Here is a 72,089-nt window from a genome sequence, read left to right on the forward strand (position 1 = left end):
AAGTTTGCACACAACAGGAGGGAGGCTGCAAAACATACAGAGGATGCAGTCATGTTCTCCTGCAATAGAGAACATTGCCATCAATATCATCAGCAGAGGGAGGACATGCTGTGTTAGAGGTGGTGAGGCTGAAGGCCACACAGAGCATTTTTAATCTTCATTTACTCTTGTTATGTAATTAGGTTGTAGATATTTGTGCAAGCTGGTAAAATTGTGATTTAAAAAAAAAATCTTTATATATAGTGTATTGTTGTGGTAGATGTTAATCAATGTTAATCTTTTGATGGCAGTAGTTTATTGGAGGGTGAAAGGACTGGGAGAGATGTTGGACATGATTCTTATTGCAGGATGAGATGCATCTCTTGTCCAACCAAAGTAGTGTTCAATGAGTTGCTGCCAGAGTGCTCTTGTTGCAGGTTGGTATTGGTTTCCATCCACATCTTTGCCATCATTGGTGCTATCTGTGTCATCTTCCACATCTTGAGATTTGGGTTGATGACTCTCATCCATGCTATAACACTGTTGCAGAGCAAGGTTATGTGACATGCAACAAATTAGCATGATATGTGGCACGAATTGAAAACTGTGGATGCTGGAAACCTGAAATAAAAACAGAAAATGCTGGAAACACCCAGCAAGTCAGGCAGCATCTGTGGAGAGAGAAACAGAATTAACACTTCAGGTCAAGTGGCTTTCATCAGAACTGGGAGAAGTTGGCAATGTAATACATTTTGAGCAAGGGGTAGGTGAGCCAAGGATAAAGGTCTGTGATAGGATAGTAGGCAGTAAAGGTTGAGCGATAGAAAAGTTATTCTTACAGGGAATGGCAGTGGGATAAGAAAAGGAGCAAAAAAAAATGAGCCTAAAGCAGATGTGCCACAGATTGAAAGCCAAAATAAGAAAAAAAAAGATAAAAATTGAAACATGCAATGAGAAAGAAACAAAATAGGGTTGCGGTCTGAAATGTTTGAACTCAGTGTTGATTCTGGAAGGCTGTAAAGTGTCTAATTGAAAGACGAAGTGCTGTTCCTGAAGCTTACATTGAGCTTCACTGGAATAGTGCATCAGGCCAAGGACAGTGACATCAGTGAGACAGCAAGGTAGTGAATTAAAATGACAGGCCACCAGAAGACCGGAGTCAGAGGTGTCCCACAAAGCAGTCACTCAATCTGCATTTGTTCTCCCAATGTAGAGGAGACCACATTGTTAGCAGTGAATACCGTGTAATAAATTGAAAGAAATGCACTTAAATCGCTGCTTCACCTGGAACAAATGTTTGCGACCTTGGACAGTGAGGAGACAGGAGGTAAAAGAGCAGCTGTTACACCTGCACTTGCATGGATAGGTTCCATAGGAAGGGGATGGGTGTTGAGGTGATTGAGGCATGGGCCAGGGCATCACAGAGAACGGTCCCTTTGAAATGTTGGAAGGGGAGGGGAAGATGTGTTTGGTAGTGGGATCATGCTGGAGATGACAGAAATAGCAGAAAGTGGTCCATTAAAAACGGAAGCTGGTGAGGTGGAAGGGGTGAGAGCAGAAGAGTGGAACAATGTGGCAGACAATGACGAGGGCTCTGTCAACCATGATGAGAGACAATCTTCAGTTGAGGAAATAGGGTGATATCTCAGAAGCACTAAGGTTGCCAACTGGTGATTAGATGTATTCCTGGAGGTTTCATCATGTGATCTGTCCCCACACTCCAAACATTAGTCAGGCAACACATCCATCCTTTTGAGGCACTGCCTTCCGATGCCATTGGAAAGCAAAAAGACTCACTATCTAATTGGATGATGCTTGACTGGCAACCAAACAGCAATTTTTATTCCCATTTTCAATATTTTTATATCTGGTAAAGAGAAATGTTCAAAGAAAATAACAAAAGAGCAATCTTTTTTAATTGATTTTTCTCTACAGTTGCACACAGCAGTGTCCTAGAGATTAATCTTTTCATGGAAACTCCAGGCCAATCCTGGAGGGTTGGCAACTCTCAGAAGCACTGGTGTAGAAGGTTGCTTCATTGGGACAAATGTGACGGAGACAGAGGAATGGAACTCTTACATGATGTAGGGTGTGAGCAAGTGCAGTTGAGGTGGTTGTGGGAATCAATTGGTTTATGATGAATATTGATTGGTAGCTTATCACCAGAGATGGAGGCAGAGAAGTCAAGGAGGGGAAGAGTCAGAAATAGACCATGTGAAACTGAGAAGGGTGGAAATTGGAAGCAAAGTTGAAGAAGTTTTCCAATTCAGGGCGAGAGCAGGACATGAGACCAATAGTTATCAATGTATTGGAGAAAGAGTTGAGGGAGAGGGCCCAAGTAGGATTAAAACAAGGAATGTTCCACATATCCCATTAAAAGACTGGCATTGCTATGACCCATAGCAGCATATTTTATTTAGAGAAAGTGAGATTGGGTAAAAGAGAAGTCGTTCAATGAGAGAACAGGTACAGCCAGGTGGAGGAGGGCGGTGGTTGATGGAAACTGGCTGAATTTCCATTCAAGGAAGGAGCAGAGAGCCCTTAGATCATCCTAGTCAGGGACAGAGGTGTAGAGGGATAGGATGCCCATAGTGAAGAATAGGTGGTTAGGGCCAGGAAATTGGAAACTGGTATCAGAAGAGTCATGGGTGTTGGTACAGGGAGATTGGACAATGGGAGAAAAAACAGAGTCAAGGTGGAAAGAAATTAGTTCAGTGGGACAGGAACAGGCTGAAATGATAGGTCAGTCCTACTTATGGATCTTGGGACGGAGGTGGGAGCGGGCGGTACAGGTTTGGGGAACAATGAGGTGGGAAACCATAGAGGGAAGATCACCTGATGAGATCAGGCCTGAAAACAATGGCTTGATGTTCAATGGTGAGGTCATGGACAAGGGGGAGTTAGGAGGAAGTATAAAAGAGCTGGTGCTCAGCCTCTGCAAGTTAGAGGTCAGTTTGCCTGACAACAACAGCACTCCCTCATCAGCCGGTTTGATAACAATGTCAGAGTTAGACCTGAAGGAACAGAGTGCAGCAAATTCAAAGGGAGACAGGTTAGAGTGAATGGGGGAAGCAGAGAAATTGAGATGGCTGATGTCATACCAGTAATTCTCAACGAAAACATCAGGAGAGGAAAAGAGGCCAGAGAGAGGAATCCAGGTGGAGGGAGAGCATTGGAGATGGATGAAAGGGCCCCTTGAGCAGGGACAGGAATCCTGGCCAAAGAAGTTTGCAGAGAGGTGAAGGCAATGGAAGAAGAGTCAATGTCATACTGAGCTCAAAATTCATTAAGCTGGCTGCATAAGGGAGTGATGCTGGGGCGTTTGGTAAAGACAGATTGCTCACCGCCAGAGAGGGGGAGGTCGGAGGATGCCATGAATACACAGCAAGAGATGAGATTAAAAGAAGGGGTGGGGTCAGAGTGAACTGAAGGGGAAGAGAAATCTGGAAGTGCATTGGTACCAATGGATAGAACTTTCCCCCATCGGTGGGGGTTGTGCAGGGGCAGGCATGGGCAGGCGCGGACCCGATCGGTGCCCCCGACTGGGTCTGGGCCGCCATTTTATGTGGGCGGGCCAATTAAGGCCCGCCCAGCGTAACATGCACCTGGGAGCGCTGTGCGTTCCCTGTGCAGGCGGGGTGGACGATTGCGTGTGAAAGAGTGCAGAAATCTCCCCGAGGCAGGAGAGATTAGTTTTAAGTTTTACCCGTTCAATAAAGTGTTGAAAAAATTTTTATGACATGTCCCCTCATGTGAAACTGTCACGTAAGCTGGGGCATGTGCACTAATTTCAATTAAAATTTTTGAGAAAATTTAAAATCATTCATGAAACTTCATCCCGCCCGTGGATGAGGTTCCATAAAAAATGCGAAGGCTGCCTGTGTTCTTCGCCTGCCCGCCAACCTTAAGGTTGGACAAGCAGTGTTATTAGTTATTTTAATTGTTAGTTAAATGGCCTTAATAGGCCTTTGACGGTTTGGCGGGCACGCAGCCGACTCGGCTGTGAACCCACTGAACTGAAATTCTAAATGACGCACGGTGATGTCGAGATGCACGCCAGACCCAGCTCGCCAAGCCGAAGATTCTCCCCAGTGAGTTGTTGGAGCTTGTGATTCTTAACACCTGTAAGAAAGAAAAAAAGTTTTATTAAAATGTTGGATGAGATGAAGGGTGAAATGAAATTGTGGAGCAAAACAGCCTTGAGATATAATAAGCTAGTTGTTGCTGATGAGAGATTTATATGATACATATAATATGATTTGCAATATGAGGCATTCTCTCTCAGCTGTATTGGAGGAAGTCAGAAAACCAGCAGAACTGCTGTTTGAACAGTTCAAAGGCCTTCTCCATGAGGCCTCCAATTGACCTGGGATTTGATTGCAACACAGTTTGACCAGCAAATGTAGGCTTCTGGGAGAAGTCCTGTCTGCAGAGATTAGCACTATGCCCAAAAAACCAGTCATTCATTTGATATGCAGGGTTTAAGATTTGGAGAGTGGAATACTGACATAAGATTAAAGCATTAAGGCAGCTTCCAGGAAAGCACACAAACTTGGATAATTCCATGTTGTTGATTGCACATCAGTTGCACATTAATGAAATAGAAGTATTTAATTGTGATTCACATGTGTGTGTGTGGTTAACCATGAACACTAAAGCCCCATCCTGCTATTTCTGTTTGTCCATGGGCAAAGGCAGCATTAATCACCTGATAAATGCAAGCATGAATTTCAGACTGACTGCTGTTGCTCATATCTCCTAGAAGGAGGAGACAAGGACGCTGAGAGCTATAGTAAGTAATCTTCATTGCAATGAGTAATGCTGTGCTATCTGTTTCAGTGGACTGCAGGAGGCAACACAGATCTACAACAGATTCCAAGTCCTAAAACAATTGAGAAATACATGCAAGTTGCATGGCAAATGTTTACAGCAATTTAAATTAGAGTTGTGAGTGCCCCTTTACACGTTGCAGGAACGGATCATTTCCCGCTCTCTACACGCATGTTTTGTGGGAAGGTTTAGGACGTAGCGATACGAACATACAAACAAGGAGCAAGAGGAGGCCATTCAGCCCCTTGAATTAGCTCCACCATTAATAAGTTCATGGCTGATCTGATAGTAACCTGAAATCTGCATCCCACCTACCACTTGCTTACCAAGAATCTATCCACCTCTGCCTTAAAAATATTCAAGGACTCTGCTTCCACCACCTTTTCAGGAAGAGAGTTCCAAAGACTCAGGGCCCTCTGAGTGCAAGAATTTCAGCTCACTTCTGTTTTAGATGGGCTACCATCTAGGTACCAAATAGGGCTACCCCCTATTTTTAAACATTGGCCCCTAGTTCTAGACTCTCCCACAAGAGGAAACATCCTCTCAGCATCCACCCTGTCAAGACCCCTCACGATTTTATATGTTTCAATCAAGTCACCTCTTACTCTTCTAAACTCCAGAGGATACAAGACTAGTCTGTCCAACATTTCCTCATAAGACAAATCACCCATTCCAGGTATTAGTCTGGTAAACCTTCTCTGAACTACTTCCAACGCATTTACATGCTTCCTTAATGGGCAGTGCTCAGTCATGAAAACATGGCAGGCAGATTCTAATCACATTATTGGACCGTAATTCAATAGTATATATTAGAAACCTGCTTGTTTCCTAAACTGAGGCCTCTTCGAAAATTACAATGGTTGGGCTTCTGAACATTCCCATTTTTGCCCTACTACTGCTCCATTCAAACCAAAAAGCAGGGCAATAGAAAAATGTATCATTATTCAAAAACTCCTAAAAGGAACCTGTTACAGAATTGTGATGTTGAACTTCTACAACCCTTCTACAACCCACTCTCAGCGCATCTGCAGGAGGCATGTGACAGAGGGGGCAGATATTGGACCAGGACTTGGTTGTCCTGAGTGCTGGACTTACTTCAAAAATTGCACGGACTTTGTAAAAGGCAAATCATTTGCCTGACCATTACAAGGTCAGTGGTGCAAAAGGAGGTAGGTGCTCCCAAGCACTGGGAGTTCTGGTATCTCCTCCTCTCAGCAGGATCCAATTTAGATCCGCAGCAGCACGATGTTGTCAGATGTCAGAAGTGCACCATGTAGATGGGTGTGGGGTGGGGTTATGGCCTGGACTCCTAAAAATTATACATTTTTTAAAGGTCGTTGTAAGGTTGGTTCCCTTACAAAGATTTAATCGTTTCTGAGGGTGGGGTGGGTGGGGGGAAGGGGAGGGGAAACAGTACAAATCTCAGAAACAGAAAATTACATTAGACAATCAATATTTTAGGGCAAAAATAAAAATACCTGGAAAAACTCAGCAGGTCTGGCAGCATCTGCGGAGAGGAACACAGTTAATGTTTCAAATCCGTATGACTCTTCAACAGAACTAAGGAAAAACAGAAAAGAGGTGAAATATAAGCTGGTTTAAGAGAGGGTGGGACAGGTAGAGCTGGATAGAGGGCCAGTGATAGGTGGAGATAACCAAAAGATGTCATAGACAAAAGGACAAAGAGGTGTTGAAGGTTTAGTTATTATCTAAGGAATGTGCTAACGGGTGACATTAAGGGTAGAAAGCAGGACGAGCAAGGTACAGATAGCCCTAGTGGGGGTGTGGTGAAGGGAAGGGATCGAAATAGGCTATAAGGTAGAGATAAAACAATGGATGGAAATACATTTAAAAACAATGGAAATAGGTGGAAAAGAAAAATCTATATAAATTATTGGAAAAAAGGGGGGATCGGAAAGGGGGTGGGGATGGAGGAGAGAGTTCATGATCTAAAATTGTTGAACTCAATATTCAGTCCGGAAGGCTGTAAAGTACCCAGTCGGAAGATGAGGTGCTGTTCCTTTAGTTTCCGTTGAGCTTCACTGGAACAATGCAGCAGGCCAAGGACGGACATGTGGGCATAAGAGCAGGGTGGAGTGTTGAAATGGCAAGCGACAGGGAGGTCTGGGTCATGCTTGAGGACAGACCGAAGGTGTTCCGCATAGCGGTCACCCAGTCTGCACTTGGTCTCTCCAATGTAAAGGATACTGCATTGGGAGCAACTAATGCAGTAGACTAAATTGAGGGAAGTGCAAATGAAATGCTGCTTCACTTGAAAGGAGTGTTTGGGCCCTTGGATGGTGAGGAGGGGGGAAGTAAAGGGGCAGGTGTTGCACCTTCTACAGTTGCATGGGAAGGTGCCGTGGGAGGGGGTTGAGGTGTAGGGGGTGATGGAGGAGTGGACCAGGGTGTCCCGGAGGGAATGATCCCTGTGGAATGCCGCTGTGGGGGTGAAGGGAAGATGTGTTTGGTGGTGGCATCATGCTGGAGTTGATGGAAATGGCGGAGGGTGATCCTTTGAATGCGGAGGCTGGTGGGGTGATAAGTGAGGACAAGGGGGACCCTATCATGGTTCTGGGAGGGAGAGGAAGGTGTGAGGGCGGCTGCGCGGGAGATGGGCCGGACACGGTTGAGGGCCCTGTCAACCACCGTGGGTGAAAAACCTTGGTCAAGGAAGAAGGAAGACATATCAGAGGAACTGTTTTTGAAAGTGGCATCATCAAAACAGATGCGACGGAGGCAAAGGAACTGAGAGAATGGGATGGAGTCCTTACAGGAAGCGGGGTGTGAGGAGCTGTAGTCGAGGTAGCTGTGGGAGTTGGTAGGCTTGTAATGAATATTGGTGGACAGTCTATCACCAGAAATTGAGAAAGAGAGGTCAAGGAAGGGAAGGGAAGTGTCAGAGATGGACCATGTGAAAATGATGGAGGGGTGGAAATTGGAAGCAAAATTAATAAATTTTTCCAGGTCCAGATGAGAGCATGAAGCAGCACCGAAGCAGTCATCGATGTACCGGAGAAAGAGTTGTGGGAGGGGTCCGGAGTAGGACTGGAACAAAGAATGTTCCACATACCCCATAAAGAGACAGGCATAACTGGGGCCCATGCGGGTACCCATAGCCAAACCTTTTATTTGGAGGAAGTGAGAGGAGTTTAAGGAGAAATTGTTCAGTGAGAGAACAAGTTCAGCCAGACGGAGGAGAGTAGTGGTGAATGGGGATTGTTCGGGCCTCTGTTCGAGGAAGAAGCGGAGAGCCACAGACCATCCCGGTGGGGGATGGAGGTGTAGAGGGATTCGACGTCCATGGTGAAGAGTAGGCAGTTGGGGCCAGGGAACTGGAAATTGTTGATATGATATAGGGTGTCAGAGAAATCACGGATGTAGGTGGGAAGGGACTGGACAAGGAGAGAGAGAGAGAAGATAGCAAGAAATGAGTTCCGTGGAGCAGGAACAGGCTGACACGATCGGTCTGCTGGGACAGTCCTGTTTGTGGATTTTGGGTAGGAGGTAGAAGCGGGCCGTCCGAGGTTGGGAGACTATGAGGTTGGAAGCTGTGGAAGGAAGATCTCCAGAGGAGATGAGGTCAGTAACAGTCCTGGAAACAATGGCTTGATGTTCAGTGGTGGGGTCATGGTCCAGGGAGAGATAGGAGGAAGTGTCTGCGAGTTGACGCTCAGCCTCTGCGAGGTAGAGGTCAGTGCGCGAGACAACAACAGCACCACCCTTGTCAGCAGGTTTGATGACAATGTCAGGGTTGGACCTGAGAGAACGGAGTGCAGCAAGTTCAGAAAGAGACAGGTTAGAGTGGGTGAGAGGAACAGAGAAATTGAGACGACTGATGTCATGCCGACAGTTCTCAATGAAAAGATCAAGAGAAGGTAAGAATCCAAAGGGAAGGGTCCAGGTGGAGGGAGTATATTTGAGGCGGGTAAAAGGATCCATTGAACGGGGAGAGGACTCCTGCCCAAAGAAGTGAGCACGGAGACAAAGGCGGCGGAAGAAGAGTTCAGCATCATGCCGAGCCCAAAATTCATTGAGATGAGGGCACAAGGGTATGAAATTAAGTCCTTTGCTGAGCACTGAACGTTCAGCATCGGAGAGGGGAAGGTCAGGGGGTATAGTGAATACGCGGCCGGGGCTGGGATTGGAAGATGTGATGGGGACAGAAGGACAGGCAGGGTGGAGGGTCGTGGATGGGCATTGGTGTCGATGAGTTGTTGGAGTTTGCGTTCCTTTGCACCTGAAAGAAAGAGACAAAGGTTTTTGCTTACAGTCTTCCGGACTAAATATTGAGTTCAACAATTTTAGATCATGAACTCTCTCCTCCATCCTCACCTTGTTTCCGATCCCCCCTTTTTTCCAATAATTTATATAGATTTTTCTTTTCCTACCTATTTCCATTATTTTTAAATGTATTTCCATCCATTGTTTTATCTCTTATAGCCTATTTCAATTCCTTCCCCCCACCCCACCCCCACTAGGGCTATCTGTACCTTGCTCGTCCTGCTTTCTACCCTTAATGTCACCATTAGCACATTCCTTAGATAATATCACCACCTTCAACACCTCTTTGTCCTTTTGTCTATGACATCTTTTGGTTATCTCCACCTATCACTGGCCCTCTATCCAGCTCTACCTGTCCCACCCTCTCTTAAACCAGCTTATATTTCACCTCTTTTCTATTTTTCCTTAGTTCTGTTGAAGAGTCATACGGACTCGAAACGTTAACCGTGTTCCTCTCCGCAGATGTTGTCAGACTTGCTGAGTTTTTCCAGGTATTTTTATTTTTGTTTTGGATTTCCAGCATCCGCAGTTTTTTGCTTTTATCTTAATATTTTGGGGCAGTTGGACAGACACACAATTAGGGACTACATCATCATCCATTCCTATGTTAAACAAGGAACCTCTTCTGACTCAATGGCAGAGCTTCCAGGCGGGCACATCCCTACACTCACCAGTTATGACAAATTCCAAGACAGCTCCAATTAATAATTTCCCTGTGGAAATAAGGACAGAATGCTACGGAATGAATAAACATTGCATCCACCCTCAGCAAGATAAAATAGTTTGAGAGTTCAAGGTTTACCGTTAGTTTTAACCCCTAGACTATATGATGGCTGTTTAATGGATGTTACGCTGAAGCATGTTTCTTTTACCTCAAACATATTTTTGTGAATCACATGATGGAACTTATGGGCAGAATTTTTAGGTCAACCTGCAGGTCCGTGCCCGACCTTCTCGAGCATAAAGAAGCACATGATGACGTCGGGCGAGTGCAATATTTTGATAAGTGGGCACACTTCTGACTTTTAAGAGGGCAATTAAGCCCATTAAAGTTCCAATTATCCCTGAATTTTCATGGTCCATCCAACCTTACGGCTGGAGGACGGGCGAATCTGCCAGGCTGGACTTTGCATTTTTGATGAAACCTCATCCAAGGGCTGGGGAGGTTTCCGTTATTAAATCAAGAAAGATGTATGGACAGAATTTTCATCATATATATGTTCAGATGTCTGATTCTGATGCTTCGACATTTTTTTTCCCTGATTTTAAAACCTTTATTTCTTGGTTTTAAATTGTTCAGCTCCCGGAGGCAGCTCCCTGCCTTCAGGGAGCTTTCATTATGCGCTACCCCAGGCCTGCGCTTACACCAGTGCCCGCCCTCTTCCTGCCCTCGCCCCAGCAGCGCTGAGCATTTCAGCGCGCCTTTGACGGTAGCCGACTGCTAATTGGCCAGCCAGCGTGAAATCGCAGTCGGGGGTCGATTGCAGGCAGCGGTCTGTCCCCCGGCCGCCCCCGAGCCCACCCATCGCGCCCTCACGTTAACCTAAAGACCCTGCCCTATGCTCTTTAGTGGATCCTGTTACTGAAACATGCTTCACAATAAAATAAACATGCGTCGTTTCAACTCCAGGCTCTGTTGAATATGTATTCATGGCCAGAATTTTTAGATCGTCAGGCGACCGCGCGTCTGACCCGAGCGAGCATAAAATGATGTGCAAGGACATCGGGCGACATCCCAACGCCATCACGCACTCACGCGATATTTTGGTCGGTGGGCGCGCGCGGGAAACAACAACCGACAATTAACAGGCCTATTAAGGCCATTAACAATGTAATTGAATTAAATTTTTCGCTGCCCATCCAATCTTACAGTTGGCAGGCAGGCCAAAAGGCCAAGCAGCCTTTGCATTTTTTGCGAAACCTCACCCACTAGTGGGATAAGGTTCCATAGACTCATAGACGTCCACAGCACAGATGGAGGCCACCCGGCCATTGTGTTCACGCCAGTCACCAAAGGTCTGACTACACTAATCCCATTTTCCAGCGCTTGGCCCATAGCCCTGGAGGCTATGGCAATGCAAGTGAACGCAAGTTTCGATCCATCACTTAAAAAAAAAATTCATACTCATTTCTAACATGTCCCTGCACATGCGACAGAGTCACATGAGCGGGGGCATTTTTTTGATACCTTAAAATTCTTTATTTTTATTTTTTTTTATCTTCATCTCCCTAAGGCAGCTCTGTGCCTCAGGGAGCTTTCCTGTGCACACTTGTGCGCATGCGCGAAGTTCCCCGCTTGCCTTCCTCCCCCCCTCCCCCAACACAGGCAACGCTGCCATGTGCGTTTCACGCTGGGCAAACCTTAATTGGCCTGCCAGCGTGAAATCACGGTCGGGCCCCGATCGCAGGCGGTGGGCGGCTTCCCGACTACTCCCACCCGACCCTGCCTAGCCCACCCAACGAGGGCAAAATCCCGGCCCATGTGACTGGAAATCTATTTACTGCATTAGACAGAAGTGATGTTGGCACCTTGTATTTATCTGTTCCTAACTAATATTTGAGTCCATTCATGGCAGAATTCAAAGAGAAACAATTGGGGCGAATAACGCTGTTGATCCTAATTCTGAAGAAAGGCCCCATGCAATCTATTGCATTCTGAAACAATGGGCAGCGATCAGGTTACCAGTTTCACGTTATATTGAAATTCTAATGTGAAAGAGATACCGTGTTATGGCCCCATCTTGTCAAGGAACTGGCTGGCCGTTTTCAGTTTGCCAACCAACAGATATGCAATCAATTATTACATTTGGCAAGCTTTGTTCAACAATTGATCAGGTGCTGAACTCTATTCATTTTTAAACAAAAAGAAGTGGTTCTTTTCAAACTTTCCCATAATGTTCTATATACATTACAAAGGAAGCGGTATTGAGAAATCACATACTTCTTTTTTGGTTTGGGTAACACATACTAGGAACTGACTAAAAATGTGATGTTATGGCAGAAGGATATTATTGTACAATAAATTCACAGACATTTCAATGTGAGAAGTGTTTGTATATTGTTACTAATTGTGTACAAGACCATACAATAAATTCAAAACCAGTTCTGTGCCAACACTTCACTAACTTAACACTTTAAGATCTGGATCTGTGTATTGAAAATGCACCTGTGCCTGAATAACTAGACATCCCACAACTTGCGGGATGGAACAATGCATATTGTATGACGGGGATTTTTTTTTCCCTTTTGAAGAGTCTCTGTAAATGCGCATACAATTTTTTATTGTAACTATAGGCTATGAAATGTGAAATACTTCAGTTTTGACCTAGGAAAAAACTTTTGATTTCTGAGGGATCAAAATAATCATAACGATGGCCAATGTTACATGTAACAGAGATATAGATATGCTCTCATATTATCTCTCAGCTTTATGTGTGCTTGAATAACATAAAAAAGACTCTGCTGGTAGGCAAGTACCTTTCTTAGTAAACTTTATGAATATTTTTACTGCCATGATCTTTGACATATTCTATGTAGCCAAACAGGAAACACAAAATGTAAATAAATCACTGAATCTATATTCCTACCCTTCATTCCTTTGTGTGGTGCATGGTGACACTGAGTTACGATTTCATTATTGACTTTCATTGAATGAAAAGAAGAATTCAGCATTAGAGTTATTCATTCTTCACAAAAAGTTAAATAAAGTGCAAAAGTTTCAGCCCATCAATCCTTAGGCTGGCTGTCCAAGGTGACATTTCATTAGCACATTTTGTCAATGAATAAATCCTACAGTGGGCTCAAAAGGGAAGGTGGAAAACATCTAGTCTTTTTTCATTAGCTCCATCCAAACTTGAACCACTGGAGATTAGATACAAAAAAGCACATGAGCCGGAAGAAGAGCTAGCCTGTCTATAAACTACATTAATCATTCATTCTCTCCAGAGTGCCTTAAGTCACTGCCGCATCTCTGCTCTGGCCAAAAATGGCTATTCAATTTTGAGCTGTGTGACAGATACATTTCAAGGAAAATCACAGACATAACGACTCCTGCCATGGCTGATAAAGTCCTCATTCATCAATTAAGAAGTTTCCAATAAGCCCAGATGGATATGGCAGAATAAGGCCGGCTTCATGTTACCACACAGGCTGTGAGCCTGCACTGCAGGAGGATGGCTCATTGCTCCCGGCCTCACCTTCAGCAACGTGCAGCAGAACATACAAATCGTCCAGAGTTTCAGGAAGTTATATGAGGGAAAGATAAATGTCATTAGTTGAGAATATGAGAAGCTTGGCAATTCCCCTGGAGCTGAAGTGCCGACAAAGAGAATGACAAGTGACGCTTTACAGCTTGCAATGTGTTGTTCGCTTATTCAGGTGAGGAGGTTGAGTGTTGCAGAGAGGATGTATATATATACACACATAAGAGCTGATATAAATCTTATCACATTACCGAAGCATTTAACAGTCTTTGATCCATTAAATAATTAGTGAGTGTTTCTAATGTGCCTGCTTAGCCTGAACAGCACATTGCACTTTTATCACTTAACATTAGGCTTTATAGCAATTTTTCAGTTGACTATACAAGAGGGGAAAAGAGACAGAAACCTCAACTTTTACAGTTTCAAACTTCTCTGTGCAGTTATTTCAAATGGCATGACAAGGCATGTAAATGACAATGCTGATGACATTGCTTCCTAGGTTTGTGGCTCATAGGAACACTCTTTAATAGGGGAATGTGATTAACTACTGATTGATTCCCACTATATTTAAATCAGCCCTGATATGGTTGACTGAGTAGAGGTGATCTAGTAAAAAAGGAATTTACTCTTCACCAGTATTTCCCAAATTAACAATCTTACTTTGCATCACATAAAGACAGCATTCCACATTGCCTGTGCTTGCATAGTCACTGTTCTTTACGAATCATTGTTTGAAAAAAGAATTTTCTATTTGATAATTATGCAACATTTTCCCAAAGAACTTTGAGTTCAAATGAATATATATTTGTGTTAACATTTAAGTCGTGGTACTGAACCTTTAGTCCAGGCATGGGTCACAATATCTGGCTCCTGGTCACTTGTGCATGATTCAAATTGCACCTGGTTTTCTGATAGGTAATTTGGGAGCACAAAAACTGAAGCCTTGTTATTTAAAACAGACTTCACACTGGCTCTTCCAACTTAAGATGACACAGTGTATACCTTGCCCACTTAAGCTGGGTGCACAGGAGTCCTGGGAATTGGTTTGGTCAAGTAGCCTACTTAAAGGGAGATGACAGTTTTATCTGTTCTGATGAAGAGTCATACGGACTTGAAACATTAACTGTGTTCCTCTCCCCAGATGCTGTCAGACCTGCTGAGTTTTTCCAGCTATTTTTAGTTTTGTGACAGTTTTATTTCCTGGTGCAAATCTTGGTTTATTTATATTTTAATTATACAGTACTACATATTTCTCCATTCATTGGTTGACTTTGTTAGGCCTGTGTATAATTTTTAAATTTTGTATTTTTCTCCCTCTCAAAGCTGTCTTTCATAGTTCATGGTTTTGGCTGGCTTTTGAATTGTGCCATAAAAAGCCGAGGGATGGATCTTCCCTTGTGGGATATGAATATGCTTGGTGATTTAGATGTGGAAAAGGATGTTATAAAAGGACAAAAATACAGATGTAATGACATCTGAGGTACTGCTAAGTCACCATTCATCACTATCTGGTGGCCTGCACATTTAAACCTCTCCATATGTACCTGAACATGTCAGAGATCAGTTTTGGCTGCCTCCGTCTCACAAGGTAGATGGCCACAGAGTTGGACCATCTGTTGCAGAATGACCTGCAGCCTAGAAAGGGGACAGTTTTTCCTGTAAAATGAAGCCTATCACAGCAGGAAGCTACAGATCCTTCCAAGCCAGATTGGGCTGTCTGTTGCAAATGATTTTTTTTCTCTGAGATCAGAAAACACCTTCATCATTTTTCCTGCAGAAAGAAGGCATTAGCTGAAGTGGGGTTACAGCTATCAATGGGTTGCAGACTTTTGAGTGCAGGCATTGTAAATGACACACATGCCACAATCAGTCTCTTTATATTAACACAGTGTTTTTACTCAATTTTTGCTCAGGTGATATAAATCCTCAGAGACAGGGGACATTTATCCCAAAGTTTTGAAACAGATTAGAGAAGGGATTTGTGAAGTGCTGACAATCAAATAGGTAGATTTGGACTTTGTACCACAGTATATAACAGGCGATATCAAGTCAGCAGCCAATTTTACATCTCTCCTAATTTTAATTTCGATTGAAGTTAGTGAAGAAAGAGTTGTAAACCAGGTTGCTAATTTGATATCACCTGTCATACACAATCATACAGTCAAAATCTACTCCATTGTGAGGAGTCAGTAAACATTAGAGAGGAATTGGTCAATTGGAAACAGTCTAATATGGTGCCCATAATCAATAAAGGGTGACAAAACAGGCACAAGACCATTAGTCTTATTTTCATTCTATGTAAAACAATAGAATCGATTATCATGGTAACAATAGTCAACATGAATTTAGGTGGGAAGATCCTGCCTGACCAATCTCCTCAATTTCTTCAAGGCAGCGACAGTCCAAGTGGAATGTGGTGAGCCCAGTCGTGTGGTATGCCTCTACATCCAAAAAGATTTTGATAACATTTCCCATGAAAGAGTATTAAAAAACTATGGAGATTCAGGATAAATCCTGGGAATGAGAACAAGAACTGGTGGAAGGGTAGGGAATAATGAGTAAGAAGGGTTATGTCAGAGGAGTAGAATGGACTAAATGGGGTGCCTCTGGGCTTGGTGCCAGCCTACAACTGTGTCTAATTTACAAAACTGACCTGATTCTGGCATGTAGTGCAAAGTGTTCAAATTTCCAGATCATATCAAACTAGGATAGAATGAGAAAAGGCTGCTCAGAAATTACAGTATGAGTTCCATAGTAAGAACTGACATTTGTGAAGCACATTTCTCAACCTAAGGGTGTCTCACAGTGTCTCATGGGAATAAATAACTTTTGAAGTGTCGCCATTGTTGCAATGTAGGAATACCTTGTAACCTAAAAGACCCAACGAATAGTGGAGGTAAATTACAAATTAATTGTTTTAGTAGCGTTGGTTGAGGTATATAAATGTTGGTTGAGGTATAAATGTTATATAAGTCACCAAATGCTCTTCTTCAAATAGTACTATGGGATCTTCTTATGTCCACTTGGGGAAATCAGTTTAGAAAGTCACCTAAAAGATGACATTTCTGACAGTGCAATTTTTTTTTAGGATTATACTGAAATGTCAGCCTAGATTATGTGCTCAAGTTCTTGAGTGCAGCTTGAATTTATGATCTCTGACTCTGAGATTAGAATGCTACCAATGACCCAAGATTGGTGTAAACAGAGTAAATGGGCAGAATAATGACAAGTAATTGTAAAGTGTAGCACACAGAAAGGAAAACAGGATGATGCACAAACTTCATGAAAAGTGTGTAAATGGACAAGGATGAAGCTGAAGGAGACCTTGGAATTTTAGTAGACTGAAAGCTAAACAGGTTCAATCCAAGCAGAGCTATTATTAAAACAAATGATCTTGCCATAATCACTTTGCTATTTGTGGGACCATGCTGTGTGCAAATTGAAGGCCCAAACCTCTGGAGTTCTCTCCCTAAACCTCTCGCTATCTCTAAATCCACTAAGGCACTCCTCAAAATATCTTTCTTTAATCAGGCATTCGGTCATCTGCCCGAATATCCCCTTATCTGTCTCAGTATCAACGTTGTTCAATAATTCTTCTGTGAAGTGTCTAGGGATGTTTATTTTGTTTAAGGGGCTATACCAATTCATTTTGTTGTTGAATTACAACAGTGACTACATTGCAAAGCTGTTCCATTGATTGTGAAGCACTTTTTGACATCTTGAGTATGTGGAAGTTGCGATATAAATAATGTTTTTGACCGAAACCATATTCTGAGGGTAGAATCATCACAGACGATTGCACTAATTGCAGTAGCAATGGCAGCTTTTGATGCTATATCACCCCTATCCCACCTTATTAATTATGCATTCCTGGGAAACATGCAATTTTGATGGTGGGCAATCATGCCGGGCGCCATATTTAAAGTGCAGCCACATGCACATCTCTCAGTGCATCCAACCCAGGGCTGCTGCAAAAAAGACATGGCCCCGAAAGGCAAGAAGACTGCAGCCTTCCAGTTTAATAACGAGTCCCTGCGCCTTTTTGACGCAGTGGAGGCCTGCCGTGGTATCCTCTACTCCCGTTCCGGCTGCAGAATGAGCAGCAACATCACCAATCCGGCTTGGGAGGTGGTGGCAGTGGTGATCATTATTTATATTGTGCTCTCAGCACCTTTAAGGTGGGGCTGGCCCTCATCTCTTCAGCATCTGTGACCAGTGATGCTGTGCTCCTGAAGGGGTCAGCTGCTGAAGGCTGACAAAGGATCGGGTGCATTTAAAGTTTCACGGCTGCATCTTCATAATATGACCCTGATCACAGAGCACCAGTGAGCTGCCCTCAGCCAGACAGGAGTCAAACATTCACAGAGGCTATGTGTCCTCACTGCATATCATCATCATCCTCCTGCAATTGAGCGGCTATTAGGGCCTCCACTGTTTCTCCATGACAGGAGCATTATCACAGAGAGCATATGCGCTGATATAAGCCAGACTGGAGTCAAACGTTGACAGAAGCAATATGAGGATCCATGATGTCTCCTCAACTGCATGTCATCACCCTCCGCAAATCTAGCAGCTACGAGGGCCTCCTGAGTGAGCCTGCCTCGTCTGGTCAGTATGAGGGACTCATTACCATCATCGACGCCTTTGAGGACCTCCTCACCCCCCATGCCGTCCTCCTTATCGGAGGAGACGTGCAGCTCCCCCATCTCCTCCTCAGCCAGCCCCTTTCCCTGTTGCAGCGCCAGGCTGTAAAGGGCGCAGTAGGTGATGACTATGCTTGACACCCTCTGTGGACTATATTGCAGGGCTCCACCAGACCAGTCCAGGCACCGGAACCTCATTTTCAGCATCCCGATGGTTTGCTCCACCAAGTTGAGAGTTGCAGTATGAACTTCATTATATCTTTGCTTTGTTACAGTCTGTGGCCGCCACACAGATGTCATCAACCACGTCCTCTGTAGGTAGTCCTTGTCCCTGAAGAGCCAACCCTGCAGCCTCTATGAACCTTGGAAGACGTCAGGGATCTGTGACCGACTAAGAATGTAGGAGTCATGGACACTCTCTGGGAATCGTGCGCAGTGCTGCAGGATACGTTTCTGGTGGTTGCACACCAGCTGCATATTCAGCGAATGGAAGCCCTTGCAGTTGAGATAGCTGACCACACGTTGCCACGGAGATCAGAGCACCATGTGATTGCAGTCGATCTCACCCTGCACCTGTGGAAAACCTGAGATCTGCGTAAATGCAATTGCTCTTGCATCCTGACAGTTCTGGTCCCAGGCAAAATGCACAAAGTTGTGTGCCCTCCTGAAGATGGTGTCCGTGACCTCATGGATGCATTTGTGGGTGGAGGCTTGTGATATCCCACAGAGGTCACCTGTGGAACCCTGAAAGGAGCCACTGGTGTAAAAATTAAGCCTCACGGTCACTTTTACAGTCACAGGCAGTGGATGCCCTCCATGTCCCCGTGGCGCTAAATCCTGCAGCAGCTGGCAGATGTGACTGAACAGTTCCCTAGACATGCACAGTCTTCGTTGACACTTGTTCTCGATCACTTGCAGGAATGAAAGACGACGTCTATAGGTTCTGTGTCTAGCTAGGCACTGACCAGCAACAGCTCTCTGTGGCTCTTCAGCGGCATGTGTGGGAACCCCAGCTGCCCCTTCTTCCTGAGGGTGCTACTGCTCCCCCTGCCCAGCCAGGCACCTCCGTCACTCTCTTCTCCTTTGTCTCCGCTCTCTATACAACACGAGGCATACAGCTAGTTCACCAGGCTCCATGCTCCTGATATACTCCTCCTGCAGGATGAAAGGGAGAGACTTAGGTTAGCTTGGTGATCTAAGAACATCTCTTGGTTAAGCCTGAAGTTCCCTTAATGCACCCTGGAGAGTGCTGGCCACCACTTGGATGGCCAGAGTTTAGTGCACTGCATGGCTGCCCAAAACCCCACTCTCCTCCACCCCACTCCACCTGACTGATTAGCAGCAGCTTTGCCCATTGGACTGCATGCTGTGCTCTCAGCTCAGGCACAGGCATTCTCCTGACCCACACTACAAGGCTGCACTGTTAGCCTGAACCATGGGGGAGACTGGTTCAAACCTGAATGGTGACATTGCAAGGGGCTGTGAGCACCTCCAGCAGTGACTGCTCCACGGCCAGCTTTAGCAAGGAGATTGTACAATGTGCACAGTGATCCAAATGTCCTGCAGTCCACTAAAATGCTCATTAGTTTGCAGTCTTTGCCCAAGGGGTGAAAAGCTCTGGAGCACTTGGTGGCACTTTGTTGCCTCTGTGTTGCTTGAGGGTGCAGATAAGCTAGAGGCCTGACTCCATGCATGGCAATATAGCTGCACCTGAATTGCCTCAGCTGCGGAGGAATGGTCACTTTATAACGAGGCTTCCCAATTGTGTGGCCGCTTCCCCACCCACCCCCGGACCCCACACGTGCTTGTGCACTGCCATCAACCGCAGAGCAGCTTTTCCCCAACCTCCCGACCCAACTCACCTCAACCGTAGGGCAGCCCACCCCGCACCTCCCCACCAACACTCCTCAACCGTGAAGTCGAACAGGTGACCCTGGAGCGCTGCACAACGTTACTGTGCACTCACCTCTGAATTTCCCTTGAAATGCAGCTCGCCAAGCGCACGCCTTATATATGCTGTTATGAAACACGTTGGCGTGCAATCACGCTTGGGTGCTTGGATGATCCAGCATGGGGAGGTGATTCCGGCGGCCTGTGCTTATGATATGGAGATGTATTAGAATGAGGTTCCTGACGTGTGACAGCGGGAAATATGGCCCGGCATCGATTGTTAGAGCAGATGATTGCAAATTGGTTTCACGATGTCGCGAAACTGTTTTTTGACCTTCTCACCATACTGTCTGCTCACGCCACCGAACACACCCAATGCTACAGGCACGGAAAATTCCGCTCTAAGTGTTTTAAATTTTTGAGCTGGTTATACTGTGTTGGAATAGCACAGGCAAATTTATTTCCAAAGTAAATTGGGTGAACACATTTCAACAGCTTCCTGCAAAATTTCCTTGTGCTGCAAGTGATTTCCTGCAATCCATCCATTGGGTCACCACTGGTGTCATTTGAATATGTCTGAGTGAGAGCTGGTGGCAAAGCATCTAAGTTTCCAGATGATGGACTTTTTAAAAATTCATTCATGGGATTTGGGCATCACTGGCTAATCCAGCATTTATTGCCTGTGCATCAATGGTGGAGTGAGTGGATGTTGATGGTGGTGGATGGGGTGCCAATCTAGCGGATTTCTTTGTCCTGGATGATATCGAGCTTCTTGAATGTTTTTGGAGCTGCACTCATCGAGGCAAGTGGAGACTATTCGATCACACTCCTGTCTTATGCCTTGTAGATGGTGGGCATGCTTTGGGGAGATGAGTTACTTGCCACAGGATTCCTAGCCTTAGCCACAGTCTTTGACCTGCTCTTGTAGCCACAGTATTTGTATGGCTGGTCCAGTTTAGTTTCTGTTCCATTAAAAGAGTTCATTCTTTGATAAAGTTTAATGATTAACATTAATCAGGATTCAATGGTGATGGGATCACTAATGTTTCCATCTGTCATTAATAATTTGTGAAAGCAATTCACTTTGAATAGTTACCACCTTCAATCAAATGGAGTGAAAATCATCCTGTCACACCACTTCCAACCTGGGCAGCATGAACGGTACAATCCTATACGTGAGTGACCTGTCTCTCAGGCAGTACATCCTAAAGTTCATACAACAGGTTCACAATCATTGTTCCTAACTCAAAAAATAGCCGAAAGCAATTGGGTTGGCTGCAATGAAGCTAAATTCTCTTAGCCCTCAGAGGGATGGGGAAATGTAATAACTTACATTTGTAAAATATTTTCAGCACATGCCCCTTTTAAAAAATCTACTTGTGATATTGCAACTTTATGAGAGCTTATAAAACATGTTGTACGCCCTCTGATGGATTCGCTTGTCCACATTGTTTTTGGGTTTTGTTTGTTTGCACTGTACGATTTGACCTATAGTGCATTGTTTACCTAACTGCACCTAAATCAGTAATACTGATTTATTTTTTTGTTTAATTGGCTCCACAGGGCTCTCATTATTTCTTCTGTCCACTGAGTCAACTTTCCTAACATTTGTTCAGTTTACATTGTCCTTACCAACCAATGAAATGTTAGTTTTGTTTTGGCAAACTATCAGACTCAAATGGATTTGGTTTAATCCTGCTCCACCAGATTCAATAGATTATTCTTGCTGTCCAATCTGTTTCATTGAGTTTGGAACCACCATCTGTTAAACATTATTCATCTGTAACATCCCAATAGATCCATCCAATTTTAAAGAACATCATTGTTAAATGAATCTGGCAGCTTTTGTATTTCCTTAGTTTTCGATCGTATCCATTTTGAGTTTTGATGACCTTTATTGTTCAGTCAAATCTTTTCATTTAACTTTATCACATCATACCACTGGATTCCACATGTTTTGTTTAGTATTCCTACTCCGACTCCGAATGCCTAATGCCTACCCCATTCCTAATATGTATGTTCGTATTACTTAACATTCACCACAACAGTTTTGTAAATGCCTATTACCCAACTGGACTTAATAGTTTATTTTCACAATATTTTCAAATCTATTTCATTAATTTTGTTTTATCAGTATAAACCAATATATTCCTTGAACTTTATTTATCTTTGCCACCCAACCGGCTCAACTTGAGTTTTGCTAACCAAAACAAAAACAAAAACAGAATTACCTGGAAAAACTCAGCAGGTCTGGCAGCATCGGTGGAGAAGAAAAGAGTTGACGTTTCGAGTCCAATGACCCTTCAACAGAAGGGTCATTGGACTCAGTTCTGTTCTTCAGTTCTTCAGTTCTGTTGAAGGGTCATTGGACTCGAAACGTCAACTCTTTTCTTCTCCACCGATGCTGCCAGACCTGCTGAGTTTTTCCAGGTAATTCTGTTTTTGTTTTTGTTTTGGATTTCCAGCATCCGCAGTAGTTTTTTGTTTTTATCTTTGAGTTTTGCTAACGCTACTCTTCATTGGATCAGTTTGCATGTACTTACTCCCTTTGTTTGCTCAGATTGAGATAGTTAATCAATACTGTTCATTGGATTTGATTAGTCTTGTTTACCTCTATTGTCTAATCACTTTAATTAGTTATCCCTATTGTCCAACAAACTAATATGTTGTTTCATCCCAACAGTTTAATCAGTTTCATTGACTTCTGTTTATCTTCCTGTCCAGTCTGTTGCTTCTAGTTTCGGTCACGTCAATATCCAATATATCAATGACTGTCTTTATCACCATCATACAACTGACTCAAAATGGATTTTTTAAAAATCATACTTGCTGTTGCAGCTTTTGGATTAAATTTACTTTTTTAGTCCATTGGCTGTCATTGAATTTACCACCCATTGGATTTGCCGGTTTGTTTATCTCTACTTTCTAATCATATTATTTGGGTTCAGTTATCCTTTCTGTCCAAAAAATTGAGAGCACTTTAATAGTGCTTGCTGGCCATTAATCTGATTTTTAAAAAAAGATTTAACTATGTCTATTTTGATTAGGTTATCTTAGACGGAGAGTTTCCTCTGCATTTGTGCCTAAATATACCTATAATCTTTCATGTCTGTCCATTAAATTCTCCATCCAACACATCTCTGCCCACAAAACTAGCTATGCCTCTGACTTTCAAATCTGAGTATCCTCTAATTGCATTTGTTCAGGGGTATCTCAACATCATGGCCAGATTTTCAGGTGCAGCAGGAACCAAAGCCAACTTTCTGGACTTTGAAAGTACAACTTAAAAAAACATCCTCATTGAGATGTGTTCTGTATTTCCTGTTTTTTAATGGATTTTTATGGCATAACTCTATCACATCAAAATTTGAAGAGCTTCCCTAAATGTGGGTTCTGAATCATGGTTATATGAGTTGAAACTTGAATTTTCATACTTAAAAAAGAAAAGGGGAAAATGGGTATAATATTTGGTGCATTTTCACATCTAACTTCTGGGTTATGCTCAGGGAACAAACTCTAGGCCATAAAGTCTATTTGAATCATTTGATACATTAATTTATATTGTTCAATCGGATACTATCGAACAGTACCAATGAGTTGTCTTCATCTCTTGGCTTTCACTGTTACTATTTTCTAATATTTTCACAATATTTATTTCTGCTGTCAGAGAATATAATCATCTTTTTTAAAACAGAACTTGTGGGACAAATTTTCTTGTGTTTTCACTCTCATTCGAAGCTCTGCTGCTCATGTTCTAACTCTACCAAATCATGCTCATTCATCTCCCCAAGTCCGCTGGCCTACATTGGCTTCCAGGTAAGCAAAACCTCAATTTTAAACTTTCATCTTTATTTTCAAACCCCTCCATGGTTTTGCCCCTCTCAAATACTGTGATGCCCTCCAGTCTTACAGCACCCTGAGATCTCTGCACTTTGAGCATTCTTGAATTTAATTGCTCCACCCAAGGCCAAGGCCCTTGGCTCTTTAATTTCCACCCTCCATCTCTCCTCCCTGCTGCCTTTCTTTCCTCCTTCAAGATGCTTCTTAAAACCTAACTCTATGGCCATGTTTTTGGTCATCTGACTGAATATTTCCCTATGTGATTCAGTGTCAAATTTGTTTGATAATGCTTATCAAGCTACTTGGAAGTTTTTAATTACATTAAAGGTGCCATATGAATGCAAGTTGTTGCAGTTGTTGCTTTACATTCAGACAATAGGAAATGGGGCGAAGTCCGATGTTGCCACAGTTTTGGTTCTGGGAGCAGATTTTCACGTTGGAGGCAGGAATCAAGAGATGGGACTAATCCTGGTGTTGCAATCCCCCCTCTGTCTCGAGATTGCTGGTGGGTGGGACCTTCCAGAGGTCCAGGCCATAAGTGACCAAGAGATAGGCCTGCCACAACAGATCCAATGTGAGAGTGGAGGCGGGCCATGACAGAGCAGGCAAGTTTAAAAACCTCTCTCTAGTCCCATAAAACCTTGGCCAGTGCTCCTGATGCAGCCACTGCTTCATCTGTACACAGCTGAACTTTCTGACCATTTTAAATGCCCATCACCCTCACCCCACTCAGCCTCAGCCCCTCAACACCCTCATCCTCATCCCCCTCACCCTGAACTCTTCACACATTATCACTTTCTGAGCAGAACTCACAAATCCGTTGGAAGCCATTGAATTTTTTAATCCATTCATGGGATGTGGATGTCACTCGCTAAGCCAACATTTATTGCCCATCCCTAATTGCCTTTGAGAAGGTGGTGGTGAGCTGCCTTCTTGAACCGCTGCAGTCCATATGTTGCCCTTGTCCTTCTAGATGGTAGTGATCATGGCTTTGGAATGTGCTGTCTGAGGAGACTTGGTGAGTTCCTGCAGCGCATCTTTCAGATAGTACACACTGCTGCCACTGTGCGTCGGTGGTGGAAGGAGTGAATGTTTGTGGATGGGGTGCCAATCGAGTGGGCTGCTTTGTCCTGGATGGTGTCAAGCTTCTTGAGTGTTGTTAGATCTGCACTTATCCAGGCAAGTGGAGAGTAAGTATTCCCTCACACTCCTGACTTGTGCCTTGTAGATGGTGGACAGGCTTTGGGGAGTCATGGAGGTGAGTTTCTCGCCTCAGCATTCCAAGCCTCTGACCACAATAGTCTGAGGAAACAAACATACTCTTGAGACCATCTGTGTAAATAAAGGCAAGCAGTTGGATTGCAAACAAGAGCCCATAAAACTCTCTGAGTAAGCAAAAAGACTTCAGAACTGCTATCTCAACAGATGTCTAGACTGAATAATAAAAGCAATGGGAAAAGATTAAACATCTACCCTTTCAATAGTTTCAAATGTACTGTAATTTTTATCCAGAAGATGAATATTTAACTCATCTGAAGACTGTTCCACATTTACAATGTTGATCTTATAATTGACAGCTTGCCAGATGGCAGAAGTAACAACCTCGCAAACACATTGGGCAGAATTTTATGTTTCCCTGGGTTGGAAGGTGACCAGGGGGTGGGCGTAAAATTGGGCATAATGCCATGGGAGCCGTTCTAACACCTACACCTTTGATGCATATTTACCCATGTGGGGGAAGCATCAGGCCTGCTAGGGCCCAACTGGGGCCCTGAAGTGACAAATTAATGGCCACTTAAGTGCCTTTTTCCAACCCCACCACAATATTTCCTGTGACAGGCAGAAGCTAGCACCAATTGGGAAGCCTGGCATCTTTCACTGCTCAGGTTGTTAGTGGGCAAGGGGTGGTCTCTCATTTATGGGCCCATCAGGGGTTGCCCCCTGCAGGCTTCTTCCCCCTGAGTTTCCCCATCCCCTCTGCATGTACACCCTGTCACCCTAAGCTATCCGCGAAGGGCTGCTAGCCCAGCCCGCCAAACACCTCCCCACCCCCACTTACCTCCCCATGCAGCTCCATCGATGAACTTCATTGGGGACTGGCTACAGCCCCAGCAATGGCCACTGCTCCCAGTGGTGCCACGAGGACCAGAAAGCTGCTGGCCATTTGATTGGCTGGCATCTCTCAGAGGTGAACTTCCTCCCAGATGGGGATGGAAGTCTTGTCATGAGCCAATTACTAGCCCACTGAGCACTAAATGGCTACAGGGAAACACACTGAAGCAACGATGGATTCAACCCTGAAATTCATGTCAGCAGGTTGGGGACTCTGATGCAATGTAAAATTTAAGGGGTAGTTACATCTTCCAAACACAGTATTTTCATAACTTACCTTACTGAAGCATAGATGATAAAGTATTGAATAATGGATGGTAAATGAAGTAAAACCATTTTACTCACCTGTTAGACTCTTCACGCCTCCATGCAGTTGCTTGAAAACATGACAGCTGCTAAAGTCCAGCCACCTCCATGAAAATTTACAAACTTACCTATGGGCCCACGATGCTGCCTGTTGCTTCCATGATAGGAACAGGCAATGCTAATAGAATGTATTGAGGGAAATTCCTTAGGGCAGGATTTTCAGTTTGATGTGCGGGGGGGTGGGGTGGGCCCCGCACGTCAGCACATAAAATAATGCGCTGTGATGATGGAGGAGCGTCCCGGTGTCACCGCGCGCCATCGTGATATTTTGCTGGGCGGGTGCGCGATGAAGTTCGACACGCACCCGTCATTAATTAATGGGCTAGTTAAGGCCCTTAAATCGTCATTCATCGTCGATTTTCAGCTGCCCGTGCAATCTTCGGGTCGGCACATGGGCAGGTCGGGGAGAGACTTTTTAATGAACCTCATCACAGGCGGGATAAGAGGGCTCAGTGAGGTCGTCAACCTGGTCTGTGAGTATTTATTGCAGAAAGTTTTTTAAACTTGCCTGTGTGGCTTGTAGCAGTTCAGAATGAATTCCAACAGCTTTCTGTGTACTTTGAACCTTCAGGTCAGCACTCTGCAGTCAGTAATCTTTATCAGGCCTGCAGCTTTCCGGAGGCCTCCCTTTAGCCTGGGTATGGGTTATGACTTGTCCACTGGAGGCATCTCCTCTGAGGAGGAAGGGAGGGCTAGTATATGGAGGAGGCCAGGAGTGCACAATCAGCCTCCAAGGGAGCCAACTTTGGGAGGCCAGGCGCTTGCACAAAGGGCGCAGGGTCAAGAGGTAGTCCAAGGTGGAAGGGGCCGGAGAAGACATCACTATCCCGCTGCCAGGGTTTACAGGTGGTGAAGCAGCTACCTCAATATGACTGAGGCGCAGTGCCGAAGGAGGCCCCGACTGTCAAGAGAAACAGTCAACTACATCTGTCAGGTGATTGGCCCTGAGATCTCTCCTAACTGTGTAGTGGACACCCCATGCCAGCGGCTCTGAAGGTCACTGTTGTCCTGAACTTTTATGCCTCTGGTTCCTTCCAGGGCTTGTTGGGTGATCTTTGTGGCGTCTCACAATCAGCTGTCCACACTTGTGTCAAGCAGGTTACAGAACCTCTGTTCAGGCGTGCATTGACCTTCATCCACTTCCACTGGGACCAGGCAAGTGGGGCACAGCAAGCCAGAGGCTTTGCGGCCATTGCTGGCTTCCCCCGCATCCAGGGTGCAATAGACTGTACACATGTGGCCATCGAGGCACCAGCAGGTGAGCCCGGTGCCTTCGTCAACAGGAAGGGCTTCCACTCCATGAATGTGCAGATAGTGTGTGATCACAGGATGCTGATTCTACAAGTCTGTGCAAGGTACCAAGGCAGCTCCCACGACGCCAACATCCTCAGACACTCCCAGGTGCCGGGGGTCTTCAGTGCTCCGGCTCGGTTGGATGGATGGCTGCTGGGTGACAAGGGCTATCCCCTCAGAAGGTGGCTTATGACGCCTTTCCGCCATCCAAGAACAGAAGCTGAGCAGCGATACAATTGCAGCCTCGGCACCACAGGGGCTATGGTGGAGAGAACCATCGGTCTTCTGAAGATGTGCTTCCGATGCCTGGACCGCTCAGGGAGCGCACTCCAGTACCCCCCAGATCGTGTCTCAGTAATAGTGGTTTCATGCTGCGCTCTCCACAATCTTGTACTGGAAAGGGGGGACGCAGTGGACGATGAAGACATTGAAGCAGCGGATGCGGCTGCACACGATGAGTCCAGCACTGATTCTGAGGATGAGGAAGCACAGGGGAATGATAAGGGGTTAAACGCTGACCCGGGACAACACCAAGGAGGCAGGAACATCCGGGAGACTTTAATCCAACAAACCTTCAGCTAGCTCCACACAAATGGATCAGCAGGAACAGCATTGCCTGACGCTTCCATAGTCGGCACTTAAGTGTTAAATCTGCCAGGTCATCAGGTGCAACTAAGGGCTTTGGACATAAACTTCAATGTCCACTCAAACATTCATGACATGTATGTAAAACATACAAATGGAGAACAAAGGAGCCACCCTGTTAACACATCTGGTTTTAATTTTCACCATCAGAAGTTCTCACAAAGTCAAAACAAAACGTTAATCAAGCAGAAACAAATAATTAGTCCCTAATCTAGGGTCAACACAAAAGCACTAGTGAGAGACCCGTGGTGTGCCTAAGGTGCATTATGCTTATGTTTACGGGTGCTACGTCTTGGTGCTGCCCCATCGCTCAGAATGGCATCTGAGACAGCCTGCGGACTCTGCTGTGCTGTTGGCCTCAATGACCTTGGCAGTCGTCCTCTGGCCCATGGAGCCTGTGCTGGCCTCGCCTGGGAGGGATCTGCCAGTTCCACAGCTGGCATCTCCCCAGTCATCGCAGCCTCACCCAATGAAGTGGTCACTGGGAGAGGGGCGGAGCAGCTGGTGCCCTGATTTGGAGTGCCGTGAGAGGAGCCCACAGATACAACAGGCAGCTGCTGCGCTGACGTGAAGTCGCCCCGGACCTCCCTGCTCACCGTCGATGGATGGGCAATGAGCTGGGAAGCTTGAAGCCCACACCATTTCCCACATTGGCAATGACCAGCTGTGGCCACTGGCGCTGTGAGGGCTTGCAGGTCCGAACGTAACCCCAGGAGAACCTAGTTGTTCTCCTGGAAGCCCCACTCCACGAGAGTCACCACTCTCTCCATGGAGGAAGCATGACGCTCTGATATGAGTCTCATTGCATCACTGATGCTCTGTGTGGACTCCTCCACCATGGACACCAAGTGAAGCACAGCCTCATGCAACACTCCCAGATGCTCCCCCACACCCGGCCGCATTTCCTGTAGCTGCTGCGTCGCGGACGACTCCAGAAACACATCATCGCGCCCCGACTCAGCATATGCCTGGTCCCCTGCAGTCCTCCGACTGCTGGCGCCATCGACACTTTCTGTCTCTGCCAGCTCCTCCAGCGATTGTGAAGTACCCTCTCCACTGTGCCCCGGGACACTAGCCGATGTTGTAATGCCCACCGAGGTGCTAGTATCTGTGCTGGTGCCTGCTTCGCAGAAATGGTGTGACGCAGGTGACAATTGAGGGCCGTCAGGTGTGAGAGGGGGCATCTGCAATTGCTCCTGGTGGACAGGCTCTGATGAAGCTGAAATTAACAACAAAGACAGTGGATCAGTTAGCATACACACAGTGCCACACTTCATTCCTTTCACCCAGGATCATTATGCACTCACCCTTCCAGAACCTATGGAGACGAATATTGGTGGGGTGGCAAATATTCAGGAGGATACACTTACATTACAGGTGAATACAGACGGGCTGGTCAGATGGCCTTAGGAATGCCAAATGGAATGTTATGTGGATAAGTGTGAGGTGATGCACTTGGGTAGGAGAAGCAAGGCATGGGAATACACGAGGAATGGTAGGACCGTGGAAAGTAAGGAGGATCAAAGGGACCTTGCTGTGCATGTCGACAGGCCCGTTAAGGTAGCGGGACAGGTACATAATGTGTTTAAGAAGGTAAATGCCATACTTGCCTTTATTAGCTGAGGAATAGAATATAGGAACAGGGAGGTCATGTTCCAAGTGCAGAAAACACTGCCTAGGCCACAGCTATAGTCCTGCATGCAGTTGTGAAATGTGCTTCACGAGAGGGATGTGTTTGGAGTGGAGAGAGTGCAGAGGTCGTTGACCAGGATGCATGCTGGGCTGGAGAGTTTGAGTTATGAGGAGACAAAGCATAGACTGTGGATATTTCCCCTGGATCAAAGGAGATTGAGGCGTGACATTATTAAGGTTCATAATATAATGAGGGACATAGATAGGGTCAACAGAAAGAAACTTTTACCCTTGGCGGAGGGATGAGTAACCAGGTGGCATTGATTTAAAGTAAAAGGCATGAGGTTGACAGGTGAGGCGATGACCAACTTTTGCACACAGAGTGTGTTGAGAATGTGGAACGCACTGCCTGAAAGGGTGGTGGACGCAGAAACCCTCCTAACATGTAATAAGTATTTGGATGTGCAGTAGCGATGCCATGGGGATAGTGGTGGGAAATGGAATAAGGCAACTTTGGAAGGTGCTTGACATGCGCATCTTCAAAGGGCTGAGGGACATTTGTCCATGATCCACACGTCTGAGTCTATCAATCTGTGACCGAGCAATGTTTCTACAATAACAATCAAACAATCAACAGTGCTATGGGTGGTGGGATGACAGAGCAGATGTCACTGTTGGCCCAAAATGCCTGGCAGTTCTACCCCAGCCTCACCGACACCAGTAGACCTGGGCACATGGCACCCCTCAAGCTCCAGGGCCTCCTACTCGAAATGGCTTAATATCATGAACTGGGCCTGGCCGCCTCCAGTCCTTGAACGCTCAGACACATTGTGAGCATTCTTCTCCTGAAAAACCATTCATTGCAGCAATTCGCACATGGACTCTGCACGCACACGCTGCACCCCAACCACAGTGACCCATATCAGGCCTTCAGTGCCTCCTCTCCCCACTACTGCTGATCAGCCACACAAAGATAGTACGCCTGCTCCCAACACCCCACCCCAACGGCCATCTTGGACACATTTTGCGTCCATTACTTTAGGAGACACACGGTCTTTGCTCCCATAGCAAGGAGGCGCAACTACGTGCAGCGTCGAGGGCAACAGATGGCTCTTAGCCACGAGACCTTGAGGCTACCCTTCCATAATCTCATCACCATGAATAGGACATGTGCTGGAGTTCTGAGTTTGCCCCTAGCTGCATCTCCTGCAGGTTGCCCCCAGGCTAGTCATGTGCGACTAAAAGGAACACATGGTGTGGGGGAGAACTCATCTCCTCATGAACCATTCAGGCTGATGTAAGCACAGGCATTATCTGCTTGCCCACCCAGCGTATGGAAAATGCCCAACATGATTCAATGCAATCATAACAGTAAGACTTGGGTGGGGGGCCCTCAAAGGCTAAGGCTACCTGCTGGGTTCAATGCCCAATGCCAACATGGTACTCACCCTTCTAGAGTGCAACAAATCGTTGAAGCGCTTACAGGACTGGATCCAGGTGCACCGCACCACATCGCGGGAGCTCACCACCTCCGCCACCTCCTCCCGGACACCATAAGACCATAAGACATAGGAGCAGAAATTAGGCCATTCGGCCCATCGAGTCTGATCCGCCATTCAATCATGGCTGATAAGTTTCTCAACCCCATTCTCCCGCCTTCTCCCCATAATCTTTGATCCCCTTACCAATCAAGAACCTATCTATCTCGGTCTTAAATACACTCAATGACCTGGCCTCCACAGCCTTCTGTGGCAATGAATTCCATAGATTCACCACTCTCTGGCTAAAGAAGTTTCTCCTCATCTCTGTTCTAAAAAGTCTTCCCTTTACTCTGAGGCTGTGCCCTCGGGTCCTAGTCTCTCCTACTAATGGAAACATCTTCCCCACGTCCACTCTATCCAGGCCTCTCAGTATTCTGTAAGTTTCAATCAGATCCTCCCTCATCCTTCTAAACTCCATCGAGTATAGACCCAGAGTCCTCAAACGTTCCTCATATGTTAAGCCTTTCATTCCTGGGATCATTCTTGTGAACCTCCTCTGGACCCTCTCCAGGGCCAGCACATCCTTCCTGAAATATGGGGCTCAAAATTGCTCACAATATGCTAAATGTGGTCTGACCAGAGCCTTATAAAGCCTCAGCAGCACATCCCTGCTTTTATATTCTAGTCCTCTCGAAATAAATGCCAACATTACATTTGCCTTCCTAACTACCGACTCAACCTGCAAGTTAATCTTAAGAGAATCCTGGACTAGGACTCCCAAGTCCCTTTGCACTCCAGACTTCTGAATTCTTTTCTCATTTAGAAAATAGTCTATGCCTCTATTCTTCCTACCAAAGTGCATGACCTCACACTTCCCCACGTTGTATTCCATCTGCCACTTCTTTTCCCATTCTCCTAACCTGTCCAAATCCTTCTGCAGCCTCCCCGCCTCCTCAATACTAGCTGTCCCTCCACCTATCTTTGTATCATCTGCAAACTTAGCAAGGATGCCCTCAGTTCCTTCATCTAGATCATTAATGTATAAAGTGAAAAGTTGTGGTCCCAACACTGACCCCTGCAGAACTCCACTAGTCACCGGCCGCCATCCTGAGAAGGACCCCCTTATCCCCACTCTCTGCCTGCTACAAGACAGCCAATCTTCTATCCATGCTAGTACCTTGCCTCTAACACCGTGGGCTCTTATCTTACTGAGCAGCCTCCTGTGCGGCACCTTGTCAAAGGCCTTCTGGAAGTCCAAGTAGATAACATCCATTGGCTCTCCTTTGTCTAACCTACTCGTTCCCTTCTCAAAGAATTCTAACAGATATGTCAGGCATGACCTCCCCTTGTTGAAACCATGCTGACTTTGCCCGATTTTACCATGCACTTCCAAGTATTCTGAAATCTCATCCTTAATAATGGACTCTAAAATCTTACCAACGACCAAGGTCAGGCTAATCGGCCTATAATTTCCCGTCTTTTGCCTCACTCCCTTCTTAAACAGGGGGGTTACATTAGCGATTTTCCAGTCCTCTGGGACCGTCCCTGACTCCAGTGATTCCTGAAAGATCGCCACTAACGCCTCCACTATCTCTTCAGCTATCTCATTCAGAACTCTGGGGTGTAATCCATCTGGTCCAGGTGATTTATCCACCTTCAGACCTTTCAGTTTTGCTAGCACCTTCTCCTTGGTAATGGCCACCATACTCACCTCTGCCCCCCGACTCTCTTGAACTTTGGGGATGTCACTCGTGTCTTCCACTGTGAAGACTAACACAAAGTACCTATTCAGTTCCTCCGCCATTTCTTTGTTCCCCACTACTACTTCTCCAGCGTCATTTTCCAGTGGCCCAATGTCCACTTTTGCCTCTCTCTTACCCTTTATATATCTAAAAAAACTCTTGCAATCTTCTTTTATATTACTGGCTAGTTTACCCTCATATTTAATTTTCTCCCTCCTTATTTCTTTTTTAGTTGTCCTCTCTTGGTCTTTATAGGCTTCCCAATCTCCTGGTTTCCCACTGCTCTTCGCCACATTGTATGCTTTCTCTTTAGCTTTTATGCTGTCCCTGACTTCCCTTGTCAGCCATGGTTGCCTCGTCCTTCCTTTAGTATGCTTCTTCTTCCTAGGGATGAATTTTTGCTGTGTCTCCCAAATTACTCCCAGAAACTCCTGCCATTGCTGTTCCACTGTCTTTCCTGCTAGGTTCATCTCCCAGTCAATTCTGGCCAGCTCCTCCCTCATGCCTCTGTAGTTGCCTTTATTCAACTGTATTACATCTGATTCCAGCTTTTTCCTCTCAAATTGCAGGCTAAATTCTATCATATTATGGTAACTTCCTCCTAATGACTCCTTCACCTTAAGCTCCCTTATCAAATCTGCCTCATTACACATCACTAAATCTAGAATTGTCTGTTCCCTAGTGGGCTCCACCACAAGCTGCTCCAAAAAGCCATCTCGTAGACATTCCACAAATTCCTTTTCTTGGGATCCACTACCAACCTGATTTTCCCAGTCTACCTGCATATTGAAATCCCCCATGATCACTGTAACCTTGCCTTTCTTACACACCTTTACTATCTCCTGGTGTATCTTGTGCCCCACATCCTGACTACTGTTCGGAGGCCTGTACATAACTCCCATTATGGTTTTTTTACCTTTGCGGTTCCTCAACTTTACCCACACAGATTCTACATCATCTGACCCTACATCATTTCTTGCTATCGATTTAATTTCATTTCTTACTAACAAAGCAACCCCACCCCCTCTGCCAACCTGCCTATCTTTTCGATAGGATGTATATCCTATAGGATATACATAGGATGGATATAGGATGGATATTTAGCTCCCAGTCCTGATGCCCTTGCAGCCAGGTCTCCGTAATGCCCACCACATCATACCTGCCAATTTCAATCTGCGCCACAAGCTCATTTACCTTATTTCGTACACTGCGTGCATTCAGATACAACACCTCAGTCCTGTATTTCCCATCCCCTTTCTCATTGTCGTCCCTTTATCTGATGTGCTTGAAGTTAGAATCCTAGCCCTTTCCAAACACTCTGGCCTATTTTGTGTCCCGGAGACTTTAATAGCCTCTCCTGGGCTCTCCTTTCTTTTCAGTTTTTTCATAATTTTCCATGAAGTTGAATCCACCCCCCACCCGCTAACCTGCTGCTTTGTTTCCCATTAGTCATATTTCTTGGAGTTTTACCCTTCCCTCCCCCCCCCACTTTCTAGTTTAAAGTCCTGTTGACCACCCCTATTTACCCTTTTCATTAGAACATTGGTCCCAGATCGATTCAGGTGGATACTGTCCCAACGGTACAGATCCCTCCTGTTCCAATACTGATGCCAGTGCCCCCACGAAATGGAACCCCTCTTTCCCGCACCACTCCTTTAGCCATGTGTTTACTTCCCTTATTCTCGCGTCCCTATGCCAATTTGCACGTGGCTCGCGTAGTAATCCGGAGATTATAACCCTTGCGGACCAGTTCTTTAATTTAGTTCCTAGTTCCTGATAATCCCCAAACAGGTCCTCTTTTCTAGTCTTACCTATGTTATTTGTCCCGACGTGGACCACAACAACTGGATCCTCCCCCTCCCTCTCCAATATCCTTTCAAGCCGGTCGGAGATGTCCCTCACCCTGGCAACGGGCAGGCAACATACCATGCGGGACTCTCGATCCTGCTTATAAAGGAAGCTATCAATTCCCCTAATTATAGAATCCCCTACAACTACCACTTGTCTTTTTGCTCCCCCCCTCTTGAATGGCCTCCTGTGCCACGGTGCCGTGTTCAGCTGGCTCATCCTCCCTACAGCCCTCTTCCTCATCCACACAGGGAGCAAGTACCCCATACCTGTTGGACAAGGTCAAGAGCAGAGGCTCCTCTGTTCCTGAACACAGGATCCCTCTACCTGCCTCACTTGCAGTCACACCCTGCTGACCCTGACCACTGACCGGACTTGAGGTACTTAATCTAGCGGGTGTGACCGCCTCCTGATACAAAGCGTCCAGGTAACTCTCCCTCTCCCGGATGTGCCGCAGCGTCCGGAGCTCGGACTCCAGAACAAAAATTCTGAGCCGGAGTTCCTCCAGCAACCAACACTTGCTGCAGATGTGGTCACTGCGGCTCGCAATGGGATCTGCCAGCTCCCACATCATACAGCTACAGCACAGCACCTGCCCAGCGATCTCTACTTAGATAATTAATTTATTAATTAGCTTTGCAGTGTTTTTTTTTTTCAAATTTGGTGCAGATTTCCTACCAACCAATCAGGTCACAGCTTTCCTGTGATGTCACTTTTTCAGTTTTGGCTTCAGCTACTCTGTGGCCCGAGGTCACCTCCTCCCTCTGAGTCTGCTCCCTAGAGACAAGGCCGCGAATCCCCGAGGTAAGCTAGAATTATACTCACCACTCCGGTGCTCCTCCCTCTGAGTCTGCTCCCAGGATTTACTCACCAATCAGCTGCTTTTTCTTTAAAATCCACGCTTCGTCATGTGGGGGGTCCTCTTCCTCCCATCCTGGGGGACCAACACCTCCCGCCATGCTGCCACCTCCTTGAGGAGGGCAGCAACTCATTCATCAGAAAAGCGAGGGGTGCATTAGCCCACTGCTGGCCTTCCCTGCAGCCTGCCCTGCTCCTGTGGCAGACCCTGCAGCCTGCTCTGCTCCTCTGCCCTTCCCTCCAGTGTGCCCTGCTCAGCTGGCCCCCTGTGCTGTGACCTGGAAGTGGCCATTGTGAGCAGCCTACAGGAGGCTGCCAGGCCTTCCTTTAAGCAGGCTGTCGGGTCGGCATTGGACCCGGCGGTCTGTGCATGCCCGCCGCAGCCCGCACACTCCCGCTGTCCACGGGAGTTGGAAATGTGCTGGGTGGGCCTTAGTTAGCCCGCCTGGGAAAAATGGTGGCGCAGCCCCGATCGCGGGCGCTGATTGGGTCCGCGCCCGCCCGCGGCCGCTCCTGCTCCACCCGCCCAACAGGCAGAAAACTCTGCCCTTAGAGTAGTATGTTCTAGATCCAACCAGGGACCAGGCTTTTCTAGAGCTGGTAATGTTTAATGAGACAGGGTTAATCAATAACCTCATAGCAAAGGAGCCTCCAGGCAACAGTGATCCTAACATGATAGAATTTCATGCTCAGTTTGAAGGGGAGAAGTGTGGGCCTAAGACTTGTGTTTTAAACCTAAATAATGGTAACAATAAAGGTATAAAGGCAGGTCTTACAAACAGGATGTCGCAAACCCTCGTTTCGAGCTTTGAGTATGTACAAATAAATTAACCCTTTGAGTTCATCCTATCTCAAGTTTGCTGTGTGGTTATTAATAGAAAATATGATTGCACCAAAACCAAGGAGTTGGGAAATACACCACTGCTTATAAAGAGGGAAACAAATTGAAACACGTTTGGGTTTATGGAAGGTTGGTGAGAGGAGAAATTAGTGCTGTTTGAATTACCCCCCCCACCCCTGCCTGTAATGCTGGCCTGAATTGACATGCACACCAAGTCGGCGGGAGAGGAAGTGGATGTGGAGTCCGCTCCTGGACGTGGTTGCATTGCAAATGCAATTTCAGACTGGATGGCCAACTGTGGTCTGTCCAGCATGAAACGCATCTTCTGAATGGTCAGGAAGGGCCAGTCAGGGGCGGCGGCCTGTTGGGCACCGGGTCCATTGGCAACCCAGCAGTGCTTTGAAATCGACAAAGACAGTTCCCTGAAGGTTGCAGAGGAGAGTCTTTGGACTCGGCCTGGAGACTGGAAGAATGGCCTCACCAGCAGCTGGAAATGTCAGGCGGAAGGGCAAGTCAGGTCAGCACTTGGCACCCCGTTTCTCGGACGAGTGCCTCACTGTCCTCATGGAGAAGGTCAGTGTCAGGCAGGACGCTCTTATACCCAAAGATGACATGAGGTTGCCACCGCACCAGACCAAAAAAGCCTGGAAGGAGGTGGCAGCCAAGGTCAGCAACCATGAAGTTGTGCGGCGCACATGAATGCAGTGTTGCAAAAGGTTCAATGACCTGCTGCACTAGGCAAGGGTGAGTACAGAGTTTGCATGGATCAGTTTGGAGAAGTGTTAAGGCTGGCTGCCCCCCATGGAGCTTAGGGGTGTTAGAGTCTGAGTGCCAAATGTCACTAATGCCGGAGTTGGTCAAAGGTTTGGCTTCTTGGCCTGAGTGTCTTGCGGATCAAGGGCTACAACTCGAATGTGCCCTTCGAGATGTTTCTCAGGTGGAGTTGGCCAGGCTGCAATAGCACAGCAGGTAGAGTGTGGACGAATCAATGCTCTGGTCTTTTCAGGAAAAGAGGAACCATAACACCATCGAGAGGTCAAGGACGGGCGGAGGACCCCAAACCTCCTAATCTTGACGAGGTACAAAATGGATGCATTGGAACTGGAGAGCCACCACCCACCTCAATCAGCTGGTCACGGAGAGGCAGGTGTCTCTGACGAAGGTGAAAGTGCAGTGCACAGAGGTGAGAGTTTTGGATTGTGCAAACATTCTAGTGTCGTCTCCTCATTCATGGGAACCTCAAACCTGGAGTCCCCATTGATCATTGAAAGATGATGGCACCATGATGCAGATCTCCATTGTCTCACCAGGGTGACTGACATGCACAGTGACAGTGTAATGACTTAAACTAATCACATGTCATTGTTCTCCCTTAGATTCTCCAGCTTGCACTCAAACACAGAATCCCGAAGAGCCATCCTTGGCTCTAGAGGGCCATGGGGCTTTAGATGCACCTGTGTCACTCCCGCTCTCTGAACCAGGCACCAATGCAGATGCCAACACCTCGGTGGGCATTAGATTGTCAGCTAGAATGTGATTGACAGCGGTGAAGGCACCTCACACTCACTTGAGGAGCAGGAAGAGGCAGAGAGTGCCCAGGACGCCGGCAGTCGGGGGACTGCTGGAGACCAGGATCGTGCTGAACTGAAGGCAAATGATGAGCCTCTGGAGCCGTCCATTAGGTGGCAAATGCTGGATGCCCAGCGATATGTGCAGGAGGATTTGGTGGAGATCCGTAAGGGTATGCATGTCATGGTCTCTGTTGGGGAGTCCAGGTGGAGCATGAGCACCGTGTTGACCCTCATGGCCGAGCGCACTGCCTCCTCCATTGAGAGAGTGGCGACTCTCATGGAGAGGCAGCTCCAGGAACAGAATCAGGGGTTCCTGGGGTTGCGCTCGGACACGCAAGCCCTCACACAGGCAATGACCTCAGGTGATCAGTGCCAGTGTGGGAGATGGATGAGGCACCCAGTGTCCCAGCTAGGTGCCCGTCCAACAATGGTGAACAGGGAGGACAGAGCGACCTCACGTTGATGCACAACCTGATTGTTGTCTCTGTGGGCTCCTCTCAGGGTGCTCTGGATAACAGCAGCAGCTCCTCTGCCCCTCGACTAGTGAGCGCAGCATCTGATGAGGCTGCGGTGACTGGGGAGATGCCAGCTGTGGCACTGGCCGCTCCCTCCCAGGCGGGGCCAGCACAGGCTCCAATGGCCAGAGCATGACTGCCAAGGTCATCAAGGCCAACAGGACAGCAGAGTCAAAAATAAAAATAGCTGGAAAAACTCAGCAGGTCTGACAGCATCTGCGGAGAGGAATACAAAGCAAGCTGTCTCCAATGCCACTGCCAGTGACAGGGGGTGGGGGACAACAAGACGCAGCACTCGCAAACAAAAGTTTAAGGCGCCATGAACACAAGAGGGACTTAGCAGGTGATCTTCTGTTTTGCCATGTTTTGTTACTATGTTTACTGGTGTGATCATTAACACCAGATGTAATAATATTCATTTGGTGCGAGTGTCAACATGATATATATATTGCTTTTGTCTTAATGGCCTGAGTACGCTTCACGTGTTTTTTAGGTACAGGGCACGCCAATATCTAATGCTGGACTTGAGTGGCTCTAAACTGTATTGCTCAGGGACTGAGCAGTCTTTGGGTTCAAAGGAAAGGTTGACTTCAGACATGTGGGATGGAGGTGGTAGCCCTGGCACGAGGTAGAAGCAAATCTTTGGCAGTCTAGCTGAAGGAGCATTGGATCAAGGCATCCTTGGTGCCCCTGCCTCCCTAAAGGATACAGAGGTCTGCCTCCATCTCCTAACTGTTCTCCTCATTATGCTCTTCTTCTGACTCTCTACTGGATTCAAACTCTGTGGCCTGCAGAGCTGCCACAAGATCCTCTTCCTCCAGTGGTCCCCCCTTGCCAGTGCCAGATTGTGGAGAGCACAGCATGTGACCACTATCAGTAACACCTGCCCTGGGGGTATTGTAGTGCTCCCCCTGAACGGTCCAGGCATTGGAAGCACATCTTCAGAAGGCCTATGATTCTCTCTACAACCGGCCTTGTGGAGGCATGACTCCTATTATAACACTGCTCTGCCTCTGTTCTTGGGTGGCAGAGAGGTGTCATAAGCCAGCTTTTCATCAGATAGCACTTGTCACCCAGTAGCCATCCATCCAGTTGGGCTGGAGCACTGAAGAGCCTCGGCACCTGGGAATGTCGGAGAATGTAAGCATCATGGGAGCTGCCAGGGCACCAGGCACAGACTTACAAAATCTGCGTCCTGTGGTCACACACTATCTGCATGTTCATCGAGTGGAAGCCCTTCCTGTTGACAAAGGCACCCGGCTGACCCGCTGGAACCTTGGTGGCCACATGTGTGCAGTTGATTGCACTCTGGATTTGGGGAACCCAGCAATCGCTGCGAAGCCTCTGGCTCACTCTGCCTGGCTGGCCTTGTTCATTCGGAAATGAATAAAAGTCTTTAACCGCCTGGATAGAATTTCTGTCACCAGTTTGACGCAACTGTGCACAGCTGATAGGCTGACTCCACAAAGATCCCCCACTGACCCCTGGAAAGAGCCGGAGGCATAGAAGTTGAGGGCCACTGTGACTTTGAGTGCCACTGGCATGGGGTGTCCACCCACACAGTCAGAGGTGATCTCAGGCCCAATCATCTGACAAATGGAGGTCACAGTCTCCCTGGAGAGACAGAGTCTTCTTCGACATTGCACCTCGAACATGTTGAGGTAGCTGCATCGCTGCCTGTATATCCTGGCAGCAGGATAGTGGCGTCTTCTGTGGCCTCTTCTGCCTTGGACTACCTGCTGGCCCTGCACTACATGTGCCTGTGCCTCCCCTCCCATAGGTCTCTCCCCTGGAAGCTGCAACCTTGCCTCCTCTCCCTTCTGCCCCACTCTTCCTCCTCAGAGGAGGTGCCACCAGCGGAGACCACAATCCTCATTACCAGGGTAACAGAAAACTGTCTGGTACCTGGAAGGGTCCACACAGTCAAAATTCTCCGAGGGCCTTGGAGACACCAATAAGTCTGAAATGAAGGCTAGAAATGCTAAGACTGAAGCTCAGAACAGAGATGAAGCTGTCAAGTTAAAATAAGCAACCAGCAGCAAACTATCTCCTAAACTCCTCACTACTCACACTGGCAATGCTGCTGAACATTTTTATCCCGCCCTTGGATGAGGTTTCTTTAAAAGTCGACTGTCTGTCTACCCATTTTGCCCATGCAATGAGCGTGAATTCGCACGGGCAAAGTAAAATTCTGAACAGTTGCCTTTTTAATGGCCTCAAGTGGCCTTTTAATTGTTGTTGGGTGCAAATCTGACACCTGCGTGTGCCAGCCGACCTGAATATTACTCATGTGCGGCATGACAATGGAACGCTCGCCCGACATCATTTCACGCTATCTCACGTCCATTCAGGTCGGGCGCGCGCCCGCCCGCAAGGCGTAAAACTTTGCCCACTGAGTTAGATAGACTTTTGATTGACAGGGGAGTCAAGGGTTATGGAGGGGACGGGGCGCTGGGGTGAGTGGCGACAGGAAAGTGCAGCTGAGATCACAAACACAGCCATAATCTTATCAAAAAGCGGAGCAGGCTCGAAGGGCCAAATTACCGACTCCTGCTCCTAGGGCCTAAGTTCCTATGATCCTAGGCATTTCCAGAATTTGCTCCCTCTCCCGCCCTCATGAAAATGGTCAATGGAAGAAGAAACGGAGATGAGAATTCCAGGAGATGCCCCATCCAGCGGCAATCTTTTTTTACCAGCCCGGCCTCTCTTTCATCCCAATCTGGACAATGAAAATCCAACTGCGTCTCTCTGCCCTCATTACATTCACACACAATCCCTGTGTTTCCCCTCAAGAAGCTGGCCCAATGACACTGCCCAGATCCATGTTAATGAATCATGTATTTCCACAATACCTTTGTGGCTATGGAGCCATGGTGCTCTTCTCATCCATCCTTTCCTGCTTTCCAGCCACAGCTGATGGGTTCAGTAATCCACACCTAAGCAGCTTGTACCTACATCATAGACTGCTTCTGTTCCTAATAAGATCACTTTGATTGTTACGTGTGTTTTTATGAAGGATAGTGAAATCTGAATCAGAAAGCTGAAACTTGTGGAAATTGAGAACAATGTTCTCTCTGAGCTGTGCAGCAAACCCAAACGGTCCTATGCAGGCTGCACACAAGTCAGCCCCTTATTACTGCACATACGTGGCCTCACAATAAAAATTAAAGGACCTGAACACTACAAAAATAAGAGGGTACATTGATTGTGAATAACTACTGCCTATAAATTCTGATTCCCTGACTAAACAGTTCCATTTATAGCCTGTTCAGAACAACTGGTGATTAAGCAGCTTGTTGACTTAAGATATGTGAAAAATAACGCAGATGCAGGGTGAATGATCAATTCCATTAGGTGAGATGTTGAGGCACAGGTTCAAGGGAAGGGAATTCAGGTGGGAAAGTCAACTTGATGGGCACTTGCTGCTCACGATTGGAATTAAAGTGAACTTCACTGTTTTCTTTTAAGGAAAGAGAATATCTACATGACTCATTTATTATAGTTTATTCCACTATAAGAGGGTTATATTTTCCACTGTTGGCCTATTTTTGAGAAAACAAACTATATTATAAAGCCTTTTCATGTCATAACACAAAATCAGATCACTTTAGCCCTCTAGCAAACACTAGAACTTAAAACTAACAGATGAATGTAATAATTTACTTTGTCGAATGTTAGAGATTTAAAATATTTTCTTCATCTTTTGTTAAACGTAAATGGGCCAGATTGTTTTATTTGCCATGTGCTTTTAAGTGGAGATTCCTCCTTATCCTCAAACATAGTAGTTGGAGAGTAGTCATCGTTTAAAGTTTGCCAGTTTAATAGGGATTTCTTTTGGCATATTTTCAGTTATTAAGGCGTGCAAATTCATTCAGATATTCCCAACTGACCACCTAGGCTTTAATGATAATAGACAGTGGGTGGAATTTTCCATTCCGGGACTAAGGCCCGTGGCGGGTGTGGGAACAGGGAGCCTTTCCCGCCATGGAGGTCAGTGGGAATTCGCTCCACATTGCGCGATGCTGGTCTAATAAATTATGCAGTCGGGGGCTTCCCAACGTTTTGCGCGGCGAGTGGGCTGGATAGTGCATGCTCCGCCATCAGACCCAGGCGCCATATTTAAAGGGTGCCCAGACGTCAACCATGGAGGAGGAGGAGATGGCCTGCTGATCACGGGGAGCTCCGGCCCCCAGATTCAGCGACAACTCCTTGGAAACCCTGCTGAATGAAGTGGAGGCCAGGAGGGATGTCCTCTACCCTGAGGATGAAAGGAGGAGGCCAAGCTGACAAACCAAACCAGCATGGGAAGAAGTCTCGAGGGAGTTCAGTGCCCAGGGCCTCCACCGGAGGGCTGCCCTTCAGTGCAGGAAATGCATGAATGACCTCATCTGCTCTGAAACCTCTGTAAATGAAACCTCTCATTCACCTCCCTGAATGGCATAGGGTACATGGGCTCTCAGTGGCAACGTGATAAGATGATGCCTTATAGTCCCACTGCAGTCCATCTACTCTGCAGGTGGAGAGGCCACTGTGGGTCTTTCACCCTTCCACAGCCAGCTCAGATGTTGTTTGGGTGTGGCGGGGAGGGGAAAGGTCTTAAGCGTTGAGGACGCCAACAAGCGCCGCTAATGACATGCCTCTGTGAGCCTTATCCTTCTATCTGCATGGACTCACCACTCCGGAAGGTGCTGCCCCAGAGCCCTCGTGGACTCTGCAGTACAGCAATCACATGGTGTACAATCCAGTGGGTTATTTGTAAGACTGGAAGGATGAGAAAGATACCTGAAACCCAATAGCTCTCAATCCTTTATCTCATTGTGCAGGGAAAGTTAAAGCACAATCAAAGAGAGGGAGAAATGGGAGGGGGCAGCCTCACTTCAAGGACCCGTTGGGCTTTGAGGAGCGGGCAGACCACCTAGCATGGGAGGAACCTAACCAAGCCTGCAGAGATGGAGAGGTCACCTTGCAGACTCCATCCAGTAAGGATCCATGCATGTCATAGAAACTAAGGGTCCCTTGATCCTCCATGTTGGAGGCAGCTCATGCAGTCACTCGCTCTCTCCTCTCTCACTTACAGGTGCCAACAGGAAGAAGGCAAGGCAAGAGGATGATGCCCTGTCCAATGGTCACAGTAGCCCACAGAGGACCCAGGACATTGGGGAGGAGGAAGAAAGTGCACCCGCGGATGCATCACAGCAGTCACCTTCACCCTCCATCAGTGCAGAGAGGCTCACCTCACTGGGTAGAGATGTAGTTCAGTAAGGGTCCCACATTCTGGTGGTCACTGCATGAACACATGTCTGCAGCAGGAAGAGGCGGGGTTAGCCAAGCTCACCAATACTTGGAGGACTGCAAGGGAAAAGGCATCTGCGAGGTCGGATGCTGAGCCTCTGGGATCTCAGAATCACAGAATCACGGAATTGATATGGTGCAGAAGGAGGCCATTTGGCCCATCATGTCTGCACCGGCTCTCTGAGTATTTTAACTTAGTGCCAATTTCCTGCCTTTTCCCCGTATCCCTGCACATTGTTTCTATTTAAATAATTATCCAATGCCCTCTTGAATGCCTCAATTGAACCTGCCTCCACCACACTTCCAGGCAGTGCATTCCAAACCCTAACTACTCGTGTGAAAAAGTTTTTTCTCACCTCGCATTTGCTTCTTTTGCAAAACACTTTAAAACTGTGCCCTCTGATTCTCGATCCATTTACAAGCAGGAACAGTTTCTCTCCATCTACTCTGTCCAGACTCCTCATGATTTTGAAAACTTCTATCAAGTTTCCTCTGAGTCTTCTCCTCTCCAAGGAAAACAGTCCTAACTTCTCCAAACTTTCCTCATAACTGAAGTGTCTCACCCCTGGAACCATTCTCGTAAACCTCTTCTATGCTCTTTCTAATGCGTTCACATCCTTCCTATAATATGGCGCCCAGAACTGTGCACAATACTCCAGCTGAGGTCCAACCAGTGTCTTATATAAGTTCATCAAAACCTCCCTCCCTTATATTCTATGTCCCTGTTAACGAAGCCTAGAATACTGTATGCTTTAGAAACAGCTCTCTTTACCTGTCCTGCAACCTTTATAAACTTATGTACATATACACCCAGGTCTCTCTGCTCCTGCACACGCTTTAGAATAGTATCCTTTATTTTATACAGTCTATCCATGTTCTTTGTACCAAAGTGTATCACCTCACACTTCTTCACATTGAACTTCATCTGCCACCTATCTGCCCACTCCACCAATGTGTTAATGTCCTTTTAAAGTTCTACATTGCCTTCCTCACAGTTGTCCCAAGTTTTGTGTCATCTGCAAACTTTGAAATTGTCCCCCGCACACCAAGATCTAAATCATTTATATATAGCAGGAAAAGCAAGGGTCCCAATACCGGCCCCTGGGAACTCCACTACAAACCTTCTTCCAGCCTGAAAAATACCATTAGCCATTACTCTGTTTCCTATCCCTCAGCCAATTTTGCATCCACGTTGCTACTGTCCCTTTTATTCGATGACCTATAGCTTTCCTCAAATCTGTTGCGTGGCACTATATCGAACGCCTTTTGCAAGTCCATATACACCACATTAATGGCCTTTCCCTCATCAACCATCTCTGTTACCTCTTCAAAAAACTCCAGCAAGTTAGTTAGACATGATTTTCCTTTAACAAATTCATACTGACTCTTCCGAATCAATCCATATTTTTCCACGTGACTACTAATTCTATCCCAAAGGATCGGCCCTGCATGAGATGCTGGAGAGGCAGCAAGAGGTGGGGCAAAAACAGGCAGAGGAGACCTTCAACAGAGTGGTATGTGAGGTGGAGGAGTCCGTCCACCTGCTTTCTGATGCAGCAGCTCCAACCTGTGAACGCATGGAGATCCTCTGGGGGGTGGGGTAGCAAACACCATGGAGAACCTGGACCAGCAGATTCTGCTGGGGATGCCAGCAGACCTGCACTCCATTGCTGTAGCCATAGGTGAGCTTTTGCAGTGGCTATGTGAGAGGGGTACGGGGCACCTCGACCTCCCTCCATGTGCCCCTTCTCCACAAGGAGTCAGGCAGGGGCCCTACGGTGCCCAAAGGGAGAAGGAGCAGCTGTTGGACACCTTTCTGGACCTTCACCTAGGACTCCCTGCAGGTGTCCGGCCCTTCGGAATCACCCTTGCCTGTGACTCCTTCAGCCTCGTCCTCTTTGACTGCCGAGAGAGAAGTTGCCCCACAGCATTACAGCCAAAGTAAGCCGGGGCCCTCCAGGCCTTGGATCTCCAGAGGTCGGCCGCCAAGGTTGTCCAAGACAACAGGGAAAACTGGTCAGCAGTCTGCCTCCACCCCTGCTGTGGATGTCAAGGCAACCCCTAGAAGTAGTGGCAGGCAATGAAAAGTTAAGATGTTAAGAAGCAAAATGTGGTTGCTGTGGTGCACTATGATTGTTACTCTTATAATGCTTTTGTAAATATGGTACACTTGCAGTTTAATGAGGTTCTTAAGCCTGTGCGCACCACTCCACACACATCAGCCGCTCCCCCACAACTTCTTCCGAGGGACACCCCAGGCTGGGCCTATGTGCAAGTGTGGGGAGGCAAAGGTCTTTGCCAGGGCCCTTGCGAGCCATGTGCAAGAAGTCTCCCATGCACACTGAGCCTTTGCCCTTCACACTCCCATTTGTCCCAGGGCCCTAGCATTGCAAATACTACATGCTGGGTCTCTCCTTCAGTTATCCAGTTGAGCTGACCTGCATCTCTGCCCACCCCCGATGATCTAACTCCCATGCAGCATCTCGAGATCTCCACCACGAGGCTCTGCATAGTTGCTGACAGCCATGTTGTCGTCACCTTCAAGATAGAGTCCCTTTTCCCCTCCTTCTGCCACCCACACCATCCCCCTATAACCCTCCCGCCCTCCCTGTAATCACTTTTGACCCCCCATGCTCCATGGTTACCATTCAACTCTCTCCCATCACCCTCCACCCCGTGCAGGTCAATGTGGAAGTCCCCTGCCTTCCCGAAGAGCCCACCCCCATTACGATAGACTCGCCCCCCACTCATTCTGCTGACCCCCAGAATCCACTTCTCATTCCATCTCCCCTCCAACAACCCTCAGCACCCTTCACCCACCATCATCAAACCGTTACCCTCCCACCCTACTGGCCCACTTTAACCCTCACCATCCCTTCCTATCACTGATTCCCTGAGTATGCCCCCCAGGACACATCTATTGACAGCACAGGCCACTCCCTGAACCCCTTTCCCCTCTTCCACTCCCCCCCATGCCCCTTCACACCTGTACATCCCCCCCATTCCCCTTCACACCTGTACACCCCCACATGCCCCTTCACAACTGCACACCCCCATACCCCTTCACACCTGCACAAACCCTCCATACACAAAGAACAAAGAAAATTACAGCACAGGAACAGGCCCTTCGGCCCTCCAAGCCTGCGCCGATCATATTTCCCGTAAACTAAAACATTTTGCACTTCCGGGGTCCGTATCCCTCTATTCCCATCGTATTCATGTATCCTTCACACTTGGACAACCCCCCCATACCCCTTCACACCTGCACACACCCCGTACCCCTTCACACCTGCACACACCCCATGCCCCTTCACACCTGCACAAAACCCCCACCCAAGCCCACACTCCAGCATGGCCCTTTCCACCCTCCTGCTCCACACCATGTCACCCATTGCAAGAGCCCAGCAGTATCTCCCTCTTTTCGCTACCACCCTGACCTCCCACGCAACCCTCTAGGTCTCCACACTCACCCCGCCTCTTCATTCCTCTCCTCCCCATCTAATCCCCCTCCCAACAATGCCACCACTGCCCAAAAGTATCTCCAGGAGCTGTCCACCTGCAACTTGAAGATCAACCTCCCAGAAGAAGCTGTTGTTTGAAAGTCCATCTCCTGGAAGCTGCTGCTTGAAGATCCACATGGTTAATTCTCCACCAACCCACTGCTGCATAAGGTGTTCCAGAGTCCGGTCGCTGGAGGCCTCCATCTTCTCTTCTGGTGTCCGTGAGCTGCCCCAAACCTTCTTGCAGGTAAGTCCGACAGTTATACGCCAAGTTGGTCCAAGCGTGTTCTGGACTGGCGCCAAAACCCATGGCGGCGCAAATGGTTGGACAGAGGGGATGATTCCAGTCGGGCCTTCATCTGCATCCAATTAACAGGAATCACATCGGCCTCTGATAGGAATGGCAACCCGCCATGATGGGCAGGAGGGCACATTCCTGCTGAAACCAATTCTCCCCCCACCCACACTTACCATTAAACCCACCATGGGGGTGGAGAGGTGTGGGAGGGGAGGTCTGGAAAATTCTGTCCAGTGTTTTTCTTGAAATTTGCAATTATTAATTAATTAACTTATGGATGCTGGATGGTGCAGATGAAGTTTCACCTTGCCCTTCAATTTATCATCAAATTGACAAGTATTCTGTTTTAAAAAAAAGTCAAATGTCCTCAATTTAACACCACCTGTGATTTTTTAAATCAAGTTAAGAAACTCTCTGAAAATGTTAATTATTTCACAGTAGGAGAGGAGGCAATTTTAGTCCAGGTAGAAAAAAAGTTTTCCTTTGATATAAGGTGATAATTGCGTCTCAGATATAGTCAATAAACTTGTTCTCCCAAGTCGATATTTTCAAATGGCTTTGTCATTCCACCTTACAATTCCCCTGGTGCCAATCCCCAGCATAAAACTTGAGTTTAGATCTTCCTAGTGATTCGCATCTTGAACAGATCATTATAAAATGCTTGAGAATGGTGTTGCTTCTGTGCCTTCCTCCCTCTGACAGCTCCCCTCTGTCTCTCCCAGATGTTTTACTGGAGTTTGGCAAATCACCGTAAATAAATCAGAGCCTGCACTCCTGTCTTCCAATGGAACAGCTCATTAGACCATCATTGAGTTGCACCACAGACTATCTTGAAAGAAAATTAAACATGTCAAAAGCTTCAGCTGCAATGTTAGCCCACCCCAACCGTTGGGAATAGAATGGGTACGAATATCAACATGTCTTCAGAATATTCACCATTCCACTCCCACATGGTTCCTCCTGGCCAGCATTTTATCCATGCATTTTTTTTCAGTCTGCCAAAGCACCCATCAGAAATGTAAATACACGTAGCAACAACAGCTTGCATTTATATAGTGTCGATAACATAGTGAAACATCCAAGTTGGGATCTTATGAAGTCATTAGGACCCCATTAGTAATTCTGCTCATGGAAGCATTATTTAAAGCAGCACGCATCTGCAGTCATTAGGGTTATGGATCTATGTGCCATTTAGCTGTTTAGGTTTCTAAGAGGGCTTCCCGCTTCATTTTGCTTTTTCAAGAATTTTCTTTGCCTTAATTAGCCTGTGTGTTTTTTTGAGAATGCGAGTGAGTGGATCCTTGGGGTACATTTTATCTTGGTTCCTCCCCCTACAGTGAACAGAGTGGTAGTGGCCAGAAAATGACATACCAGCGCAGTGGTCCAGCTGCTGGTACCCTCAAGCTGATTTCCCATTGGGTGGCCAGAGCACCTGCCTGGATCACAAATTGGCTTTTTTAATATTCAAATCAGAGCCCCACGATATACATATAGGGCGGAGTTTTATGCTGATGGGATTTTACAGTCCCGCTGAAGCCAATGGACTTTTGAATGGCTCCGCATTTTACTGCCCCACCCCAGCTGCAATAGCGCCATAAAATCCCACCCATTGAACCACAATTTTGGTTTTGATTGACACCTTTGCCTGTCAACTGTCCAAAAGTTAAATCCTACTCCACTCAGTTGTCTTCCAGTAAAAGGAGAGAGAAAAAAAATTGCAGGGAAAGGACTTGGTGAGGCTCCCCAGCTTCAGCTTTCCTCCTCCCACTACTGTCTCAATCAGTAGGTATTTGACAGTGCTTTTTTCAAAGGTATTTAACAGCAGAAGGTTTCCAGATGTTCCCACGGAATAGTTTTTCCCCTCTACTTGTGTGCCCACTCGTCCTGAAAGCAGGGAAGTAATATTAAAATGTTGGCAATTTGAAAATTCACATCAGTGATACCTAAATCTTCATTCTAACCTCAGTGTGTATCAGAGTAAATTAACATACATCCTGTACCTTGGCATAGTTGAAAGCTCGGTTTCTGAGCATTTCTTTACAGATTTGAGTACAATAATAGTTCCAGCTTCAGTTTTCTGCTGGCAAATTTGAATAGCCTCAGTATAGCTTTGCAGGTAAAGCTAAAAAATAGTGATAAGGTTGTCCAATAACTTAAAGGGCCTTAGTCAATATGTAACCATTTGAAATTTTTGGTGCCATGCATGCTTTCCCCATTTACTATATATAAGGAAATGCTAATTAGCCTTAGCTTGACAGGCTGGCAAACTTCTTATCTGTTCCAACGTTCTTCTGCATATTAGGCACTGTGTTGACCTCCCATGCATTCCAGATGGGTTACCTGTGGGAAAGGTGACCTTCAATGCCAAAGAGGCCAATCTTCATTTTGGCCATTCCATTGCTAAATGGTCAGATGTTTTGCAATTGCAACATGTGTGCTTTTCAATGGCAAATTGTTTGGCTCTGATCTTGCTGCAGAAAAAAAAAGCTCACCCTTTAAATGGCTGCTGAAGTCCTTTAAGAGCGTCAAGTAATCTGGATATTCCAGCCTTGCATTCACAGCTCCCAGGAGCAGTTCCAATTCAAGCTGGGAGCTTGCGTTGTTTACCTAATCAGGGCTAATTCTGAAGAAGAGTCATATTCGATTCGAAACGTTGACTATGTTTCTCCCTATACAGATGCTGCCGGATCTGCTGAGTCCAGCATTATTTTATTTCTGACCCTGCAAGCTTTGGTTGGCACCACCTTTCCTATGGAACATCACACTACCCCTATCCTGCAGCCTGATCCCTGGAATCAGAAAACCACCCATTTGACAGCAGATGAGAGATGCCAATAAGTAACAATTAGGTGATGTCAAACTTGACTTTAAAATCAATGGTTTGAAGGATGAAGGGAAGACTGAGAGCAGCAAAAGAATTACCAATGTTGTGATTATTTAGATGAGTACTTTCCTGTTTAATTTGCCCCAATTTTCTGTTTAAAATAACTGCAGCAAGGAAATATCCATTCTACACTGATAATGTAAGTATTATATGTTATGTAGAATGCTCTGTTGTTGAATTATAAGACCCCTTTTCCATATACTACCATTTCTGTATGTAATGTAAAACTGTTAAATACTTTAACTGAATAGAATAAACTTGATTAATGTTGTTAATGTTGTTATATTTTATTATACTGCTGCAGTGGTGGTCTTTGTTTTCACACAATTCACTCAGTTTTCTCTCTCTGGCATTAATCAGGTTGATTTTTCTCAACTTAATTCAGCACAAAATCAGTTTAAGATGTTTGGGTTTTACTCACAAACACCTGCAATCACCGTGCTATGTCTTGTGGTTCCCAGCAGCTCAAAATAATCAAACTTTTAGACACAAATGCTGGAGCTGACATTGAATGTATTTCTCCAGATCTCACCATGTGCTGTAGAATGATACCTTGTTAGTTTGGTACACAGGCTGTAGCACAGTAGTGAGTGATGTGACATTCTGGATATATAACAATATAGTCCCCAACTCTTTTTAAATAATATAACAATATAACATATGGCACTTTAATGGCGCAGCTGGTAGCAACCCTGCCTCTGAGCAGGAAGGCCCTGTGTTTTAGTTCCATTCTAGAACTTGTTGGCCACACGGAAACCCAAGCCAGAGTGAAAACTTGCCGGTCCCCAGCCTGGATAAATGGGGAGGTTTAGCAGCAGGAAGGGTTTCTGGCTGTAAAGCCATTTGCCAAATCCCAAAAAAATGATGGTTGATATGAAGGGTGATGAACCAGCATTGTGGTGACCCCTTGTATCATGGGTAGAGCTGAAAGAGAGAGATAACAATATAACACATGCTAAAATAGAATGATGGTAACTTTGGCTTTTATGCAATAATATAAAACGAGTGATAGTGATTCAGCAGCTCCTCTAACAGCTATCCAATGTTTTATTTTCATTGTCTTTTAATGGAATCACATCCTGTACCTGTAGGAATCCAGCCAAAGAGGTGAACCTGAGTGCCCACTGATTCTAGCTATTGTTATCATGAGGGGAGTTTATATAACTCCCAGCCTTGGCAAATAATCCAGCTGTCGCCAGTCTTCTGCATTTATGTGCAGTCAACTTGGAGATCCTTGATATATCCCTGGTAATCCCTTGGAAGAAAGCATGGACAACAATATTGAGCACTGTGGTGATTTACTTGGCACTGGTATTGTGCAGCCGCTATGTCTAGCAGGTAGCAGGTCTTCGACTAGGAGCCTGCAGATGTTCGTGACCACTGCCATGGCAACTTCAGTCTTAGGAGGCACTGCTGTTCTGAGAGGTCAAGGAAGCTGAGCCTCTGCCTGTGCACCCAGTTACATGGGTAGTACCTCTTGCAACCTTGGCTCTTCTATTGCTCTCTTCTTTCCTGTTCTGCAGCTCCTATTCTTACTGTGTCTCTTTCCTTTGAACCTCTCTCTTGTTCTGTTCTGTGCCTCACTAATCTTTTGCACTTCTCTCCAGTGCACTTGCTAATCCCACCGCATCACGTCCCCGCTGCCAAGGATGGTGACAGTCTTCCTCATCTACTATATTGTCGAAAACATCCATGATGCCTTCCATTCTTTTGGTGTTTGTTTGAAAGCTTCCAATATTTGTATGGTGACAAGAACTCTCTGTTAAGCATTTACCAGAGAGAATTGACAAAGCAGCTGTAAGAACTGAGCATTTATCAAGTTAGGGTTATTTGCAGTTGATAGGCCTCCATGAAGATCACCAGCATCTTGCCTCCTTTTTGTTGGTCAGTTTTCTGAGCCCCAGGAAACTCATACTGCAGACATTAAATTCAAAGATAAGTTAAATTCCTGTCACAAGGCAATCACTTACCTCCAGTTATCAATTTAAATGATATATTCATTGCTTACTTGCCTCTACGGATAAGCACACTTGATTCTGGTGAGCAGATTGCTTGCAAGCAGCTAAATGCACCTCAGTAAAACTCAAGTGTCAGCATATTGGAGCCAGGTGGCAGTCATGATTTTTTTTAAACCAAATTTAACTATACACCTGATTCCAATCCTCCAGTTTATGCCTGTTAAAATTTCCCCAGTAAAACAGGCTGCTGATTCAATATTGTCCATTTCGCAATATCAAAATCAAAATTACCATAGATCGCAGCTTATAAGTTGACCATTGAAGAAGGTTTGACATATCCATCCAAAAACGGGAGTCGACTTAAATGAGTATAAAATGTCAGTGTTGGTGCAAGAGGGCTAATTTCTGTTCATTGACCTGCTCTGTGTAGGGGTGTCTTAAACTCTGTTCATCTCCTTGGCAACACGACCCTTATCACCTGCCTGATTGAATCTGCTGACTAATAAGGCATGAATAACCCTAAACATATATCTCTGAGCTGAAAAATTGAGACTAACTGCTAATGTGAGCATAGCCCTGAACATGTATTTATTAGCTGAAAATGTGGGGCGCAGGGGGTGGGGGGGATGTGGTCTGGGTTGGGGGATTGACTTATCCGCTGAGTATAGGCCTAAACATGCACTTTGGAGCCCAAAAATGGGGGATCATCTTATACACCGGGTGAATTGTATGATCTACGGTATCTCCAATGTACGTATCACTTATTTTGAATTATTTTAGTGATACTTAGACAATTAATTTGATACAGTTGCTTCTACCAAGTCAAATTGCATAGCCACAGTTTGTCTCACTTCCTCCAGATTCAAATTGTTACGTTCACATTCTCATTCACCATGTCTACCACATCCAGTTAATGGAAAGCGCACATTATTAGCGACACTTCATAGAATTCATTACATTTTCTCTCTCACAGACCCACATGAAAAAGACGCCTCAAGCTCTCTGTCATGTTTCTAGTTATACCAATTATTCTTACCACACATTATTTATCTAGGTCAATTTTTGAACTCTGCAATTCAAAAGAGGAATACGGTTTTCAAATTTACATTTCTGTTCTTAAATTTTTTTTAAAAAATTTCAGCAAATGACATTTAAGTATGTTGATCTTCATAAATTTATCAAATACCCTAGTATATTCCCTGTGGCATTATTCACAGTGAGTCAGGGAATGCGTAGGCCCACAACCCATACAACTCTTACAGGAATCATTCCTTCTACTCTAGTCAAGCCAGGAATAGCCCAGCATCATCATTTTTTCTCCTTTTCTTCCACTTTTTCACACAGAACTTGAAGAACCAATGTTACTGTACCAGTACAGGATGCAACGATCATCCACTAGAAAATTTTCCATTTCAAGTCATTCAATTCATGCTGCTGTCAATTTATAATAACGTCTAACCTTTTATTAGGTCCCTTATTTGCGTATGCAAATCCATGATGCCTACTTCAGGCATGGGTGAAGGATACCTCCAGTTTGACCTTAACCAGTATGCTGGGTGGCTCACTTTATGATGGAAATGTGCATGTGCCAACTGCCCAACATTGTAAAGCCTTAGGAGGATATTAAGCACCAGAAAAACAGGTGTTATATGGTTCCTATTTGTGTGTTTACCCCTTTCCTTACATCAACAGCGATCCTTGTACTTTCCCATTGAACCGGCTTTTCCCCATCAGGTCCTCTCTACTACTCCCCACAACTGGGTAAATATCCTCCTCTTTCAATCAACAGGATATCTTCTAGTTCTCCTCCGGCCTCTGATGGTGACTATCAATTGTCAGCTTCCTATTTTACACGTGGAAAAAACTAGTGCTGCTGTTGAAAATTGGGAAGGAGAGGTAATACCTCACCTGCCCCATTAACACCCAAGGCCTGCCTAATGCAATTTTCAGATGGACCTGCAAATGGGAAAACAGCATCTCCATGAGAAACAGACAGACGGCCAGTTAAGTATGCAAACCAGTGTAGGACCATGACTTAAAAACAAAAAAATGCTGGAAATACCCAGTGGGTCATGCAGCATCTGTGGAGGGGGAAACAGAGGTAAGGACAACATTTTTGCGGGCCGATGAGGACAGGAACAGTGGCGGGCAGGCACTTAATTTGACGGCTGCTCCCATCCCATGTTAGAAATCATTTGAGTCTTTTTATATGGAATATGATTGACAGAGTTTTTAGCTGATGTGTGTGTGATTAGGGAGAAAATTGAAACTGGAGTGAAACGTTTTGCACAATATAGATTGATGAATACAAAATTTAACACAGAAGCATTGAGGAAGCAGAAAAGACACAGTCATTGAGGAAGTAAAAGGCAGACAGTCAGGGTTACAATGTAGACAACAGACACAAGAAATGTTATTATGAAGATTTATACAGGGCATCCCAATGAAGCTTGAAAGCTTTTTCACAAAGATGAGTTCCTGTTCAAGGGCAGTTTATAAATACAGTACAGGAAGCAAAGATCATCCACTGGAAAGATTTTCCATTTCAAGTTATTTAATTCAATGCTGCTGTCAATTTATGATAATGTCTAACCTTTTATTGTAAATTTATGAAGCTGGATAGCAACTGCATATCAACAGAGAGCTAGTCTCTTGTATAATATTATCTCCTTAGAGAAAAGACAAATTTTCCTTACTGGTCATAATTGCTGCAACAATTCTGTTTTTTAACTTTATGTTTGATAATGGGTAGACCTAAAGGAACATTCAAACTGGCTGAAAAGAACTGTTAAGCAATGTGGAAATGAAGCACTTTGTTGTGCTTGGACACAGAATCTGTCATTGTTCTGTGTCAGAGCTGCTGCAGGAGGATCAGGAGAATCACAGGAAGCAGTAGAGATTATACTTAAGGTGCATTTACCAATAACCTAACGTCAGGAGTTCACCTAACTGGACCATGATGGAAATATCCTCCTCCACATCTCTACCACTTCTCCCTCCCTGGTTTATCACACTCTATCCACACAGACACTTACCAAGAAGCTGTGGTACTCATCACACACTTACATAGATTTCTTAATCATAGCTGAGGTATATTAGTCTTTCCTAGGCTAAGTTGCCACATGATATTGGAACAAAAATGTAACATCAGTCCAAGGGCCACTGCTGTTCTTTTTCAGAGTTTTGAAAATGATTCGGATTCAGCAGAACAGGCCATTTCAATACTCTTCAGCCCACCTCACCCTCCAAAGGGTGCATATGCACTATAAATGTAATATTGATGTAGCCTAAATCTGGAGGAGCAAATTTCACTACATTTTGTTCCTGAGTTCGAACAAAATCCCGAGTTTGGCTTTACAATACACAAATTTAGCTTTGTACTGACATTAAACTTGTATGGATACATTTCTGATTCCTCAACTACCACCAGCGCGTAGCTGAGAGTTACAGGCACACTACCCAAGACTTTCAATCTATTCAGTGTGCCCATAATTTTCTGATACATGCTGGAAGTAGGAAGGGATCCAGAAATACTACCCTGTAGTGCAATTACACAATTCAAGATCCAGCTTCTCACCATTTGCTGAACTCTGGGTGTACTCGAGGGCCACACTTTTCCCGGCTCTGTGGAGGTGACTTTGGAGACTGGGGTGAGGGGTTGGGACTGAGGAGGCTCGGGATGGAAGTTTAAAGATGAAATGCTCCCCGACATTTTCCCATCTCCTCATGCTTTTCCTGAGGCAGGAGCACACTGGAAATGACAATATGCCCTGTGGTGGCAGAGCGAGCAAACCAATTTGTGACGTATTTAATCGGCATTTTGAGAGCAGAATGCACTCTTGCCAGTGTCATGTGCCCGCACACTGGCAAGTAAGAGGAGGCCAGTGCAGAGTGGGAGGCAGAGGCTGCGTTATGTCTGATTGGTATTTGACTAATATCAGCAGAGAAATGGAAGGCTGCTGTCTTCCCATTTCACAGCCTTGTCACTGAGTTTGGAATTTGTGGAGAAGGAAGTTTCTGAATGCCATGAGCCTCATGACGTCTCAGTCATTCCCATGAAGCTGAAGATGGCTGCAGCTGCTTGGGCCTCAGAAGCACTCCTACTGGTCACATGCTCACAGGTGCCAGCCTCCCTTGCAGTTGACAGCAATGTCCTGTGCTCCCACCTCCAGAACCCACATCCTGCCCCTAACTGAGTGGTGAACGCAGAGGTGGCATGTTATTGGCAGCCTATCATAAAACTTAGTTGCCAGGCGTACTATCAAATTGCGGGGATTCAGGACCCAGAAATGGTCCCAACCTCAGTTTCCTGAAGCCTATGACATTCTCCGCGTCTTTGACATTCCCCACTTTCACCATGTTCTTGATCTTCCACTATCTGCTCTTTGTCTAAGATTTAGGATCTCCCAGCATGTCTACATCTTTGAGATTTGCCCTCACTCTTTTTCTGAGAGATTGTATTAATCATAGAAACATAGAATGGTTATAGCAACAGAAGGAGACTAATGGGCCCATGGTGTCCATACCGGCTTTCTGCAAGAGCAAATCACCTAGACCCACTCCCCTGCCTTTCCCCCTTAGCCACACAAACTCTTCCTCTTCTGCTTTTCTTTTTGAGGTCTCAATTGAATCTTTTGTCATCACAGTTCTCATGCAAAGTATTCCAGGTCCTAATTACTCGGTGTGTAAAAAATATTTTCCCCTTGTCACTGTTGTTTCTCTTTCTTTTTATAATTGGGAGGGAATCTGAGGTCAGGATTTTATGCCCCCCCACCCCAGCAACTGAGGTGGTGGGGGAAGCATGAAATTGCATGGACAGGGATCCATCTGGGTTCCCACTTAATGGCCACTTAAAGGTCCTTTCCCACCCGCCTCATCTGGAGTGTGGATGACACCTTGGGTGGCAGAGGGGGATTGCCGAAAATAAAGATAGTTGGATATCGGGTGGGAAAGGCCGGGGGTGGGGGTGGGTGGGGGGTGGGGGGGTGCCTCCATCAGAAGTCCCTGGAGTGGGACTAGATGATTTGCTTTTGCAAAAATCCGGTATGGACACCATGGGCCCTTTCTGACTGACAGCACCCTCCCCTTAAGGCTCAGTGACCTCTGGACCTCCCTCCCCCAGTGGACTATCCCCCGAGACCCCAGTCGCCACACACCACCTCCCCCCACCCCCCCACCCAACGAGCCCCCCAAAACCTTTCCTACCCTCCCTGCCTTGGGACCCCTGTCACATGTCTTGTCCTCCAGGTCCCGGGACTTAGTAGCAGGCAGCTCCCTGCAGTGTCTCTTTCGGCCACTGCAGTGCTGTGCCTGGAGGGACTGGAGAGCTGTTGGCTAGTTTGATAGACTGTCAGCTCTCCAAGGTGGGACTTCCTCCAAAGTGAGTAGTGGAAGTCCCACCTTATGCTAATCAACGCTCATTAGAGTGTAATATGGCATCGGGGCTGCTGGAGTTGGCGGGTATGTGTTCTCCGCTGACTCTTCCGATGATGGGGGCCGAGCCCCACCATCCTGAAAATTCAGGCCTGTGTCTTTAAATCTAATTTGCATTTTTTTTGAGTAAGGTTTTCTTACTAAAGCAGAAACTGAACTGAAAAGGGAAAACAGGTAAACATAGAAAAGAAACTGACCCTCTCAGTTTCTAAGGAAACAAAGACAATCTGAACTTTGGAAACCAAATCCTTTGGGCAAACTGACCCTGGCTAAAAGATATACAAATACACAGAACTGTCCAAGCTGAGCAGTACAAGTTGATGAGTCCACTGGTACAGTGCAGGCAAGCTGAAGAAGACTGAAGAAGGCAGTATCCAGATCCAGAAGCTAAGAACAAGTTGCTGCAGCTGTTTCCATTACTTGAAGATAATACTGGTGGGTCTACCTCATCCAGACCAAGTTGAGCAGATTCTGCAGACATGTGCCATTTCTGGTGAAAACAGTGCCCCCGGAACTCAGGTTGGTTGTGCGTTGCTCTTGGTGTTTGATCAGACAACCTCCTAGAAGGAGACAAGCTGAAATTCTTCATGAGGAAGACAGAGTTTGAAGGCTTTTGTGACTGAGTGTGATCACCAAAATCTGAGTGGACTGCAAAGCCAATTCATAAGATCTGTATTAGTTGTACCTGCCATTTAATGTGTAATTGATAGTTTATATTTAACCACAATTTGCCTGTTAATACAAATTTAAGACATGTTAATTCTGGATGTTAGTGTATAGGATAGATTGCATTTTGTGTTTGCTTTGTTGACTCCTGCATAGTAAACATTTTTTCTGTTTTAAACCGTGGAATCTTGTAGCTTTATTATTTTAGTAAATAACTGGGTTTTCAAATTTTGTCTACTTTAAAAAATAAAATTACTGGTCTCTACTGAGATCGTAACAGAATCACCTTAAATTGGTGTCCTCTGATTCTTAATTCTCTGCTGTCACCAGTGGGAACAGTTTCTCCTGATCTACTCTGTCAAGACCCTCATGATTTTGAAAACCTCTATCAAATATTCTCTTAATGTTCTCATCTCCAAAGAAAACAGCCCCATCTATCTACGTAATTGAAGCTCCTCAACCCTGGAACCATTCTTGTGAATCTTTTTTGCACTCCAATGCCTTAACGTCCTTCTTAAAGTGCCCAGAAGTGGATGGAATATTCCAAATAAGGCTAAACGAGGGTTTTATACAGCTTTATCATATCTTTTTTGCTTTTGTAATCTGTGGCTCTATTTCGAAAGCCCAGAAACCAGAAGCTACAGTAACCTGCCCTGTCACCTTGGTTTTTGTTATACATTTGTCTCAAAGTTTAATGTACAGGGAGTAAATGCCCCCGGCAGATTTTGTTACATAGGTTTATTTCAATTCCAAACTCTCTAATTGTTAGAAAATAATGAGCCTGGAAATAGCACAATATGATATTAGTATGGAAATCCAAAACACATTCATAAGAAATTACTTTGTCACTTTGACAGAATGAACCTTTTCTTAATGGTTTAACATCTCTGTTAAAATAATGAGCAAAGAGATTCCCTACAAAGGTACTGGCTATGATATTAACAGGAGTGTGCCATGTAGATGGAAGGGTGGAGTTTCAGATAGGAGATCCAGGAGTCTGGGTTTCCCCACACACTGTGGAGTTTTAAGCAGGCTGAGGCTTCAGGTAGGTCCAATCCATAACCTGTGTCAGCCGGGGTCCAATCCTGGGGCGTGTCTGATTCATGACCTTGGGGAGTTTGATCCATGACTTCTGGGGGTGTCCAATATCCAACCGCTGGAGCAGTCCAATCCTGGCTGGGGGGAAGTTTCTGATCGCTGATGTCAGTGTGGTTCCAGTCCAGGGTTGCATTGGAGGTGGTGGCTGAAGGGGGTGGGGTGGCGGGGGGGAGCTTGGTAGCTGGGGAAAATGCTTCTGCTCCTCCTGACCCACAAGCAGTGCTGTAAATGCACTTACCTTCTCTCTGGAACTGTCCTCATCTCACATCAGCTGTTGCATTTCCTGAAACTTGGGAAACCCGGACACAAGCTGTAAAACCGGTAAGCAGGCTAGATCAGAGGCTGACAGTCTCATTAAAATATCTAAATTTCCAACTCATCACCTGACAGCATGTTGACTGCTCACCATCTGTCCCACCTCTATTAAATCCAAAAATGGGTGGGTTGGAGGTGGCTTATTGACACTCAATCTCATGGTCACTGAGGTCAAAATCACCCCATTGTGTGTAGAAATTACTCAGGTGCAGTGGATTACAGAACACCATTCTATATTTTAGCACAAGCATAGCCACATGCCAAAAGCATCCAGAATGCTGACCCCACAAGTGTTATACATCTTCTTGCTTCTTACTATTCTTTTTATTAGTGCTTGTATTTTTTCTCTCTGATGAGATTGTTTTCACATCAATGGTATAATTCTCCATGATTTTCATACCAATACTGCCTCATATTCAGCAGACAGGACATACTTGTGGCCACTTCTCCCACCATACAATGGCCTGCTTGGTGATTTACAGAGAGATAGCAAAATTAATCAGAAATGTCTCTGCACTATCAAGTTAGAATATTGTAGAAGAAAGAATAACTTTTTTTTTCCTGATATATATTTTCTAATAATGAAGTGGAATAATCTATGGGGTGTTTTTGTGTCTGTACCTTCTTTGTAGCTCATGAACATTACCACATCTTGTGGATGAAAATTGGAACAGATTTTCCAGTCTTTCATAAATGTATATTGATTTACTATTGAATGTTAAATCATATGGAGGATTATTCCACCATCTGCATGCTCGCACCTTGGACCAGACCAATAAAGGCTTAACAAGCCACTTCAATTGCTTCCTGTCACTTCATCCTTATCGCCTTCAGCTTTGTCACTTGTTTCAAGGATTTTCACTGTGTGTATGCCATTAGAGAGTGAAGCAATTTGGCAGTGGCTACAAATGTGAGTATGATTACAACAGTAGCCTTTTATAGCATGCAATATCCATTGATCTGGGGCAGACATTTCTGTGCTCCAACCTTGATGTCTTTTATGTTGGAACTGTAATCTCCTTTGACATTCCATCTTCTCTTAAAAAACATTTGTCTCTTGCTTTGCTTACCTTTTTTTGGCTTTCAACAAAGAAAGCTTTGTTTCTCTTTTTCTGAACAGCAGACTGAGACATCAAATAGAATTAGTGGCAGTGTTTTCACAGGCATGAATTAATCAAATGCGTGGCCTAGTACACACAACATAGACAGAAATCTGGTTTTGTTACAAAGCAACACAGCATGAAAGCAATTGTTTGTAGAGAAAAAAAGGATACAAAGGAGACTAGATTAGTATCTAAAATATGTTAGATAATTCTGTACGACCATAAATATTTAAACTCAGGAGAATAATGGTTTTGTATAGGATTAGGAGATCTCTATACAGGCCTGATGGAGAAAATAACCTAACCAAAGAAATTGAATAATCAATTCAAGATATTTATCTTTGTAAGGATGTACTTAAATTAGTGGATGTGGATCCTTCACTTCCAAAGTATTAACTCGGTGACATTTTGCGAATACGGCTGAGGTTTGAAAAGATAAGCATTTCTTTTAAAATGCACATATTTAAATAAATAATGTCAGGTTAATATTTGGTCAGGAGTTTCCTCAAAGCAGCCTCCACTACGTCGCTGTAACTTTGCTGGAAGTGAGGCAGAAAACCTGATTACAGGTGCCAATATCGTTCCCACTACACTTTGAAGTTACAGTTGTGGAGATGTAAAGAGACTCGTTAAATTGCTATATTATTCGTAAAGAGCTAGGAACTAATTGTTATGTGAATATATATCCCAGGGTTCCACATTCAGTGCTGCACTACAATCATGTCCCAAGTAACAACATATCAAACAGTCTACCAACCACATGGCGAGCAAAAAGAAATACACCCGATGAAGCTCCAGCATGTTGTGCCTAAAGTGTGATTGTTATTAACTTATGGGAACCAGAAGACATAACGCAGTGGGTGTGGTGTCCGTGAGTAAAACGCCCAAATACATTAAACAAATTTAATGCTGAACTCTGGGCACCATTGCCTTTCCTCATGGCCACTGCTACACTCTTGATCACTATACCAGCTGTTATTCACCACAACCCTCCCTCCAGGCCATCACTGCCCTCCCTCCCGGGCACCATTAACCTCGAACCTGGTTGTCACACTTCCGGCAATCGCAGTTGGATTGCCACTCTGCACCTATTTACTTATATTGAAATACAGCCGTATTTCTCACTCGACCTTCCGATTTGGGCCAGGTGAGAAAATTGCAGGGAAGCTGTTTGGGAATCCTCTCAGTCGACTTGTGCAGTAGAATCAGGGGAAAGGAATTCATGCCCCATTTATGGCACTAGCTGCCGTAAAGCAGGTAAGTTTAAAAGTCCAGCCACTTTGAGAAGCCAGGAAGAAGGTAAGTGTGGATGGTAAGTTGGTAAGATGGGATAGCCGGGGGGGTTGAGGGGGTAGGATGGTTGGAGGGGTGGCCAGTGGGGGGGGGCGGGTGATCATTGGGGGGTTGGGTGGTCAGTGTGGGGGGTGGTCAGGTGGTGAGTGGGGGTGGTAGTTGGGTGGTCAGTGATGGGGGTGGGGGTCAGGTAGAGGGGGGTCTGTTGTCAGTGGGGAAGTGATCAGTGGTGGGGCTTAGATGGTCAGTGGAGGGGTGGTCAGTGGGGGAGGGTTGGGGTAAGTCAGAGGGATGGGGGTTATTCTTGGGGTCAGGAGTACTCGCGGGGTAGTCAGGAGGGGAGTCGGAGGGTCAGTAGGGTGGTTGGAGGGGCCAGAAGGGTAGTCAGTGGGTCAACAGGCAGTCAGGGGCATGGGGAGGGTAGTGGGAGGGGTCAGGGGTGTAGTCAGGAGTGTGGGAGGGTAGTCGGGGAGTCAGGAGGGTGAGATGTATTCAGGGGTGGGACATTGCTCACAATAAACTACAGGCTCCACAAATATCCCCATCCTCAATGATAGGAGAGCCCCTAGTGCAAAAGATAAGGCTGAAGCATTTGCAATTATCTTCAGCCAGAAGTGCCGAGTGGATGATTCATCGCAGCTTCCTCCTGAGATGCTCAACATCACAGATGCCAGTCTTCAGCCAATTCGATTCACTCCATGTGATATCAAGAAAAGGCTGAAGGCACTGGATACTGCAAAGGCTATGGGGCCTGACGATATTCTGGCAATAGTACTGCAGACGTGTGCTCCAGAATTAGCTGTGCCCCTAGCCAAGCTGTTCCAGTACAGCTACAACTCTAACACCTACTCAGCAATGTGGAAAATTGCACAGCTTAGCTCTATCCACAAAAAGCAGGACAAATCTAACCCTGTCAATTACTACCCAATCAGTCTACTCTCAATCACCAGCAAAGTGATGGATGATGTCATTGACTGTGCTATCAAACGGCATTTAGTTAGCAATAACCTGCTCACTGACACTCAGTTTGGATTCCACCAAGGCCATTCAGCTCCTGACCTCAGTACAGCCTTGGTTCAAACATGGGCAAAAGATCTGAACTCCCGAGGTGAGGCGAGAGTGATTGTGCTTAATATCAAGGCAGCATTTGACCGAGTGTGGCAGCAAGGAGCCCTAGCAAAACAGATGTCAATGGAAACTGGGGGGCAAAGTCTCCACTGGTTGGAGTCATACCTAGCACAAAGGAAGATGGAGATGGTTGTTGGAGGTCAATCATTACAGATACAGGACATCACTGCAGCAGATCCTCAGAGTAGTGTCCTAGGCCCAACCATCTTCAGCTGCTTCATCAATGACCTTCCCTCCATCATAAGGTCAGAAGTGGGGATGTTCACTGATAATTGCACAACGTTCAGCACCATTTGTGACTCGTCGGATACCAAAGCAGTTCGTGTCCATATGCAGTAAGTCCTGGACAACACTTAGGCTTTCGCTAATAAGTGGCAAGTAACATTCATGCCACACAAGTGCCAGGCAATGACCACCTCCAACAAGAGAGAATCTAACTATCTCCTCTTGACATCCAATAGCGTTACCATCGCTGAATCTCCCATTATCAACATCCTGGGGGTTACCTTGACCTGAAAATGAACTGGACCAGCCATATAAATACAGTTGCTACAAGAGCAGGTCAGAGACAGAGAGAGACTCCCCAAAGGCAAGCCTGTCCACCATCAAAAAGGCTTAAGTCAGGAGTGTGATGGAATACATTCCACTTGCTTGGATGAGTGCAGCAGCACTCAAGAAGCTCAACACTATCCAGGACAAAGCAGACTACTGGAATGGCATCCCATCCACCACTTTAAACTTTCACTCCTTTCACCACCGGCACAAAGTGGCAGCTGTTTGTACCATCTACAAGATGCACTGCAGAACTCACCAAGGCTCCTTCGACAGCACATTTGAAACCCCTGATCTCTACCACCTAGAAGGACAAGGGCTACAGATACATGGGAACAACACCATCTGCAAATTCCCCTCCAAGCCACACACCATCCTGACTTGGAAATATATCACCGTTCCTTCATTGTCACTGGGTCAAAATCCTGGAACTCCCTTCCTAACAGCACTGTGGGTGTACCTACACCACATGGACTGCAGTGGTTCAAGAAGGTGGCTCACTATTACCACCTTCTTAAGGGCATTTGGGAATGGGCAATAAATGCTGGTCTAGCGAGCAACGCCCACATCTCATGAATGAATTAATAAAAAAAGACAGACCAAAGGCGATTCTGCCTGTCTGGTCCCGTTGGCATCAGGCACATGACGGGTGCTGGGGTTGGGGGGCAATTCGGTGTGGGAGCCAGGAATTGGTTTAATGCTGGCATGAAATCAGTGGGATATTCCGATGGTGTGGCGGAATGTGAATCCTGCTGGAGGCTGGTGCGAACACGATTTGCATCCCGGCAATGGGATGCAAAGCAAGGCCCGAAGAGAATCATCCCCACATGCCCGATTTACCATTAAGTTGGTGGGAAAACATGCTGGCCCACAACAAGCATGACGTGCAGAAGTCAGAACTTACCGTCAGGGCCTTGCTCAGATCATGGACATCTGAGGAGATGAAGATTCTGGAGCCCTACAGTTACCGGAACCTGGGGGAATATGTGCGTTGTGTGATGGGTGGATCCTAATGGACCTGGCTCTGCTGTGAAGCAGGTCTTGGAAGGTGGGAGGTCTCCGTTGATGCTTCAAGTCTCCTTCAGAGCATCACGGCCTTGGCCATGGGCTGCTATGGATGATTCTCGGGTGGTGGTGGGGGGAGAGGAAGGTCTAGTTGTGAGTAGGAGAGGAAGGTGTAGCGGGGGGTGTGAAGTTGGAGGGGAATGAAGGTGTCATGGGTGAATTGGGGGATGAAGGTGTCGGGGGGATGAGGTTGGGAGGTGTGTGGAGGGAGTACAGAGGGAAGAGGATGTAACGGGGGAGAATGCAGCAAGTGGGAAGGTAGGTGTAAGGGGGGAGGAAGGGAGTTCGGAGAGGATAAGGTGGCTGGGGGTGGTGGGAGTAAGGTTGGAGGAAGGAGTAAGAGTGAGGAAAGAAGGAATAGGGGGGGATGTCCAGGTGAACATGGAAGTGAGGTATCAGTGGATTCAGTGACTACCTCCTAGGGAGTGAACTGAGGTTGGAAGTGCTAGGAGTAAATGGTGAGTGTGAGAGGGGGCAGTGGGAGCCAGTAGGGTGGGAGAGTGAGCCTGATAAAAGCCACTTCTATCCATGTCCGCGGTCAGCCTACCCAGCCCTGAGTTACACCCTGACACAATGGCCAAGATTTTCCTTTGAGCTACTGTCAATCTTTTGGCGCTAAACAGGAGAATGTTTTCGTAAAGGCTGCTGCCTGAAATCTATTTCAATAAAACTCCACTTCAATTCCCCTCTCTGAGACCTGTCGGCCAATAAGAGGCTTCCAGCTCTCCATTAGTGGCAGCACCAACCGGAGTGGTAGCTGCTGCCAGTGAGTCACTTGGGCCTACACCAGGGTTCATCCTGGGATCCCTGGAGAAAGATGAGTGCTGGATTGAAGGAGGGGTTTACCAGCAGAGGTGGGGGGGGGTGGGGGGATATTAGGCCAGGAGGCTGGCTGTCAGTGGGGATTGAAGGAGGGGTTTGCCAGCGGAGGTGGGGGGGGGTGGGGGGATATTAGGCCAGGAGGCTGGCTGTCAGTGGGGATTGAAGGAGGGGTTTGCCAGCAGAGGTGGGGGGGGGTGGGGGGATATTAGGCCAGGAGGCTGGCTGTCAGTGGGGATTGAAGGAGGGGTTTGCCAGCGGAGGTGGGGGGGGTGGGGGGATATTAAGCCAGGAAGCTGGCTATCAGTGGGGCACCCCCACCTTCCCAATGCCGGCTTCTTCGATCATGCGCTGAATGCCTTTGAACAAGCGACGCCCCACCCCCCTTCCCCAACGCCACCCCCATGTCAGCCTCCCCACATGGCAAGTGCCCCATCCACTTAAAGGCCTCAATAGCTTTCAGGCGGGAAGGCCACCTACAAGCCTTCTCACCCTGGATTTAACTGGGGAGAGGCAGGGAAGCAGCAGGGTCCCCAGCCCACACCCTCCAACCTGAACAAACGACACCCCCACCTCCACACCCCAGAACTTGCTTCTGGGTGAGAGGGCATTAAATCCTATTTAACTGTGATTTCCTCAATTGGAATATTAATATTTTCATGCTGTGAAGAGGAGGAAGGTGAAATTATGGAAGAGGAGAGCTTGGAGTTGTTTAGAATTAAGCATCTTGAAATTTAATTTTTCTCTACAGGTAGACACTCACCTGTGGAAGTCTACAGACCAAGAAAGGCTTACGGTTTTTAGAAGGAAACTGATGGCTGGGCATACAAATGAGTCCCAGGAGTTAAAATCTCCTAGGCCTGATGCTGCTGAAGTCAGGGCAATCTGCAGCTCACATCAGCCCTCACCTGTCCAATTTCCACTTAAAGCCATGGCTATTGTGTGTGTGCATGAGGAGAGGGTGGTGCAAATTTGGGGGCATCCAAGCAAGCTCAAAACTTTTGGGCTAGAATTTTACGTGGAAGTGGTGGCCTGATCCCTCTGATCTGGCATCAAAAGATTGGCAGCGTTCTAGCCTTAGGTGTCCCACAGCGAGCAGTGGCCACTGCTGGGAGAACAGGCAGGCCCCAAGAAAGAGAAGCCGTGGACCTGGACTTAAAGGTAAGTCCAGAGTTTCGGTGAGGCCTGGCAGACAGGCCCTGGCAAAAATGGGATGTGGGGGAGTGCGGTGGTGCCTGGTTTGTCAGGGCAGTGTTTTGAGATAGGGGGAGAGCTACCTCAAGAGGGGCCACCATTGGACAGTGCCCAAACGAGGCAACCCCACCCAGCTGGCCTTGCAAGTTGGCCTGAGGATGTAGTGCTGCTGCTAAAAAAAGCAGTGGCAGCAGGCGGAGGCCCTTAGGTGGCCATTAATTGGCCACTTAAGGGCCTCAGTTGGTCCACTGGCTAGCAGGCTACCCAACGCCTCCACTGCCATGAGTAAAACACCAGCAGAGGTAGGTACGAGATGGGCATGTGCCACCAGCATTTTACAACCTCCGCCTGCCAGCCTTCCCCTGGGGACATGGTGTGCATAAAAATCTGGCCTTGGATTCAAGTGCACAATGCCCTTTTGCCAGATATTTCAGCTGAATAACATTAAAGGATGGTCACTTGTTTGAAAATATTTAGTCTTGGTTCCTTGGACAGCAACACCATTCAAATGCTCTGATATTAGCTGCTAAGGCAGGATGAGTTTTGGCTTAACACCCTGCTCTCAATGTGCTGCATTATTGCATTTCCATTGCAATAATCATAGTTTTGAGATAGTGTTCTTTTTTAATTCCTGCAAAAATGTGACTTTTTACAAAGCACCAATGAGCAGTGAGCCTATGGTATAATTGCATCATTGCCTATATTTCTACTGAGCAGCCATGTTGCCTTATTCAATGTAGTAGTGTCCCTTTAATATCCATTACTGGGCCAAATTTTTTGCGGGGTCATGGACACTCTAGGGTCTTCCAAAATGGTGGATGGAACCCAGATCCAGAAGTCCTGCCCCATTTCCAACAAGTCCTATTTTCACAGTAGTGGGGGAGAGGCAGTAACAGGGGCAGGATTCTGCACTCAACGTGCTGAGTTCAAACAGACCCCATTTTAGTGGGGCAATTGCCTTCTCCCTCAATGTGGGAGTTACAAATCTTACATTTGGTAAAATTGGCACATAAGGTCAGTAGAACTGTCAAGTCCTTAAGTTATTTAAATGGCCAGCCCTTTAAAAAGTAAAAAAAAACTGGCTGCCTGTGTCTGTGAGATTTGAAAAAAACATCTGTTCTAGCAGTTTCAATAGTTGTTTATTAGCATATCCCTATGTCCTATCATTATTGCATTATTTATGCTTGGCTACTTTCCACAAATTATCATTATCACAGTGTTATGGGTGTGGACGGGGTGTTGTTGTTGTAAGTTCACAGTTTAATTGACAGATCAACGAGGTTACTAAATTATTAGCTGTCTTTGATGTGGGGTTATGAATACATGCCTGTTGTTTTGATAAGGGATTCAGCACTTGAGGAGATTTAAATGCTTTGAATAGGCTTTCATGAATGGGAATTTTTATATATAGTGAGCTCTACAAAAGATATTTAGATCTCTATTTCATTTCATCTCAGCATGCTTCCTGAGGTCTGCCCATGGTGGTTACTGGGTGAGATGACATGAAGGGTGCAAGGGCAAAGGGTGGTGGAGGGTCCTGAGTTGGCATAAATTGGCACTAAATTGGCATATGGGCTGTAAAGGTGGAGAGGCATGGGTTGGCATGGATGGGACATGGGTAGTAGATAGGGAGTTGATGGAGTGTGAGGGATAAGGGCCAGAAGGGCCTAACATTGAAGGAAGCAATGCGGAAAAGTCCCAAAGAACCAAGGCCTGCCTTTCAAACAGCCACCTTGAGATTGGGCAGACCAGTGGCCGCCATGGTAAAAGTGCCCCGAATAGCGGGATCTTAGTTCCAGTTGGGCCTGAGTCCATGACACAACAACCCCCAGGATTGAAGAGCCTGCCATTCGGGGCATTTTTTTCCCAAGGCAGGAAATTTCCTGACTTCTGCTACTCGACTCGGGAGCTAAAATCCAGGCCCTGGTTATAAATTCTGTCACATATCTTACTGATTGCTGATATTTGCTTCTTTTTCATCCTCTGGAGACCTTTAGCTATGTTTTTATACTTATTACAGATCAAACAAGGTTCTAATTCCATATTAACTATTCACTAATCAAAAAGGACACAGGAACCTTTTGATGTGAGATTATGTCAGCAATATGATGACTTCAGAAGGATAATCTAAGAAAAAAGAGATTGCATTCAGCCCCATTTAATAAAAGAACATTTTGGTCTCTAAAACAAATTCTAAAAAGTTCAAGGAAACTTACTTTAGCCAATGCTCAGGGATCATGCTTTGATTTGCATTGACATGCCTTACCTACTGTTTCTCCTCTGATAACAAGCTCCATAAAAGGCAAACAAATGAAGCTTTTCAGAGTCAATGATTTACTGAATTGGAAATAAGGACATTTATTTCAAGTTCTGTTTCTTTTTCATTCTGCTTTGCAACATTACTCATTTGGAATGACTGAAAAAATATGTTTTGCCAACTGTTCTGGATCTGCAACAGTCACTATGTGGTGTTAATTGGTCTGCATCTACTCAAATATCAGTGACTAAGAGAATCCTCCCTATCCATAGAATATTCTTTTTGATACAGACATGATTATTTCCAACCACATGTAAACAAAATTTGGGAGTAAAAATCATCAAATGCCAAATCAGTTTAATAATTTTCCTGAAAAAGTAAGGTGTGAAATTCTGTACAGGAAACTTTTGGCCCCTTGTTTAGTTACTTAACATGCAGAAAAGTTACTTAAAATGGCAGCCAAGCCACAAGGATTGCCAGCGTTTTTTTTAATTGTATTATTAAGGTAGACCAGTTCCCAGGAACATTTGCAGCTTCACATTACTTCACCAAATTTAGCTTTTGCATCAATCCGGATAGAACAAGTGCTTACTAAGTAGATTTTGATTACGTGCTAAATCTGTTTTCTATGAATTCTTAGTTCAAGTAAAGACACAGAAGCTGAATGTATATTCCTGAAAATAGCCAATAGTATTCCATATTATTGTGTGATTTGTAAATTAGAAGATTATTATGTTCGAAAACTTTTGGCCAATATTTAATTACAGCAGATTAACTAATTGAACGGATCTCGGTGCTAGGCAATTAACACTGCACATGCGACATTACTTTCACACAATGGAAGATAATTGAACACCAAGATGTGTCATGGATCTAAAATAGACAACATGGTGGGTGGTCTCTGGATGGAAAATTGTATTGCTAATTTACCACAAAGAGCTTCTTACTGTAGCCTGTTCCTATCTGCCTGTGTGATAGCGTGAACGCAAAGGCATCTACATTTAATTATTTGCTGAATGACCTGCTGAGTATTTCCAGCATTATTCTTAACTATTTGAAGTTAATTTGTAAATATTTGAATTTTGCTTAATTTAGCTTGGGGTAGAATTGTCCCAGATTTGCAGTAAGTGCGGAAGCGGGCTTGAAAAAAATGTTTTACCTGCTGGCTGCAATCGTGGGCTTTCGCACCATATCATCCCCTGCCCAGCACGTCCCGCCTCAATAATGCATTTGCAGGAAACACTCCTGATTGCTGGCGGGCGGGCTTGAATTTCCCACCACGCCATGACCTCAGAGGTTCCTCCCTCTGGGCATCAGATTTAAAACGCAACAGAGTGCAGCCTACTTCGTGTCAACAGGTCAGAGCTGCTTCAGGCCCCGAAAGCAAAGAAGACAGCAGACCCGAAATTTAGTGACGCCTCTCTGGGGCTCCTGCTGGGTGGATTGGAAGGTCACAACAATGTCCTCTAGTCCCGCTCTGGCCGCAGGACGTCCACCAGAATCACCAATCTGGCCTAGGAGGCAGTGGAAGTAGCAGTCAGTGCCATTGGAGCACAGAGGAGGCCAGCCATCTAGTGCAGGAAGAGGATGAATGGTCTCATCTGATCCAACAGAGTAAGTCAACCACCTCAACTCACACACTCACAAACCCATCACACACCCACAGGGATCTCACACTCAAGGGACAACACCACTAATTCTCACACACACCCTCACATCTCCATCAGGCTCATATCCTCTGGATCTTGCGTCCTCATCCCGTCCATGGCTCCACTCACCACACAAACATTCCATGCAATGCCATGTGTCCTCCTCACACTCTCTCCATCTGTTTTCATGCAGGAAAAGCTGGCTCACAACAGTGGGGTAAGGTCCCAGACCAGGGGTGGAGTGGCCCACATTAGACCACTCACTCATTTTGAGGAGCGTGCCATCGCACTGACCGGTGAGGGCATGGACCACGCCTGCGGTGACAGTGAGGTTGGCGGCAAACACCTTTGTGAGGATCCTGCACCACATCATCCGTCTCTCAACACGACTGTGAGCGCTCTCTCTCCTGTTTTTAATTCAGCTGACATGCAATAATTAACCTGACTTTGGTTCACAGGGAGCTCTGCCAAGCAATCAACACCTTCAGCCAACCAGTCCCTCAGCTCCATCCAGATCCTCACCTCCAGTGAAGAGGACACATCCCCCATTGAAGAGCTGGAAATAAGCAGCCTGGAAGATCCATCACAGCGCTTACCCACACCCTGCACCAGCGCAGAGGCACAAACCTCGGTGGGACCTAGATCTAGGGCAGGCTCGGGTTCACAATCTGGTGGTCACCGCACGGACACGTGTCAGCAGCAGAAGGAGTATGATTCAGCCGTGCTCCCCAGCACTCAGAGGGCTGCTGGGGAAGATGCATCTGTGAGGTCCAAGTCAGATGGTAAGCCTCTCGATTCGGTCTTCCAAATCATCATTGAAAGTCAGCAGAAAGCGGGAGAATATCACGCAGAGCGATTGAAAACCCTCAACAGAATGGCACATGAGTCAGGGGAGTTCCTCCGCTTGCTCTCTGATGAAGTGGTGCCCACATGAGCATGCATGGAGGTCTCCAGGGGAAGGACGCCATGGAGACCCTGGACCAGCAGAACGTGGAGATGTATACCTGCAATCC

This window comes from Cetorhinus maximus, chromosome 2, assembly GCF_964194155.1.
Source record: "Cetorhinus maximus chromosome 2, sCetMax3.hap1.1, whole genome shotgun sequence".
NCBI classification, from domain to species: domain Eukaryota; kingdom Metazoa; phylum Chordata; class Chondrichthyes; order Lamniformes; family Cetorhinidae; genus Cetorhinus; species Cetorhinus maximus.